This window comes from Corvus cornix, chromosome 3 (assembly GCF_000738735.6).
Source record: "Corvus cornix cornix isolate S_Up_H32 chromosome 3, ASM73873v5, whole genome shotgun sequence".
Classification (NCBI taxonomy): Eukaryota; Metazoa; Chordata; class Aves; order Passeriformes; family Corvidae; genus Corvus; species Corvus cornix.
Window position 1 is genome coordinate 73,981,196 of NC_047056.1, and position 70,655 is coordinate 74,051,850.

The window sequence follows — 70,655 nt, forward strand, 5'->3', positions numbered from 1 at the left end:
AACTGCCAAGGCCGCTCGCCTGAGCCTCAGTTCGGTGCCCCGGGCAGCAGTGCCTGCAAGGGAGCAGAGAAGGCAGCCTGCTCCTTCCTGGGCCACAGCCTGGACTTCATCTGCAGACCGTGCCACGGCAGCCTCTGAACGAGGCAGCAGCCCCAGCCAGCTCGGATGGTTCCCATGAGGAAGCGCTCGGGAGCCTGCCTCAGGCCCAGCCATATTGGAGCCCAGGGGTTCTGCTTCAGGCCGCAGCGGCGCAGTGCCGGCTGCTGGGATGGCTTCCCTCCTGAGGCTGCCCTGACTCGGGGACTCTTGTACTTTGTGCCGTGCCCTGCATGCCCGGTGTGTTTCTCGGTAATGAAACGGACTGAAAGCTGTGGGCTCGTCAATCTGTCATCTGAACGAGCCGCTGCTTGCGGATCTTTTCGTGTTCCAAGACACGGAAGGATCGGGAGTAAGCAGTAACATTCAAGCAGAGTTGCTCCAGCTGAAGCCCTGGCGACAAGTGCCACCGTAGGGGCTGACATTCGCACCAGCCTCAGCTCCGGGCGGAACCTTCCCGGCGCCCGCCCCGCGAGGGAGCCGGCGCTGCCAGCCGCGGACCGGGGCGGGGCGAGAGCGGCGCTGGCGGCGGCCGCGGCCATGGCCATGTGGGGCGGCGGCGCAGCCCGAGCCCTCACCCGCGCCCTGCGGCGCCGGCGGGCGGCGGCCGCGCTGCCGGGGGCTGCGGGCGGTGAGCGGGCGCTGGGCGGGCGCGGGAGGGCCCCGGCGCGGGCGGCGGCAGGGGCGGCGTAACGGGGCTTCGCAACGGGGCTTCGCTTCGCCGGCTCCCTCACAGCCGGGCCCGGTAAACCTCCCGCCGGCGGCGGCCCCGGGCAACCGTGTGTCTGGCAGCTCCTGGCCGCGTCCCACGGCAGCCCCGGCCTACTCAGCGCCAGCCCAGCGCCGGCCCGTTGGGAAGGTGGTGTTCCTCTGCCGCCTCCTTTGTAGTCCAGAGGTGTCTAGATAGCTCCATCGCTCACTGCGGCCTAAAGTCATCTTCAGGGAATGGTTTACTCTGAGTACAGTGAGGCATTGCTGGGATTTGGGGGCTGTTGGTAACCAGGCAGCAGCTGGATGTGAGCGAGTGTTCGCTGTGCTAGGGAGAGCCCTGCGTCGGCTAAGCAGGAGTGGAGAACAGTTGCAGGATAGTGTCCCTGCCCTGTCTGTGCACTGTCCGTGAGGGTTTTTTGCTTAGGTTTCCTTACCAGTTCGTACAATGCAAAATGAGTGTGCATGTGTGTATTTCTCATTACAGCACATAATAAACCCGGTGTTGCTACAGCTTACGGTCAGAGTAAACATTTTGGGGAAATTAACGGAAACAGTTGCATAAAAAGTTCCTTTCCGTTCAGTCAGTGAAAAATGGCATTGTACATAATTTGGGGAGTACAGGCGTGGTGAACTAGCACACATTTTTTATTTAATTCCCAACTCCCTAAGTACAATAGTGAGCAAATTTGCGAAGATTTGCATGGTTAGTGTTCTGCTGGAGAAGCACTCTTGCAACTATGTGGTTTGCCTCTGAGTTCTTGTAAAGCTGATGTTTTCCATTCGGTTGTCTTTTATTTATGCAGATGACCATGCTGATCTGTCTTTGCAGACAGGTCTGAGAGGTATCCTTCAGGATTACAACAGGAAAATACAACTGAAATCCAGTAGTACCTTGCCTGTCTCTCTGACTGGAATGAAAAGCAACATGTAAGTATTGTACCTAAAATAACCCTGCGTGATAAGGACTATCCTTTTCTGTAACAATTTTATTTTACTTCACAACAGTGTCACATGGAGCTGTTTTTATATCTCACGCGTTTGAATGTTTGATGTGGCCTATTCTCATTTTACTAATTACCAACTTAAAAATTACAGGCATGCAGCCATCTGTTTGGGAAGATACGTTACCCACCCAGTGTAGTATCTGTATGCTACTAAACAAGTGTAACTCCAGTCTCTAAAGAAACAAGAGTTTTGCCTTTTTGCATTTTCCAATGCAGTATTTGTTTTTCCCATATTTCAGCTGACATGAAATATTAGTATTGGTTTAATGACATTCAGCTTTCATTATTTAGGCTCATTGTGAAGAGACCTTTCAGCACTTCACACTCATCAGTGGATTCAAAGGAAATGAAAAAATTCCAGCTCCTTGCGCATAAGTGGTGGGATGAAGAAGGAGAATATGCAGCCCTTCATTCTATGAATGATATTAGAGTGCCATTTATTAGGTATAGTTTTGAAGACATACTTTTTTTTATATGTACTATTTCTGCATAACCTCAGAAAATATTGTAAAAGAAAACCAATTACCATTACTTAAGATAACTACATATTGCATCTACTAAAGCACCTTGTGGGTTTGACCTTAATCACATCCCTTTTCTTTCAGAGATACTCTGTTGAGCATGAGTAGTAATTATCATCCGGGAAATCCACTTTCTGGAATCAAGATTCTTGATGTGGGCTGTGGTGGAGGACTGCTGAGTGAGGTAAGAAACAATGTGCTCTGCATTTTCTTGTTAAAAAGCATGCAAGGTATTTGAATTGTTGTACTAATGACACTGCTTAATTTCTAATCCTCCAAGGAGGACCTTTTCTCTTCTATAATATATTAGTTACTGAGTAGAGTGCAGTGCACTCTTACAAAGCCCACAGAGTATTTGGTTAGCATAGTGGTGGTGGTTTACAGAGAATGAGGGAATTGGTAATGAGAAATTCTAAAATTCTGAGGTTCATCAGGAAAATAAGATTTCAAGCACTGTAAAGAAAAGGAGAGGGGAAGAATGATGAAAAAGTCCTTGAGTTTTCCTTTTTTATTTTTCTTTTTTTACTTTATGAGTCTGGGCAAGAATACTTGGAATCGTGACGTCCTCATTACCAAAGAAGTAATTTCTGTTATAAACTTGTTCTTACACATTCATTTCTCTGAATTGCTTATCTTCAGTTTTTTATATGGGGGTGGGGATTTTCACCTTTGATTTGATCTCATGGGAAATGCATGGAATAACGTCAAGAAGCACCCAAGACATACATCTTCTGTAGAAATCCCTGTGCTACAAGTCAGTAGAAATCCCTGTCAATAGAAATCCCTGTGCTACAAGGGCTTCCAGAGAAGTCTGCACAAACTTGGGATTGAGAAGTTACTGTTCATGGTGGAACACTGTGCACACAGGCCCTGAACAGTGCTGTGTCCCATCAATAGACTAGGGATGGTTTGTGAATTTAGGGTTACAGATCTGGCTGACTTAATCTGGGAACTTCATCAGCATCGGAAGTGAGGTGTTACAAAGGGACCTGCATCTCTCCCACGTTTTCTTTCTTTTTTTTTTTCCTCTCTTTTGAGCAAAATCTTGTAGTCTTGTGAGAGGGGTCTCTCCAACAATGCTGGCAAAACTGGTGTGCTGCATCACCTTCCCAGGCTGAACAACCGGTGAATTTCAAGTTGGAATATCATACATGTGGTCATGTTCTGCAGCCTGTTTCAGTTTCAAAAGAGGTGATGACTAAGGTGTTAACCTTGGAGTAAGAAGACACTGGAGAAACTTGAGTGACAGCCAAGGCTGATGCTATCCTAGTAAACATCAGTGTTTAGTTCTCAGCAGTGAGAAAGTCCCAGAGATAATCATATATTGAATTACCATTAAAAAGACATGAGGATTTACCATTACAGGTGGATGTCGAAGAAAGTAATGACAGTAATTAAATACGGCATTGTTTTCCCCCCCTTTAATTACTGTGTTGATTTTCCCCCTTTGTTTTTCCTCTATCAGAGAGTAGTAGTGGAAGAAATCTTTATTTGGTGTAAGAAAATGGATTCAGAACAAATTATTCTAAAAGACAATTTAGATGTGCGTATAGTCCAGTATATAATTTTCTAAGAAAATTAACACCACCTCTCCAAATCTAAGGCTGTTTTTGCTTTAATAAACATTTAACATAAAACTGCTGGATCACTTCTCATCATTTACTGTTGTTTGTCATATTCTCTGATGGATGCTCTCTTCATCTTGTATGTACATTGCAGTTTCAGAAACCTTTAAGTAAATTGTTTTCATGCAGAGAATAAATTACACTCCTTTTTATTAGCCTTTAGGTAGACTGGGAGCTTCAGTTACTGGAATTGATCCTGTGGAGGACAACATTAGCACAGCAGATCGGCACAAGTCATTTGATCCGGTCCTGGCCAAGAGAATACAGTACAAGTCCAGTTCACTGGAGGAGATTGTGGAAGAGTCTATGGAAACCTTTGATGTAATTGTAGCTTCTGAAGTAGTGGAGCATGTGGCTGACCTTGAAATGTTTATCAAGTGTTGCTCTCAGGTGTTAAAGGTAAGAGAGTTTTTGCTTTCATTATTGGGAATATTTATTCTCTTTTATTATTGTGGCTTTTTAAAAGGAGTGTGAAAACACATTTGCACACATTTCTCCACTAAGTCAGAAGCACGTTCTAGAAGTGCCTTCCATTCTTCCCCATGATGCAAATACATCTTCCCAACATCATTAACTAAAGTTACAGGAAATTTATTTCCCCAACTCAGCCTCAGAAAAGTGTTAGGGCATTGCCTAGCATTGCAGGGTTGCATTGCATCAGGACCTTAAGAAATCTGGTTGCATCTGGTTTCACTCAGGTGAGAGAAAATGTGGTAGTACTGCTGTTGATGGACAGCTGTGGCTCAGACTCCATGGGAACTCTGTAATGATGTTTCTGACACAAGATTTTATTCCAGTGCTAGCATCACATCAGATAAGGTCCTGGCTTGCTTTTGTCTAGTTAGGCTTTGGAAATAATCAGCTGGTTATTCATCTTGATATTAGTTCATTTGCAAAGAAGGATGGTAGGCTCAGCACACAAGTGGTAGCTTTTCTTTAATCTCTTTATCTTTCTGGTCATCAGAAGAAATATAAATTATTTCAATGGAATGCACTACTAATTTTTAGCCTGCTGGGGACAAAAAAATTATCCCTTATTTCTAACGAACAGTCCTTTACGGACTAATTAGAATTTGTTTCTGGCTTTATTTCTTTGCCCATGTAATTATTAAAACAAGCATGGCATGGCATTCAGCAGTCTCAAAAATTAAGGAAGCATTTCACATTTTACTTTGGTTTCAATTAAAAAAGCGGTTTGTGGTTTTGTTTTGATTTTTTGCTTCATTGGGTTTTTGTTGTTTTTGTATTTTTTTTTTTTCAATGGATTTGAATATGCTTTAATACCTTTTATTTTTCCATTTCCTGGGCAGGAAATATCATAAGTGACTTTTCTAGGTGTTCTTTGGGCTAGGGAATAGTTTTTAGGCCACCCAAGACTTGATTGTGTTGATTCTTTGAAGATTCCTGAGTCATACTGTTAGAACATTATATTCTTTCTTGTATTAAAATGTTAGACACATAAATATCTATCCTGGGATGAAGTGACTTCTTACTCTTGCATTGTGTAGACATTGATGTAGACAAATTATCTGTCTCAATGTGATTAAATTTACAAATTTTAAAAAATACTAAAAATACTATTCTAATTGAACATTTTAATCTTTTAATTAGCCAGAAGGTTCTTTATTCATTACGACAATCAATAAAACACAATTGTCCTACGTCCTGGGAATTGTGGTTGCAGAAAAAATAATGGGGATTGTACCAGAAGGAACACATGAGTGGGAGAAGTTTGTTTCCCCTGAAGAGCTGGAGCGCCTCCTGGAATCAAGTAAGTTTCAGGCCAGATGGTGGGAATGCAGAGATATCCTGTGCAAAGGGCAAAGGGTTAAGTTAGGTGAGGTGAGTGCTAGCAACAATACACAGCTTTTCCTGCTTGAGTTAACAGTCGTATACTAAGAGTATCATTCCTGGTTTAAAGACACTGCTGCTTACTGGAATTTGCACAAAATAAATTAAGTGGAATCCTAAGAATGCAGTGATTACTTGAACAAAATCACTGTTGCAGCTGCCCTCTGTTTAATAGCCTAAATTAAAAGTTCCAACATTTTCCATTGTGTTCTGGTGGCAGAATGTATGCTCTGAAGTGGTTCATATGCTCTAGGTCAGGTTTGAGGAAATAACTGTGTTGGCACTCTGGGGCTGCACTGCTGCCACTGCATTGTTTGTCGCCTTTCCTTTGGGAGGAGGCGTTTTTATTTTTGGTTTGCTGCTCCATGTTCTCTATTCATGTTATGTTACTAAAAGATTTCTTTCAAAATGTGAAGATGAAACCTACCACAAATTCATTAGTCACTTCTTGAGAAACTCTGTGATACTGATTTTAATTATTTCTAATTAAGTTACCCTCATCTGATTGCTTTTAAAATAGACAAGGCACTGAGCTGGGAAGACTTCTGCCCATTGCCCTGCTTTGCTGCAGATGTTCTAAAACCCTCTCACCAAATATTTCACTTTGCTCTAGTTCACTGCAAAGAAGCTGAAGTATGAGTGGAGCTATTCTCTTGGCAAGGTCTTTTCCTGGCATTTTACGGTGATGCCATAAGGAATATGACTAATACTGGTGGTTCTTTCAGTTCTTCCTTTGAAAGGAGAAGCAGGTGCAGTGGAGTGATTTGTTTTGATAGGGTGTTTGTTTTCTGCCTTCCATCCTGTATCCTGCTGGGACACAGGAGATCCATGCAGTGAACTGAGTGCTGCTCAGCCAGGAGTGATAAATAACTATTTGCACTGAGTCCTTGATGGCATTCATGTGCCTTTTTCTTACATTTTTCCATTCCTAAAGGGAATCTGCAGAATCCTTGAAAAGATGTGCTCAGATTTTGATTTTGGAGTGTGTGATGTCAATCTGAAGCATGTCTCCACCTACAGAAAATGTTACCAGTCACCCAGATGAGGAGGTGTGAGGCTGGGGTTTCCAATACAGCCCTGTAGCTGCTGGTGGTGCCTAGCCTGGCACAGAGCTGTTGCAGCCACTGCCAGGAGCAGGACCTGCTGTCACCAGCGATGCCAGTGTCACTGCATGTGGGGGTGTCTGACAAAGGCCAGCTTCCTCCCCAGCCTGGAGGAAGAAGTGTGTTTCAGACTTGCTGTTCTAAAGAGCTTCATGTTGCAGTGACTTACAATATTTAAGAACATCTGTTGGTTTATATGACTTCTTTCTTTCCTAGATGGCTTTTCAGTCAGGACCGTGAATGGGATGTTGTATAATCCGCTCTCGGGCTCCTGGGGCTGGATGGAGAGCACGAGCCTGAACTATGCACTGCACGCAGTGAAGTCTGGGGCTCGGGCACGGTCACACGCGACAGACGCCCCGCCAGAGACAGACATTCAACAGTGCTCAGCCACAGCTGGCACAGCTGGCACTGTCCCAGATGGCACTGTCTGACATGTGTGGTGATGGACTGTCACTAGAACAGAAAATGAGCTTTTACTCAGATGGACACAATAAAACCTTCACTCACAACAAGCTTCCTGTTTGCATCAATAATACCTGCACTATTTTTGGCCAAATATCTAGGGCAGTCGCAAAGAAAACAAGTGCCTACTATCTCAGGAGTATGTTAAGATTGAAATGAGCAAAGCTTTTAAAGAATAAGTATTTTAATGAGAAAGTAGTTTCAAATTGTTGGAAAGGGAAATGCAGATTATTCTGTTGGTAGCTTGGAGGAAGCTCTATTATGCGGTGCCATTTTCAGTCCTGCTGGGACTCAGATCTCCATTGAATAATGGCGTAGAATGAGTTAAAAACCACAGTGCTGTACGATAAATAAAATGCCTTAAGTATTCCAGATACTCAAGTCTGTTAAGATATATGAAACACTTAAGAGCTACGAGCACTTATTTCTGTAATACACCTTTCTCCCTGAGGAGGGGCAACAAAATAGCAAACCTTTACTGTTGAGTCCTGCTGTTTCTGCAGTTGACATGAGGTAATTGTGCAGTGGAGGAAGAGTCTCTTGAGACCAGAGTGCCTCAGCTGTCAAAGCCCCTTCACCCTAAAGATACGTGTATCTGTGCCTATTATTTTAACTTTCCTCCTCTGCCCAAATAGAGAGAAGCTGCAGGTAAAATTTTACTAAGCAACCAGACCTTTATGCTAGAAAAAGGACATATTAGCAGTCTGTCCTAGAACTGAAGTGCCATACCTATTTAGTTTTAATGCTCTAGAGCCTGGGTAAGGAAAAGTCATTTACAATGAAACAGAACTTTCTAAATAAAGTGTCGTTGGTGTGTCTATGACTGCATCTATTTCCATCTTTCTCCTTTTTCTTTCAGCTTGTATACAGCTGGAAAGGTGTCTTGTTTTTGGTTGCAGGGATGAAAATGAAACTTTTTTTTTCTTTTCTTCCCCCCCTTATTTTTCTCCCTGTTTAGGTTGCTCGTGCATTTCTCCTACTGTAGAGGTGTGGTGGGCTAAATTAGCTTTTTACACATTTGCATTCTGGTTTTACACATTTGCATGCTGTATCTGCATGTTGCCTTCAGATCCAAGTTTCATGATGGACCTGATGATGCCCAGAAGAATACAGCTGATTTATAATGGAAATAATAGTAATTCATAGCTGTTAAAGATCAAGAAGTAGTATCTGGTGTGATTGCTTCCATCACAATAAGCTCTGCTTCATAATATTTCTTTGGGCTATAGCTTGGATTCAAGAAGAAGACTCATCATCGTGTTAGGAGTTCAGTGATGGAGAAGCCACTATACCAGTACGTAAATTGTTCTGAAGGTTCATCAGTTGAAGTGGTTTAACCTTGGAACCTCACCAGTGATGTCTTAACATACTCATTTTTATGCTTAAGTACCTCTGTCAGCTGCAGTTTTGAGTTGTCACCCCTTAATTTTCTCTTAGAATGGTGGTCTGAGATTATCTCTACAGGTATTACCACTACATGTGAGTTTCTGAGTTCACTGAAGTTGTGTGGTAAACACTGTTTCTGGAGCACGACAGTGGAAATGGCTGCAACATATCACTAATGCATTAGGAGACATTCCCTGTCTGCCTGACTTTGTTCTGCAAGGGAATCTCTTCTCCATTGGTCATGCATACCATGCATGTGTGGTGCACAGTGTTTAGGAGAGGAGTGACGCTGGCAGAAAAAGTGGAGTCAAAGGAGCTAACCTTTGCTAAGCTGGTTGGTAGCTAGGTGGTCTTTGCTCCTAACAGTGTGTTCAGGCATGTTAAACCATATGGCTCCAGTGAGTTCCCCTAACCAAATTACCAATGTCAATCAAAGTTACTACAACTGTATGACTCGTTTCAAATTTTGCCAGCAGCTCTGAAAAGCACTGAGACCTGGACAGATTCCTCAGGTAGCCCACTAGAAACATCCCCCAAGAGGTGGTCTCCCCTCCACTGATTAGTTTTGAGTCTTGTCAAGTGAAATAAAAATAATGTTATAAAACTGGAATAGAAAGAGTTGATTTTTGTTTTCTTTAAGAGCCCTTAGTCCAGCTGTTTATGCAACTGACTAGCTGTTATCCTGGCTTTCTCATCCTTTACATTTTTCCTCATTTACTTCATAGAATCACAGAATATTCTGAGCTGAAAGGGACACACAAGGATCTAATCCAATTCTTAAGTCAATTACTTGTTACTTCCTTGTAGTTTTTCATTAAACTGTGAACCACCTAGGGAAGGGGTGTTTTGTTTTGGGGTTTTTTTCACTGTTATTTCTATTGCACATAGCACAAAAAGCCTTTGATGCTGCCTGGGTTCTCTGTCCAGGCTCACAAGAGGGGTTCTGTACCTAATGAACAATGGCTGGCATTTAAATGACAAGCACGTGGACCTGGTTAACCAGAAAAAACCCAAAAAACCAAAACCTCTGGTTTTGACAAAAACCTTACCACAAGCACCTACTCTTCTGCTCCTACATGTGTATTGGAGCCCTGTCAATCCAGGAGAGTTTTGTGAGCAGTGTGGACAAAGGAGTGGGGACTGCTTGAACAGGTCCTTGTACCTATAGTATATTGGCAGATGTTCTGATATGCTCCATCCCCAGTCCTTACCCCTCAGTTTTCTTCTCCTGCCTAGTATCCTAACTGTTCTGGCTATATTTTACCCCTCAGCTTAAAACAACCTTGTCTTAAGCTAGAAATGCTAGAAAGGGTAGAAAGAATTTTAGTGAGATAACAAACAGTACAAAAATATCCTACACCTTGTGAACTGGTTTTATTTTTTCATATCCCTACCTTTTTCATACACGTGCAACTGGCACAGTGTAATCAAATTCAGTACTATGCAGTGAATATGTACTATGCACTTGTGCTCCAGAAACTTATCTTAAAATCTGTACATAGAAAATCAATGAAGTTTTCACACTTTGCTTAGCCCAGCTGCTGCAGAAATTTCATAGATGCTATTGAAATGGAAAGAATTTAAATCAAATAAATTCGCACATCTTTTGTCTTTCATTTTGCAACTTGTTCATGTTTATGGAGCCATAGCTTCAATACTTACAGGCACAGTGGTGGTAGGAGGTGAAAAAAAGCAATGTTATAGCAGCAGCCATGCTCCCAGGACTAGGAGTGAGACAGGAGGTGATTCTTGCCTTGAGATAGGGAAAAAACTGTATTTGGGGTCTTTTTCAGCCTCTGTGTTTTCTTTTAGTTGCATACCCTTGACTCTCCTGTTACCAGCCATTTATTTCTGCAAAAAACCAAATCAGAGTAAGGAGCTGATCCTGCAAAAAAAAAAAAAAAAAAAAATCCAGCAGAGAAAACAATGGTGTTCTGGGTGGTCTCAGCTACTCAGCTGTGGTTTGGCTTGTTGTGTTGTTTCATCTCTCCCACATTGCTCCACATGGTCCCAGTTCCAGCTCTTTGCTGAGATTGATTCTTGTCCGAGGCGTAAATATGTTTTTTGCTTTCTTTCCTTTCCTTATAATGTTTCCATGGGATGCTGCTGGTGGTTGCGCTGTTCAGGGAGCTGAATTTTCCCACTGTGGAGGACTAGTGCCATTTGGGAGGTGAGCACTGGGAGTAAATGGACAGGGAGAAGGTGGGACACAACAGCTCCTTGAGGGGCAGTAAGCTTTTAGGTTGGCTCAGCCTGTCTTGTAGAACAGCACATTCAGATAATAATTGAAACATTTATTGTGCTCAATCCCAACTGGAGTAGTATGAGAGCCTCAGAGGAGATCTGCATTTAATCTCCTTTTAAAATAACAATACAACTTGAAGTTTCCATGGCTCCCATTATGCTATCTTATTGCCCATTTTTCCTTTGTGGTCCAGTGACATTTTATAGCCATTTTTGCAGGACTTGACAGTTTCTTTCATTACATTTCCACTAAAACCCTGTGTCAGGTTCCTCAGGAATGGAAAAAAAGAGAAAGGAGTGGGAAAGGAAATGTGCAGTGGCTGTGAGTTAAGAATAATGAATATCTTCTTGGAAGTTTTTCTGAAAAGGGCTTCTGAAGTTTTTCACTGTGTTGAAATCTCAGCTTTAATTTAAAAAAAAGCAACAAACAAACTTATTTTTCATGCACTTTTAATAAAGGCTTGAAAGGAATAATCCCATGCAGTCTAGAAGTTCAGAAGTCAGAAGACTCAGTGTCTGTAATGAGCCAGCCTGATGAAGCAGACTGGAGGAGAAAAAGTGAGACAGAACATGAATTATTATGTGAGTGCTGATACTGTATTTGCAGGGGTTTGAGAGGTGCCCAGGAGTACCTGGAATGGGGGAGAGGATTGAACAGCCAGAAATAGGAGTATGAGTGATGCCTGGAAGATAAGTATGATTCTGATGGAGAGAAGAAATGTGAAGGAGAGGTATAGAGGGCAGTCTGGTTCTAGTGTGCCTTTGAAGAGGAACTACTGATGGTTGGGAGAGTGGCTCTGTGTCAGACCGAAGCATAACAGTTCAGGTGTTCACAGTCTCCCACTTGCTTTTGCACATTAACCTCCAATGCCTCATTCCAAATGCCTACACCCTTGCTGAGGTCTGTGACTTACTAATCATGAGCTGCGGACAGATCTCTCATTCATGGTGTTCTCCAGGTTACAGGACAAAATTCTAATCACTTAAAGTTTGTGCTGACAGTAACCTTATTTTTAAGGTTCCACTGAAGCAATATAAAATGTCATGTTATAATCTAGCTAGAATGGCTGGGATTTCACTTAGACTGTAAAATCACCTGACCTGTCTTGACTTACACAAGCATTAATTGCACAGCCACCTCTCAGTGCATTAGGAATTCAGGATATATAATTTGATCTCCATTTTATTGTGCTTGTATTCCCCCATGGAGTCACTCCAGCAGTATGATCAATATTCACTTGTTCTAAAAAGACATAATACTTTTTTCTTCTTAAAAGGATTGTGAAAATCATTAGTGTTCCATTAATAAATCTGAAACTCTCATGAGGTATGTTAAAGAAACCCTAAACAAACAAAACCAAAAAACAATCCCAAAATAATTCAGAGATTGAATTGCTAACATTGCCTTGTATGGTAGTTGTATTATAAAACTTTACAATAGTAGAACATAGAGAAAATGATAGGGTGTTTATTTTCCTGAGTTAGAATATGCACATACAATCTGCAGACATATAAAACAAAACGTACAATAAAGGATGCCTCAGAAGGATGTATCCAACTCAAATGCAAATTAGTAGATTTACCTTGAATGCCCTCTGATGAAGCATAGCCCCAGGACTGAAACATGGGGTTTAATTTCCAGCTTTGCCTTTCAGCTGTTGCAGAAGTGTCAGCTCAGTGCCTAGCCTCCCATGATCCACCCTAAGTTATGCTTTACAAAACTGAGAGGAACTGGCTACCCCTGGGGGAATCCCTTCGGGGTGCTCCCTGCCTTTGTCCCCAGCTGTAACTGAGGAGGTCCTGACCTGGATGAGCACGTCCACAGCCACCGAGTGCCTGCCACTGCTGCAGGAACACTGAGCATTGAGTCTCTCCCACACTCGGGGATGTTAAAAACCAGTAAAGCCCTATGTTGTTCTTTCTAAACAAAGCACTACTGGCTTTCCTTTCAATGTCAAAGAGAGGTACGTGTTCATTACCATCCTCCTCAGCTCTCCCAGTCCTAACAACGAGACCATCTAACTTCTCAAAAGCACAAAGCTTTGGAATACTGAGGTGGTTCTCTGATCATGGACTTGTCCAGAGGCCTCTGTTCTGCAGCCAGGAAAAATGACCCCTTGAATTTAGAATCACCAGAACAGCATTTCTCAGTACACCATAGTAAGAAAAGTCCTGCCAAAGCTGCCAACAAAAGGTGTTCACTAAGAAGAAATGTGTGTGTGTAGGATGGGATTTGGTTCACACTGCTATGGCTGAAGACAAAGTACTCTGGAGAAACCTTGGTTTTGCCTTCTCCAGAGGAAGCGTGAGGCCCCAGATGAAGACACCAAAGTTTCTGAAGGTGTTGTCAGATGAGATGATGTCCCTTGAAAGGATAACAAAGGGAGGAAGCTACACAGGCTGAAAAACTTCATGGCAGGCAATGAAAGAAACTTTACCTGGCCTGTCTAGGTAGGACAGCATTCCTGTGTGGGTTGTGCAGCATCTCTCCCTTATTGAATCTTACCTGTGGATAAGAAAAAAACTTCTGTCTACAGGATTACTTAACAAGCATTTTTTTCCAGAACCAAATTAATAATGAACCAAAATCCTATCTTCTACAGTGCTCAACAGTTCACCTTCTTGGAGGATGCAGATTGCAGGCCATTGGCTCTGTCGCTGTCTCTCCCATCCATCTTTATTTCCAGAGCTCTTGGGAGATGAAAACACAGCCTTGGCCTCAGGAGTATGGCCTCTGGAAGAGTCTCTCCTCCTCTCTGATCCTGTCCCTTCTCATTCCCCTCCCACTGCCTTCAGCTGAGAGTTTATTTGCAGACAAATGTGTCATGCTGGAATGATCTCCTCTTCCCATTTTGTGGCCCTATTGCTCTGGGTTGGCAGAGTTTGTTTTCCCTAATGTACTTTGTTCTGTTTTGCAGTGTCTGCAGCAGCCAGTGCTTTTACCTCTATTACCACCTTAGGCTAGTTGCAAGCAAATCTAAGGCAGATGCATTAAAACAACTCATTTTCCCACAAAAAACCAACACTTCTTACTTAGCAGGGTAAAACCTGAAGACCATACAGATCTCTTGAAAAGAGTAAATATGGTAAGGAAAGGAAATCTGTGTAAGGAAATCTGCAAAAACTTCATACATCTCTATTATTAGTTAAATACGAACTGAGATTCCAACCAGGTCACAGCAGTATGTACTGCAAATCTTACTTCTTCTGAAGATGCTGTAAATCAGAGAGCACTTATAAATGGGCAAAGACTGGGAACTACTGCACCAGGCTATGGCAAGCAATCTGTAGCAGGTTCCCACCACTATTCTGCTATTGAGAAAGTTTTATACGAGAGATCTGACTATAAATCATGTAACTGCCCCCATGACATTGTGAGGGTTGTCAGTTGTCCAAAAAGCTTGTAAAATAGAGTAGTAAAATTAAAAACAACTAAAGAATTGTGAGACTGTAGGTCTGTAGCTGTCAGCTATACTCAGCTACCAGCCTGAGTACTTCCACCTGCAGAAAGCAGGAGGTTTCATGTAAAGCCTTGGGGTTTTTTTCCCATGAAAGCGAGGAACTTGAGTTACATCATTCAGAGCAGTCTCAGGGTATGTGTTGCCTTAGAAAGTGGCTTTGTTTACTAGCAAGTGCAAAGCAAACTCTGGAGAACTGCTGGAATTGCACTTAATGTATACTTACATACACACACTTCCATATAGCACAGAAGTAGTTTAGATTCTGGATGTTCTGCATTTGTACCTTTGTGGGTCATTAACTAAGTAAGTTATCATTAGCTCCTTTTCTAAATCCAAACTGAATTACTGTTTTGCATCTATACCGTGGCTATTTTTATCTGAATAATTAAAAAGATGTGTTTATGAAACTCAAACTGCCCTGAGAGATCATTAATATTACAACAAAACCGATCCTGGCAGCAGTCAGCAATTGTTGCAGAAGGATCCTGGAAGCTTGCTGGTGATGAAAAAGCCTTTTTTCACCCTCTCATAAACTGAGCCCTCACCACAAAATCCATTAAATTATGTCATCTGCAGCGAAGGGCTCAGTAAGTTTGGGTACTTCAAAGAGAAGGAAAGCATTTCCATACCACTGGATGAACCCCGGCAATACAAAAGTCAGAGCCCTGCCTGGGCTGGGGACAGCCAGTCCCTGTTCAAGGGCACAGCAAGGTGCTTTCGCCTCAGGCAGAACAACCTGTAAAACCAACCTATACTGATTCATGGAGCTGTTCAAAGCTCCATGCTGCACAACCTTGGAGCACTTGGAAGAGAGAGAGGCAGCGAGTAGGAGCCACGGATGATACCAGTGCGGGAAGCGAGTGGAAAATGGGTGGCCCTGTTTCTTGAAGCCCCAGCGGAGATCTGGCAAGTGAATCTGCTGTTCAAACCCAGCTGGCAGCAGCACATGAAAGTTAAACCTGTGGTAAGCATGAGCTCAGAGCATGAGCTCTGATTTTTAAAAAGCTTACGTAGTTGTTGGCTAAAACACAGATGGGACAGCTTGTGCACTGGCACTCTGTAGAGTCCCATCACAACCACTGGGTTCAGACTGTGGTTTCCACACCTGATGCCACCTCTGTGGGCAGCCTGCCATGGTAACCTCAGGCTTTTTTAAAGATGTGCAACGAACTCAAGGACATTACAGGAAAAAAAAAAAGTAATGAAGATCAAGAGTCTTTATGCCAATGTACAGAATCTAGCAACTTTGTAAGTGCCTTCCTGCCCCCAAATCAAACTGCAGACTTCGGAAGAAAAATCTGACTTGCTATATAACAAATTAAGCTTAGATTTATGCTAACTAGAAAAATCTACTTATTCTGTTACTCTGTCTTCCTTTAGACAGCTGCACTAGAACAGACTACAAATAGAAGTGTACTTCCATGTATTAGATCTTGTTTTGCTCTGTGTGATGTATCTGAGGGATGACTGTTCCAGTCTGTGCTGCACTCGGTGTGTGTTCGCAGCCAGACAGGCTGTGAGTGTATCACCCTTAGCTCTCATTTTCCCCACTCAAAAAAGTGAATGGTGGTAATTTAGCAAACATGCAGAGATGGATTCCCACCCTCCCTGAGCAAGACAGCTGCCAGTGCAGTGGGCATCACTTGTGAGTCTCTTTGAGGAAAATTTGGGAATATCAGACCTTATCTCAGGAACCACCCAGACTGTGGCACCTGCAAAGCACAGGAGCAGAAAGTAATACTTGGGTTCCTGGGCACTGCTACCAGCTAATAATCCTGTCTAATACAAGTCATTGGCCACAGGCAGCAGTGCCTGAAGGAATGGACACTGCTTTCTTCCACAACCAGGGAAAAGGCAGGCTAAGGACATACTTTTTGCTGTCTTGCCTGCTGATAAACTTGACTACCAGGCTGCCAGGCCAAATGGATTCAATACCTGCTGGCAGAAAACTTTGAAACCTGAAGGAAGAGAAGCTGTCAGAGCACCACTAGCAAGACAACCTAGTGTGGGACAGGTATGAGGGTACTTGTGTTTTAGCCATGTTCTTTATTTGCTGTTAAACTCTGGCAAACGAGGTGTGACATTGGGACCTGCAATGGTCAATTTTAAATGGCCAGATCTGGTCAGCACCATGCAGGTCACAACCAACCTCCAAAAATCCCGTTTATAAGCAGGACAGCAAAGCTGCTGGGGTATCTATGCAGATCTGTATCTGAAATACCATGAGGCACATGTGCTCTGTTGCTGAGGCTTCCCACACAGTTTTAGGAGGCATCACTGTGTTTTGGACCCTCACAGCTTCTGGGCAACACCATATTCAGAACAGGATTAACACAGCATAAAGTCCTTTGCCAAAAGTAGGGTAGAAGTACCCTTACTGAGTAAATGTTAAATGCCTGACTGAAGTCCTGCTCTAACAATCCTGGGGCAACCAGGTACAAGCTAGACTACCAAAACACAGCATTGATTTTCAGAGCATCCTGTTTTACTTAACTTTTCTGGGTCTGCACTGGGAGGTGAAAGATTTACTCCGGTCTTCCCTCTCTCCTCTCCCCCACAGGTCTTCCCCACTTGTGCTGGCCATTGATTAAAACACAGATTTTAGGATAGCTCATTTGTCTCTGAAAGTCAAGCAGTGCCAGCAGCTGGGATGTGGATGCCCAGGACCTCTCCCTGCCCTCACAGAAACTTAGATCCCATCTGTAACTGGATCCCTCTTATCAGTAACACAGCAAGCAATTCCCATGCAGGAACAAAAGCTGAGGCCAGCTACCAGGCTGTGACAGTCCAGATTTATTAGGCCATCTGCCACTTGAAACAAATCTTCAGCCTGAGATTTCAGGTGCTGTAACAGAGAAAAAGCACTTTCCTTCTTTGTCTCTTCATTGCCCGGTTTTAAGAATTTAACAAAACTGTATGCTGCAAATGATCAGCTGTGGCATGAAAAGGCTGCTGCTTTCACTTTCCACTCTTCTTTCATTACCTGTGCATCACCTGTCATGTGGGATGGCTCAAAAGCTATGCAGAAGCTGTTCAGCCAGCACCTTGCTAAGGATGAGTGCAAAGAAGTGCAGCATGTTTTGGAGGGTACAAGATGTATTTGGAATGAGATTTACTGGGACCTCTCTGATCCCATTGACTCCTGAGAGCAGAATGTCAGCACAGTATCAAACATACTTGCATGGCAGCCTGTGGCTACTGAATATGTGTGAACAACAAGTTAAAAGTGAGCAATAAAACAAAATGCTGCAAGGAGCTACTGCAGGAAAGTGTCAGAGCACAATCAGCCTTCCCTGGTGAGGGCAGGCAGGAGGCAGTTCACAGAATCACAGAATCATAGAATGTCCTGAGTTGGAAGGAACCACAAGGGTCACAGAAGTCCAACTCCCAGCCCTGCACAGGACAATGTCAAGAATCACACCTGAGAACACAGACTCTGCAAGGCTTGGTGCTGTGACCACTTCCCTGGGGAGCCTGTTCCAGTGCTCAAACACCCTCTGGGTGGAGAACCTTTTTCTAATATCCAACCTAAACATCTCCTGACACAACTTCATATTGCTCTCACTGATGTTGCAAAGCAAAATTAAACACAAAACTGGCCACAATTGGCACTTGGAGAAGTCACTATATGGATCTGAACTTCATGAGTTTGCTCAGGGACTTCCTTTTCCTCATTCGCCTCCTTTGTCCCACATCCCGAGGTAAAGCATCTAGCCACAGACTCTATCCATCCCTCCTGGACACTGAAAGTTGATCCATTTGTATTAATGATAAGGTCACTTCTCTTGCACCTGATGGCATAATAAAATATCCAACTTGTGGGAGCATTTTGGAGCAGCTATGTACACACCACAGCATTTGACAAAGGACTGTTTAGGTAGTGATATTACTCAAAAAACAAAGGACACTCTTTTGGGTTTGGTGTGATATGCAGAGCCGAGGATATTTGGCAGAACATAGGGGAAGTCCTGCTCATGCCATCACGGCGTACGCAAAGATCCTACTGCAGCAGGGAGCCCGGAGGCAAGGGAATGCCGGGACCCCCAGTGCCAATAAAATCTCATGACCTTGTGGGCCAAGGGGTTTGCTTTGAAGCCATTTTGCTTCCATTTCTGCTCACAGAAGTGTTTTTCTCAGTCACCTCATCGAGCACCAGAATAATAAAAAGAAAATTGCCGCGGTGTTGACAGACACAGTGTGACAATGCTCAGCTGCGGCCAGGCACGGGGAGGGCGTTTTTTTTGTCCCAAATACAGGGTGAATCCGAGGCTTCTGTTCCTCCAGGAGCAGCGCGGCGATGCTCGGACCTGAGGCATTTTCACAGGGCCGGCTCACAGGCAACCCCCCGAGCGTGGCACAGCGGCTCCTCGACCTCAATTTTGGACAGCGACTGCCAGGCCCGGGGTACTCCGCAAGGGCAGGGCAGGACACACCCGGCCCGGTCCACCCCATCCCCTCCTTCTCCTCCCCATCCCCTCCCTTCCCAGCCCGGCCGCGCAGCCGCGCAGCGCCGGCCGAGGGAGCCGCCGGAGCCGCCCAGCGCGGCGCGGCCCTTCCCCGCCGCGGGGCCGGGCTGGGTCCGGCAGGACCGGGCAGGGCAGGACAGCGGGGCTCGGCGGCTCCGCGGCGGGGGATGCGGGTGCCGGGCGCAGGATGCTGTGGGGGGTGGGCCTGGCGGCGCCGCGCTCCTGCGTGGCGGACCTGAGCCGCAACCGCAGCCTGTCGCTGGGCTGGTGCGCGGGGCCCGAGGAGCCGCCGCCCGCCTTCTATGGGGGCGAGATCATCGCCTTCCCGCTGTCGGGCGGCGGCGGCACCATGGCGGCGCTGGGCTCCGACTCCTGGTGGAAGAAGACGCTGTACCTGACGGGCGGAGCCCTGCTGGCCGCCGCCGCGTACCTGCTCCACGAGCTGCTGGCCATCCGGTGAGGCTGCGGGGCTGCCGGGCGGGAGCGGCGCGGGGGCTGCGGCGCTGCGAGCCAAGGGTGCTCCCCGCCGGGCCGAGCCGGCGCTCGGAGCCGCTTTCACCTGCGGGGTCAGGCTGGCGAGGTCCGGCGGGTTGGGTTCTCTCCTTCACCGTGTTTTTGCCATTTACCTATTTCTTTTTTCCCGTTCCTCCCCGTTTTCCCCCATTCGCCCTTTGCAGCAGCGCAGGAGGCGGCTCCGCGGCGAGCCCTGCGCTCGCCCCCACAGGTGGCCCAGGCTGGGCCCTCTCGCTGCTTGCGGACCTTGGCAACCAAAGCCTGCAGCAATCCCCTTAAAGGCTGACGAGTGTGTTGCCAGGGCGAGGGTTTCTCCTTTGTCTGTTTAATGTACTGGTGTAACACGCACCTGTCCGTTTGTTTGTTTTCTTTTTTGTTGTTTGTTTTTTTTTTTTTTTTAATTCTGGGGGTTTTTTTGACAGGAAAGAGGAAGAGCTTGATTCGAAAGATGCTATCATACTGCATCAGTTTTCAAGGCCTAGGAATGGCGTTCCGAGTTTATCCCCGTTCTGCCTGAAAATGGAAACGTACTTGAGGATGGCTGATTTACCCTACCAGGTACATTGTGCAGTTTGCCTTTGCATTGCAGCTCTCTGTAATTGCATGAAATGGCACATAGGCATCCTGCTTCTCCTCCCCCCAGTCTGTCTCACCCAGGGAGATGTAAACATACACCTACAGCTGGATGGGTATGCCAACACTTTCATGTCTCCAATTAAATTTGGTGTATAACCTTCAAAGATACGACTTGAATAAGATTAGTCTGGAACAGCTGTAGATTAAACTGGCAAAGCTGAGTGAATGTTAAGAAGTTAACTTGGCTGGAAATGCTGAAGTGGGCGAATAGTCTGGAGTTCATGTCACGCTAAATAACACCCCAAAACTAGCAGAACACTATTTGATCTTTGAATTTCACCACGCTAAAGACATCAAGATTAGACAGCTGCAGGTTCTTGTTTTTCTGGAGGCCTTATCTCTGAAGCTTTCCTGGGAAGAAGCACTTACCTTCTGCTTCACCTCCCATGGCTAGTGCTTCCTCCCCAGTGAAGTGAGACAGGATTGCTTTTAGAGGTCATGAATACTGCTCCTTAATTGTGGTTGGGTGTATCCCGTGCTGTCTTCCTGCAGGGAGTGAAGCCTGAGCTACTCCAGCGAATGAAAGCTGTGGGAGCAGAAACTTGAATCTCGTGGTCTTGCCCGTTAGCATCGGGGTCGAGTTGGGATGCTGCCAGTGTGGCACACACCTTGTTGTGGTGTTGGCAGGCTACACAGCACACAGGCTCTTTGAGACATGGGATAGTTTTCTTTTTTTGTGTGTGTTAAGCACTGAATGCCTTTAAGTTGATAAAATAGTGGTGAAATATATAACTTAAGATCTTAGGTAGAAGAAATGTCTGGGGTTTCTTTCCTTTTTTCTTCTCCCTCTGTTTTTTCCTAAGTTATATAAATTTTCCTTTATCTCAAAGAGATTGAGCTGTGGGTAAGTTCCACACTCAGCCCCCAATTGGTTGAAATCACTTCTTACTGCTCCATACCAAGGTATTAGGAAGAGTGTTTTGCCTAAGTCCAATGTTGTACAGAGGAAAACCAACCCTATTACAACTTCTTTTTAACACATTCTCCATTGATGTTTAGCTTCATGTGTGGCTAAACTCCGTTACATTGGAAGAGAAAAGAAGTCTAATTTGTACATTTTGCTTAATTCTTTAAAAGCCTGAGTTTAATGTTTTCTTACAATTCAGTGGTACTCGAATCAGATGCTTGGGAGTACTAAAGAGGAGGACTTCCATCCTATGGGATGTATTTTCCTCATTTAGGTTTACAGAACTTGTGAGATTCTGAAGCTTGAACATGTCCTTGGAGCAGGAGGACTTCGTGCACATTGCTTTTCTCAAAGTAATTTTGGTAGACATTGCACGTTTGAGGGGATGACTCTCTTGGTGGGATGTGTTTTCTTTCTAATGGCAGCTGATGCAGTTCAAAGGTTTGTGATGGTCAAGTTTGCTCTGGTGGAGAGTAGCTAAAGAAAGCTGCATTATAAAAGATGGTTGTGACAGGGCATGGTCTCTTCTAAAAGATAACACAGCATTTATGTGACTCAGGATGGAGTCCTTTAGAGAGCTCATGCTGCTCAGAAGTCACACAGTTTTTCCGAGAGAGGAGTTTCCAGAGGGTTATCCTCCCCTCTTTATTTTCTGTACTGAAGGTCAGCATTGTTTTTTGGTGTTGTATCTCTCTCTATCCCTACTCACTAGCTGTGAGCACACTAAACTGACAAGACAATCGAAAGCAACAGTCCTCCCTTCAGCTGCTTCCTCTTGTCCCTTCCTGCACATGCTGTTCTGTGGCAGGTCAGGCTGATAAGAGCTGGCCTAGCTAGAGCCATGAAGTTATAGTTTATTTGGTTTTAACTCAGCTTGGTTCCCCACATGCTCTGTGTGCCGTTTTGCAGGAGCAGGAACGGATCCTGCAGGTGCTGGGAACACCAGGTTGCCGCTTTTAGCCATGCTGGCTTACATGGTCTTGAGGTGCTTGTGGGGTTCCTGACCCTCTGAAAGGTTTTAGAGATAAGTTTGGTGGAGCTATCTTATGAGCTGAGCACGAAGCTCCTTTTTTCTAGAAGTGGATTTTGTTTCTGTCCTTGTGTTAGGAGTATGGTGCTGCATTGGGCTCTGGCAGGTGGAGGAAAGTACGGATGCTGCTGTGGGATTGAGCGTGAGAGGAGCTGAAGGGGACACTGTTCTTGGCTGGAGTTTCTTATACTCTGCCTGTAGACTTTGATTTTGTTCCCTCATGACTGTGTTACCCTTAGGACGCTGTTGGTGACAGAGGCATCCTTTGGCTGCCTGGCAGGCGGCGGGGTGGGTGTGTAGGGGGATACAGCAGGATCCAGAAGGAAACACCTTGCTTCCCTGCACACTCTCAGGTGCCACGATGGAGAAGCGCTGCAGGTGGCAGCTGGTGCTCATCCCAGGAGACCTGCTGCAGTCATCGCCTTGCTGGGGAGGGGCTGCTTTGAAGGGGGGGGTTATGAAACGGAGTAAAGAGAAGACGGGAAGGTGCTCAGACAGCTTTTACTCTTTTGATTCCTTGTGTTTATTGTAGTGCATCAGACTGTCGAGTATTGTGCTGTGTGTTACACAACATGCTTTAATGGCACGTGAGGGTTGGAGTAGAGTGACATATTCCTACCTTACTCTCACCTGAATTTCTCCCAACACGTGTGCTCTTGTCACAGGTTTTCTTGAGTCTGCCTCTCTGTGTGAGAGTTTTCCATTAAAAATGATTTGGGCAGCCCCACCCCAGCTGGGCTGTCATAATCCCTAGCTGGGTTTTCAAAACATCGATGCTTTTCTTGGTAAAGCTTGCTTTGAAAGAGCCCCTTCTAAGTCGTCATCGAGATCTTTTGGGTATTCCTGGATTTCCTCAAGAACATGAAGAGCTGAGCCTTTATGTAATCTAATAAATAATTAGCACAGCAGGAATGTGCTGTTTTCATGCCAGGTCTGTGGAAGTGGTAGCATCCTTAGCAAAAGACATGAGTAAAAGTAAAATCATAAGTAGGAGTAATTGAAAATGTGAAATCTAATTTCTTCTGGATAGTACTGTAAAATTACCCCAGAAATACCTTGCGCCATTCTTTTTATAAATTCCTCTATAAATGAGGTTCTGTAGAGCTATTGTTATTGTTCCTTTGCAGGCACTTAATGTACCATGAGGTGTGAGGGGATATTCTTTGGTTTGCTTTTGGTTTTTACTAATACCATAGCTTTTCCCTGCTTAGCAGCTGGAACAATTTTTAAGTGGAAGATCGATAAATATTTGATAGCAATTAGCATCAGTGATAAGGATACAGAGGTTTCAAGCCTAAAAATGCCTGTTTGAGAACAGCGAGTACGAGAACAGTATAACAGATTTCTCAAGAGACTAAGGTTTTCTCAGGTCACTGAAAGATATTTCCTATTTTGTTTGATCAACCTTATGTAATGAAACACGAAAATATTTTTAGGCAATGTATTTATATGTATTGGATATATGTGCTTGAAGAAATGTGCAGCTGAATAATAACAACTTGTTTTTTTCTGGGCTGCAAATGGTATGGACTGCAGTAATTGCAAGATGTAATAAACACATCTTTAAGTCCAGTAGCTTCTGCAAAACATCAGCATTTGTGCACAAGAAGGGAAATATCTTACTGGAAGGGCTTAATGAAGATTAAGCCAGGAATGCTCAGTGTCTTCTAAACGCTCTATGTAGTTCCAGGAAAACCTTGTGCTTCTGTAATAAAGTCACAATGAAAAATTGTGGAAATGTATCAGTCAATCTCAGTGCTTGAAAGACCATTTTTGATTCAGGAAAGATCTTGGAAGGTGGAAGGATGGGGCAGCGCTCTCCTTTCAGTTTCAGATGTTCAGTGGTTTTAGAGCTTGTGCCGTGGCATTGGCCCCTGTGTCACCCACACGTGCAGGTGGGAGGGATTCAGGTGCTTTATTCACCCACGCAGGGGTGCAGTGGATGAGCCATGATATAATCCAGTGTCCCCACTGTGCTGTTTGTTTGAGCACAAACCCTGGAAGAGGCTACAGCCAGAAGGCATTGTTTCCCAGAAGTGCTAGCCGTTTGTTTTCATCCGGGAGGGAAGAGCCTCTGGGAATGGCTGCGTGATGGCAGTGCAGTGCACATCTGCATTTGGAGTGGCAGCCAGGATTCTGGCCCTCTCAGACTGAGTGGGAGGTGTGCTCTGGTGTATGCTCCTTGCTTCCAGAGTGCCTTAATCCATCTTAAGTGGATTCAGGAAGGGTAGATACTTGAGACCCAAACAGATCAATCCAGAACTGCAAACCCTAAACCTCCAGCAATTAGGAGCTAAGTCCTGAAATGCTTAAGGTGACTGCCAGAGACTGAGTGCAGAGCCTTTATGGTGAGCCTTCACTGTTCAGCTTTCTGAGCTAGGAATTTTTATTCACTGAGTAACAGGATGAGAGGATGGGAATCACAAGAAAGGAAAAAAGTTGTGCCTTGTATCTGTGTCTTCAGGAGTCAGAGAATTGAAGACAAATGTCTGATCATGTTTTGGCAGCCAGCACTTCCTCTCATGCTTGTTTCTTGAGACGTAAATTCTCTAATCTCAGTGTTTCACCTTGTCATGGGAAAAACACGTTGCAGCTTCTGTGTGAGTGCTCTGCTGAGCAGGTATAGCAGTATTCAGCAGTGCAGTAGTGCTGTACTGTGCTGGGCTTGTTGTAACAAGTATGTGTATAAATGTCTGAGATTTCTAAGTTTTGAAGTTGCAGAAAACAGATTTCCCTTCTGCTCAGGAAGGGAATGATACGCCTTTCATATATGCTTGTGGATGTGTGTGTTTTGTCCTTGGAGGTAATGCAGCCATATGAGTTGGGTAGCGAATTAATTTTTTTTAGTGTAGTTTTAACATGAAAAGTGCAGATGTGTGCAGGAACCAAATTCAGTTGTGAGTCCTGTGAGTTAAAACTCCTTTAGAATACCGGGCCCAGTCTTCTGGGAGATCTGAGCATCTCCAGCCCTTAAATAATGCAGGTATTGAAATAATATTGTATCACATGGCATTCAACATAAAAGCATATAATACCTTGCAGGGCTTGGAAATAACTCCATCTGAATTATTGTGTAGGGTAAAGCTGCTGCTCTGGTTGAATAGCCACTGCTACTCTAGAGTATTAATTAAAGAAAAAGGTTTGTTGGATTTGTTGATTTGTTTCTTTAAAAACACAGAAAATTATTTAAAAATATTTATTCTCATTGAAACAGAACCTGAAGGGTGGTTTTTGTCTGTATATTTGTTTGTTTACTTGATTTTTTTTTTTCTTAGAACTATTTTGATGGAAAACTTTCCCCTCAAGGGAAAATGCCTTGGATTGAGTACAATCACAAGAAAGTGTCTGGCACCGAGTTCATTATTGACTTTTTGGAAGAGAAACTTGGAGTGAATTTAAATAAACACCTTGGTCCACATGAAAGAGCTGTTTCCAGAGCTGTGACCAAAATGGTGGAGGAGCACCTGTACTGGTAAGCTTGCATGGCAAAGCTGGCTGTGTTCTTGTGCTGTCAGATCTGCCCCTGAGCTTGGGCCTCGACATGAATGCTTATTTTTTCTCTTGCAGAAAGCCTGGGTACCCAATTATTAGCTTCACAACTCTTCATCCTAGGAAACTGCTGCTCCTTTCTGTGTATGAGGGGGTATGAGCCAGGGATAATTCCCTTGAAAAGTTGTGCTGTGTAAGCAAGGTAAAGTCAGGCCCTTTGGCTGCAGCTTTGTAGAAGGAAGCAGCAGTGGGATGCTCCTCTGTCCTGTTCAGTGTGACCTCTGTATAGGAGCAGCCTTGTTAATAAAGACCAAAAGATCAAGGTGGCTGAATACATTTGTGGTTTGGGGGGTGTAGAGGAATAAATCCAGCATTTGTGATGAATCCAGAATATTGTTTTCTTATTTTTACTGATTTTAATTATGTGTGAGTGATTACAGTACGGATCATTGCCTTTCCTGTGACACAGGATACTCTGATTGATATGTGTTGTTGACAATACTGCCAATCAGTAGTGTACAGTGTTAGTCACAGTATCCTGAGAAGCTGAAGTATGGATATGAATGGAAAATAGAGATATAACCTTTCTGGTACTTTATGCATTTTACTGACATCTTTGAAGATAGTACCTGTGATTTCCTCTGTGCTTTACATTTCAGTCCTTTTTAAGTGCTCTTTCCAGTTTGGGCCTAGAAGCATCAGGTGGACATGCATCTTGGATGCTGCATTTGCTGCCTTAGCAGGCCCAAGGCTTTCTCCCAATAGTTTAATTTCTAGTATGCATTTAAGTCCTTGCTACACTAAGTTTTGCATTTACGTTGCACCTTTTTTCTTCAAAACAATGTGTGATTTTTAAAATGAATGCATTTACCTGCTTTTTCTTTCACCTTTCGCAGCAACATGTGTACGTATAGTTCTTCAAATAATTTTTAGTGTCTCCTGAGAACAACTTTAGCATTCAGTAATTAGCAGATTGAAGTGATTTGGTTTGGAAATTAAATCTCTGCCTTCCAAGAAGTGTGGCCTTCCCTAATTATACTCATCTGCAGTGTCATAGCCTCCCAAACATGATACAAGCAGCCTGTAAATTAACTTTTCTATTGGTTCATTTTTCCACCCTCAGTTATTACAGCTGCCAAAGGGAGGAGGAAGCCTTTTAGTCCCCTAATGCTTCATCTCCTTGCCTTAGTGTCAGTAGTTTCGTGGTTCACAGATTTAGATTTAACTGCGTTAAATGTATCATTACTGATGGCAGGCTTATGCTGCTATTGTGTCTCAATTACAAAGTGCTTTCCTCTGTGAAGCTGTTGTCCGTCCATCCAGGCTCCCCTGGAGCTGGCTGGGCACTGCTGGACATGACAGAGGCAAGTGTGGAGGACAGGTGTTGCAAATTCAGGCACTGGCCCACAGAAGGGGCATGAAAACAGGTGGACAAAGTTACATCAAGAACAGAGATGTGCATGCCTGGATGTGTGTCCCTGTTCCTTTCCTGTGTAGTCACACAGCTGAGTTCCTCCAAGGCATGTATTTTTGCTGCAGTGCAGTAAGAAATCCAGCTTAAGTCTTACTGTATGTCCCTGTGGCTGTACCAGAGGGTCCATATGTTGGTGAGGTTACACCTTGCAGATTCCTTGTAGTAGGTGTTGCAGTTGTTCTTCCTGGAGAACCACTTTGACCATCCTGTAGTTACACCAAAATAAAATCAGGCTTTTGTTGTGTAGGACCATATTTCTCCTTGACAGCATTGCATCTGTGGTTGTGGGATCTGTCCCTGAACCTTCCCACTTCCCACCAGATGCTTAGGGTTTGTTCTTGATGTCCTCGTGTCCCATGGGGAGGAATTTGGAACAGTGATTGCCTTTCTGCAGAAGAAGGTATATAAAACCAAGCCTCCAAAGCAGTGATACATAATGTGGTTCCTACTGTTTCATTGCCAGCAGCATGCAGAATAGCTTCATCATAAATGAGTAATACTGTAGTACATTAATTGGACAAAGAAGAAAATTACATCCTGTGGTGTGCTGTCTCTGGGTGGAGCTAGTCGTGGTGGATGTTCAGCATTTCCTCCAGAAGTGTTTAGCTTTGCCAAGGCAGTTGCTTATCCTCAGCAGTTAGTGCCTCTTACAGGTGGAAGTGGCTGCTCTGGCTGGAGATGAGAGCAGTGCGGGGCTGCTGAGAACCTCAGCCTCTGGACACCCTCTCTCCACCCGGGCTGTGGCACCTGGCAGGGCTCAGGCAGAATGACAGCAAGTGAGCATGCCTATTTCTGTGCTGGGGTTAGACCATATCTCTGGGATGCACAAGACTGATTTGGAGCTGGTGCCGGAGCTCCAGTCCCTGGAGAGTGCAGTAAGCCATCAGGCTTTTGCTATGTTTAATTGGCAAAGGAAAAAAAGTCCTCTAAGCTGAATGGCTGTTGGGGTGAGCCAGTGAAGAGCTGGAAATGGAACAATTTTCTGGCTCTCACCCCAGGTCCTGGATCCAATGCAGACCTCTGTCATCTTCTGTTGGCTTGCTCTGGGTCACCTCCACTACCTGCAGTGACCCTTAGGCCCCCAGAAACCAGTGGGGTACCCACAGCCACCTTTGGGGAATGCGTTGGCTTTTTGCTGTAACTGCAGCACGTTTGTGGGATCAGACCTCTGGTTAAGAGAGGTGTGATTCTCACTTCCTGCTGGGCTCGACGACACTGCTGGGATTCAGGTCAGGCAGCCCCTGGTGCCTGAAGGGCTAGCAAGTGCTGCGAGATGCTTTCTGTCTCTTCGATCTCAGGAGACGGAGCGTAGGTCGGTGGCACTAATGTGCTTAGTGAGAACATAAAGCCTTGAATATTTGGCTTAAGCAGACTAACCCATTAGATTGGTTGAGCTGTATTGTCAAACACAACTGTGGTGATTTATAAATGTGTGTGTATGTGTGTGTATATATATATATACACACTTGCAAATACATTTGACTTATTTCTTGCTTTGTCTTTGAAGAAGCAAACATCATATGATGAATGCTTGAAGTACAGGAAGAACATGGTATGAGAATACAGATGAATCTCACTTTGGTCAGTATTCAGACTTGCCATGTGTTAAATGTAAAATATTTTTATAATGTAAATATGCTTAAATACATCAAGCCAATTTTAAGAGCAGTGTCTCTCCTACTGCTAACAGTGATGAGGCTTGAATGCCGCTGGAGGCTTAAATGCCAGTTGCCCTGAGAAATTGCACAGCAGGTTGGGTTTCTACAGCTGATTGTGGAATGAATTTGTTATAATACTTCTGTGTTTCAAGAAATTCTAGTCTGCACAGGTTCAGATATGAAAAATAACCCCCAGTTCACATCCTTGTGAATGCCTCCCCCTTGCCTTGAAGTTCAGACAGTTTTGGGATAATCAGGCAAGCTGCTGTTGATGAGTCACTTTCTTCATCTCCTCGCCTGATTTATGTATTGAGGCCAAAGCTGCTGTTACATTTAGACTTCGGATTTACCCCCACAGCATTCCTTTTTAATGCATCATTGTTTTATTTATACTCTAAGATTTGTACAGATGTGCTGGCACAAGTGCGAATGGTAGTGTTTCCCAAAATGCTTCGTTCAGGCCAATATTTAAAATAATTATGTCATCCCATAAATACCTACTCTAGTGTAAAATGTACAGTTATGCTGTACTGAAGTAGATTATGTAGACTACCCAATTTCTGGCATTTCCTAACCTTTTGTAATATTGATAATATTCCACTAATGTAATCTGAGCAGAGGAGTGATGGGTGGAATTAAATGCTGAGAAGCGTGTTTTGGTAGAAGACACAAATTAATGAACCCTTGAATAGAATTCTTTTAACAAAGTGCTTGTAAAGCCAGTTTTAAAAGTGTTTTTAACTCTCCCTGAATTGGAGCCTACTTTTTTCCTTGTTTTGTGTACTCAGAACCATAAAATTTTGGAAGTAAACTCTGTGATTGTCTATTTAGCTGCCTTAATTGCTCATGTAAATTTGAGATTTGGGACATGTAACAGTTCTGCTCATTCAAAGTGACAAGCAGATGTCTTAAGATTTGTGCTTGACAGTTTAGCCTAAGCAGGATTGCCTAAATCCTGTGCAGTTGTCTGTTGCTGTCCTGGTCATTAAACACCTGCTCTGATTTCTGCCCCTTCCAGACCCAAAGACCTCCTCTCCCAAGGCAAGCAAGTTCCCCTCTAGGGAACTGTATTTTTGCTTTAGAGTATGGGCTAGTTAGCTTTGTGGGAAACCTTGTTCATTCTGTTTTATGAAATTCAAACCATTTTGGACATGGTTGAGCACTCTTGGTGTGGTGCCAGCTCACTGGTGTGCTTGGAGTGAGCAATAATGATGGCAAGTCCATAGGGCCAGGTTTAATCTTGTACAACTGCGGTGACTTAAAAATTGCTGCAGTGGAATGTCCTGTGTTCTTTTTCTGTTTTGTTTTGGCTTCTTTTTCTTGTTGCCCTTCTCCAGGCCAGGCCTGTTGTCCTAAAGCAACTAAATTGTATTGCAGAGTTGCTACATGAGGCAGGTCAGGTCCATCCTGGGGAAGGAGGGTCTTTGCAGCAAGACACAGCAGTGCTTTCACAGAGCAAGTTTTTCTTGGCTTACTCAAGTAATAAATAATAACTTACAGATTGGGAGAGGAACTCATTGAGAGCAGCCCTATGGAGAAGGACTTGGGGGCTCTGGTGGATAAAAAAACTGGACATGAGCCAACAGTGTGAGATAGCATCCTGAGCTGTGTCTAGAGAAGTCAGGGGAGGTGATTCTCTCCTTCTACTCTGTTTTTGTGAGAGCCTACCAGCTCTGGGGTCCCCAGCATAAGAAAGATCTGGACTGGTTAGAGCAGGTCCAGAGGAAGCCACAAAGATGATCAGAGGACTGGAGCACCTCTCCTGCGAAGACAGGCCAAGAGAGCTGAGGTTGTTCAGCATCGAGAACAGAAGGCACCAGGGAGACCTCGTTGTGGCCTTCCAGCACTTAAATGGGGCTGATAAAAAAGAGGGAGAGTGACTTTTTACATGGGTGGATAATGATAGGACAAAGGAGAAGAGTTTTAAAATAAAAGAGGAGAGATGTAAATTAGGTGTTAGGAAGAAGTTCTTTACTCCAAGGTAGGTGAGGGATGGGTTGCCCAGAAAGGTTGTGGATGCCCTATCCCTGGAAATACTCAAGGCCAGGTTGAATGGGACCCTGAGCAACCTCATCTAGTGGGTATTATCCCTGCCCATGGAGTGGAAGTAGATGATTTTTGAGGTCCCTTCCAACCCATGTCATAGTATTGTAATTATTTCCTAGTGTTCTCATCAAGAGTTCTTCCTGTTCAGAGCTGTGCCTGCTGAAGGGACCTTGTCCTTTGCCAGGCCTGTGAAACATGACTACTGCAATGTTCTGCTCTAGAGAGTGCCCTTATGCCTTCAGCCCGGCCTTCTTTCCATCTGTCTTAAATCCTTAAAACCGTTGTTCCTGGAACAGGGCAATCTCACACCACGTCTTCCAGACAAAGTCAGTGCTTTACGAGTTTCAGTAGTTCTTTACTGCTGTGCTTGTTGGCTTCATATTCCTCTTGTGTTGCTGGTGCCTCTGCTAAATCTGGCTCTGATTCAAACTTTGCATTGCTGAAACCTGCTCAATGACTTGAGTTCATCCATCAAGTTTGAAAAACCAGGACTGTGCGTAACACCCCATTAGAAAAGTGATATTGAAGTGCGTGAAATGTCAGCAGGATGCTTTTGTTACAATTACACAGTGCAAGAGGTTGTGGAGAAACCTGTTGAGGGTAGAAGCCATCAGTAGCAGAGCAGGTGCATTTTTGTTTTTCCCTGTTTATACATTTGCAGCAAAACCTGTTCACACCTCACTGTTACTGACTACAGTGAAACCAGTTAGAGCCAAAGGCACTGAACTGCAGTGGGCAATGTGAGTTTGATAAAATGTACATTATGAAAAGAAGTCACAGGACTTCTCCAGGAGATACTGGGGGTTTTTTTTTGTTTTCCTTTCCTTTCTTGAATTAGGTGTACCATATCAGCACTAAGGGAATTATGTGGAGTTGGAAATATGTACGGTGATAAAACTGAAGTTATATTCCAAACTAAAACAGTGAAGCCTTGGAATGGCTTGGAATGGAATATGTGTATCAATTCCCAGTGTCTCAGACCCTGCAGGCTTCGTATGTTTATCTTGTCTACTTTGAGATGTCTTTAGCTGTTTTTCCAACATCCCTTGAACTTGGTGACAAGAGTTATATATGTGGTCTTTCTAGTTTATTTGTAATTTCTGAAGATGCTGGATATTAAAAAAGTTAATGTTTCTTAATTCATAAGTTTCTGGAGCAACAAATCAAGATATGTTTGCCTATAATATTAGTAAAGAACAAAAACACATGTAGGAAACAAAAATTTAAGCTGATGAGACAAAATTTTATGAAAAGACTTTTTAAAAGAATATTATTTGCCATTCAATAAAGCATGGAAGGCAACAGAGTCCTTTAGAAATGTCTCTCTCTTAAAATCAACATTTTGAAGAGAGGAAACTGTACAGGAGAAAACCGACCCAATAACCACTACCTCTAAATTTTTTATATTTTATTTTTAAGAGATCATGTTATTCTTCGTTTCTGAGCAGAAGAGAGCTCTTCTGAAAAATTACTGCTTCAGTATTTATGTTGGAGAAAAGTTACTGCTTTCCTAAGTGTCAGCAGTATAGAAAGGAGAAAGGTTGGTGGGAAAGATTTTATTTTTTTGGGGGCTGTTTTGTTGTTGTTTTGCCCAGGTCTGTGCAGTGAGTCGTCTTTAGCTAATAAATCCATTTGGCACTGCGTTATGTTACACGAGTTTAGCAGAATTCTGCAGCTTTTTCTTTATATTTCGGCGTGAATCTCTTTTTCTCCTGAAGTGAGTCATGATTTAATGAGAGAATAAGCACTGGGCAGTCTGCCTAAGTACTGCAAAGTAGATTTGCTCTGCTGGCACTCCGAGTTGCCTCTGAGTCTGCTGTTTGTGGAAGCTACTTCTCCATCAGGGCAGTGAGTGCTCGCCTGCCCGACCTCTGTGCGAGCCTCCACAGGGTGGTGTTGGGCTCTCTGGGAATCATGCTGCTGTAACTTATTTCTGCATCCTTCTAGGACTTTAGCTTATTGCCAGTGGGTGGAAAATCTTCATGAGACGCAAAAGATGGTTTCGCTTTTTGGTCCCTTCAGCGACTTGCTGAAGTGGATCTTTTGCCATCTGACCAAAGGAATCGTGAAGCGGGAAATGTACGGCCATGGCATTGGGCGCTTCTCGGAGGAGGAGATGTACACGCTGATGGAGAAGGACATGCGGACTCTGGCAGGCCTCCTGGGTAAGGTACAGTGAGTTGTGGTGCTCTGTTCACAGCCCCTCTCTCCACAGGGTGGAATTGACCTCCGGTGCTTCCTGACAGCTTGATCACACACAAATAATCTCATTTTGGCAGAAGCAAGAGGCTGTCATTCAGTGCCTTCCTTGCTCTGGCAGAGACACTGTTTCTTTTCCCGCTGTGTCTAGAGGCACTGAGCACTGAGTACGTGTATGTAGAGGAGCAAACCTGCTATTTTGGAAGAGCATTTGGCCGTATGAAATTAGGAAAATACAATGTTTAGTTCTGCAAATGAAACCTCTTATTAATACCTATTGTGGGGGGGTGGGGTGGAGTGTATGTGTCTCATTTTTTACTTCCTGGTTGTATTTCCTTTCCTGTTTTTTATTTGTGGCTGTTTGACAGATTGTTATGGGGTTGCCTTTTGAAAACCCTTTGCAGATGTTATTTTGATGAACTGCACTTTGTTGTGTGTGGTTAGTGTCAGCAGCTTTATTCAAAGCTCCTAGTAGGGGATGGTTCTGTGTTGTCAAAATAGGTGGGTTTAAACCTCTTGGTTGTCTTGGGTGAATCCCATACAGTTAGTCTTAAGGTTGACTTCACTTACCTAGAATTACATGAGCCTCATCTCTGTTGCTTGGCTCAGGCTGAAATCTACACTGGAGCTGTTTTGCACTGGGCTTCTTGCCTTCTGGTCCACTGAGAGCTAAGCATATTGTGCATCTGTGTAAAACTTGCATTTTGAGGAACTGATGTGGGGCAGATTGTCACTTCCCATGAGCTTATGTCTCCCTTGTGCAAGAAACCAAGAGAGATGGTACCTGTGTGGCTGCTTTGTTCCTGTAACAATTGCCTTAAAGAGGTGGCTGAGTGGAGGACAGGAAGATGCCTCCCTGCCCTGTGCTGCAGAGGGGGGACACACTGCACATGCTCTAAAGAGACAAGTGTGGAGTGCATCCAAATGGAACAAGCTGGGGAGACCCCAGAAGGAGGCAGAAGCTGAGTGCTTGCTGAGAAAGGGAAGGAAAAAACATGCTTCTGGACTTCAAAGCTGTTTTGGAAAGGAAGGTATTTGCAGTGGACCCAGATGGGGCTGTGTAGAGTTTTCTGTAATTTTGTTTTCTGAAACAAACCTGTTGAGTTTCTGGATTGGGAACAAGGTGGAAAAAAAGAGCTGAGGTGCATGGACACAATGGGCAAGGGGAAGATTTGTTGACAGCTCCTCTTTTGACAGCACTTTTTTCTGATAGATTTTGTTTGTTAACAGAAACAATTACCTATTCTAGTGCCTCTTCAGAGAATATCTGTTGTTTGAAGCTTAAAGAGGTCCCTTTTCTTTCAGAGGGAGGAAGGGAGGGAACAATTCATTTTAGAAGAGGAGGTCTGGTCGTACCTGCTGCAGAGCTGTGGCCAGCTCAAGGTACTCTCCTCTGTGGGACTACTGATGCTGTAGTGTTGAGACTGGCACTGCATGGCTCCATGCTCATCACAAGGAGGAGTGGGGTTGCGACAGGAGCTGGAGCAAGTTCAGTCTTGTGACTTAGTAGCTCAGCAAAGCCCCCTGTCTGTCAAGCTGAAAGGAGTGACAGTGGATATGTCTCTGCTAAAGTCATCCGTGTCTGCCAAGAGCAGACAGAACCTTCAAGAGAAACTAAAATGTGTGCCCGAATACCTGTAAAAGTCTCTAGATTTGCTTATTTCTGTGGAGTCTATACTGACACTCAGATTTGTAAAATTTCAAGTTCAAAGGGATCACATAATTATCTAGACAGATCTCTGTGGATTAGACTGCTTGACTGCTGTCTTGAGGCCTGTGCCTTTTCGCTGGCTTGAGAATGGCTTTCTAAAAGCAATCCAATTCTAATTATGAGATTTCAGCAGGTGGAGGTGCCACCACTTCTATTAGTAATTGCTGGCAGATGTTAGTCACTATCTAAATCTGTTCAAAATTGGGCTTGTTTCAAATGAGAATTTGTTCAATTCTAGCCTGCAGGCAGATGCTCTTCCTAGTTTTTTCTCCCTTCGTGGGTGGCTTGGGTCATCTCCCTGTGAAGGTAAATGCTACAATCAGCCTCTAGCTTTTGTGGGAAATGCACTGGAAATCCTCAAGCACTTCTTCACTATATCAAGTTTTTGATTGTATTGTACATATGTTACCTGCAGAGTTTTTCTTCTTACTTCCAGATTGTTGTTGAGAATGTGCTTGTGTACTTTAAAAGGCCTTGATGGGCATTTGCTGTATTCCTGTTACGTTATTACATTACCAGCTGTATATCGTACATTTTTTTTCATCTTCCTCTCTGAAATGGATGTCAGATTAGTCAGTGTGCAGTTACATGAATCATTATATTTTCCATTTTGATTATTGGTGAGTTTGTCTACTTTCCTGTAATTGCCTTGATTTTCATTAACATCAGTATGCTCATGTTTTCTCCAGCCATCTGTTTATGGTTGGGTCTACTCACCGTGGCCTCCAGGTAGTATCCTGGAATGGGGACAGGAGGTGGGATGAAGACTTCCTGCCTGACTAGAGGCTCCCCTGTTTCAAAGGGGGAAGGAGAAGGCAGTCAGTCAGCTTATTGCCTGCACAATCTTTGTGAGAGTCCCCTCCATATATATGTACCTAAGTGTTTTCCCAGAAGAGGACGTAGTTGGGATTTTGGCTGTTATCTTAAGAGCTTGAAAATGATGTCTATGGTGCAGAATAGCTGCACATACCAAACCGTAGCTGTCAGCCATTCAGGCATATCAGATTAATGCTCCCTTTTTTAACAGGGGCCATTCACATGGGAAACAAGAATAACTTTTAATTCTAAGAGCTGCTTCCAGAGAATGATAACGTTGCAGCTGCCAGTTCTTACGACATTCGTTTTGACTCTTCCAATCACATATTTGGTGCTTTTTTTTCTTTATTTTTATTTCTGAGAAAAATTTTTCTGTTTCCCTTATACCTATTTCCCTGACAGACTCCTCCAGATCTTATAAACATGGAAATTGGAGCTAATCCCACTGTGATGGATCAGCCTGTCCCACTGGTATCATCTTTCTCTCTGTCCTGCAGTCTTTAAACCACAAATGTAATTTCCTTGTATTGTAGCAGTTTTCTACTGCCTGGTAATAGTGTAAGAAAGTCTGGGGAATGAGCATAAGAATTAGCAATATATAAAAATATACATTTTGGTAATTGTTTAGAAGAGGCAAGTGAGTGAGCATAAATCTGTTCGTGCCCTCTCAGCTGTCTGCCTCTCAGACTATTTTGGTAGATGGGAACTTTGAGCAGGGAGTTGCAGGCCAGCACCTTCCTGAAGTGGATTTTGAAAAGCATTTGATGCTTTGTGAAGGGCAGGGGTGCTCAGAGCTGAAAATTTAGAGGTTGGACTAACGTGAATGTGAGCCTCTGAAGTGAGTTAAGTGCCCTGTAGCAGCCTGCGAGTGCTGTACATGCCTCCGTGGAAGGGTGCAGGTCTTCTGCTTGTGTCCCACAGACCTGTTTCTTGCCGGGGTTTCTTGACCCAGTATCGAAGTAGCTGCTTTTAAATCCTCTGGTGCATGCATTTGTAAACAGTGGTGCTGTGTACTCTCAAATTCCTGGGCAGTGCAAAGTTGATCCAAGTCCAGTGTGACCAGGTGATTTCATTTCTGTTGGATTATCCAGGAGATGCAGAGAGGTGTTTGAGATGACCAGTGCTATGGCAGCCTGGATATGACAGACACTGTGTAATCTTGCCTAAAAACAGACACAGATATACCTGATCTCTCAGGAAGTCTTCTGGACTAAAGTTGCACTGGAAGTTTTGAGAACAGGTTGGAAATGGTGGGCGAAAATGTGCACAGATGCCATATTTTGTGGTGCAGCGTGCCTTAAAACCAGATTTGGAGTTTTATGATCCCACAGGTTTGTTTTCTCCTCTTGCCCCTTGTTTCCATGCACCTGAAGGTGTGGGGTGTTTTGCCTGGGGAATCGGAGGGTGGGATGGTTTAGCCCTCACTCAGTGCCTACTTTAGTTGTAGGAAGATGAAAATTGCAGTATTTCTTCCCAGCACGACATCATTATGGATTGAATCTCAAGACCCAGTTGTATGGTGCTAAATTCCTGGTGCTGGCATATAACTGTGGTTTAGGGACCAATTTTTGAGCTATGTTTGAGACTGATGAGTGCTTAGGTGTCAGATAAATACTGAAAAGACACAACATTTACCCTGTACAGAGTTTTCAAACAATAGATTGATGGAACTGTGAAAGAGCTGGGGAGAGTTAACTCCATGTTCAAATGACATCTGACAGGCCAGAGAAGGTTATTGTTACTGGCTGTTCCTGAGCACTGTTTTGCTGCGCTCTTGTGCAGGGGGGTGGCAGCATTCCTTGTACTGTACATTGGAATTTGTTGCATTTTACACTGGACAGTTCCTCTGGACTTGCTCAATAAACCTAACACTGAATAACCTGCTGAATTACAGGCAGCTTGGAAGAATGTCACGGGGAGATGAGATAACGGGATTTTTGGAATTCAATTAGGTACCACATTTCACAGAGTTTATAGCGCTTTGGGCTGAAGCAGGAGCAGTGCAACCAGCTAACTTGACCTCTGCAATACTGCCTGTTTCACTGTGTGCTCTGTGCGTGGTCTTTGCTCCAGGTCTCCTGCCTGTGAGGGGAAAACAAGTCTACAGTGCATGTTTTGTTGCAGACAATGGCTTTGAAACATGTATTTTCTTCCCTGTCTTAGTTAATTATCCATCCATTTGTGCTGTGGTGGCCATTTAGGACCACCATGACACTGGGGTGCCCAGAGAGGTAAACAGAATTTCTGTGTGGAGCAGACATATCCTTCCACTGTGCCAGGCCAGTCCCAAAGGGCTGCTGTTTCACTTACTGCCTGCATGCCTGACACGCCTCAATTTGATTTCTACCTGTCAGGAGTCAGTGGGGATGAGGGCACCGCAGTGGTGGTGTGTGAGAGGACCTGTTCACTCCTGCCTGCGGCTTTGCCCTCTTCCTGGAGATGCAGGTCATTTCTGAGCAGGTCTGACTGGTGCATCCATTTCATCCTGAGCAAACAGGGAGAGAGGAAAGCTTTGGGTGTGACTTTTCTTTTTCCAGCTGATTGGATGAGTAAATTGAACCTGGATCTGCATGGATGAGAGGTAAAGGGTGACCAGCTTCTTTCAGCAAGTTCATGATTTTGAATAGTGGTTGAGCGGTTTTGGGTTTGCACCAAGGCGAAAATGGTGCTTTCAGGCATCTTGTAGCTGCAGATCAGATTTTAAATGCAGCTGAATGAGTACAGTGTGTGAGTGCTGCCAACTGTGAGGAGCAGAGGAGGTTCCTTGGCCAGTGGTGGCTCTGTAATTGGCCTGGTTATAGAAGTCATGAGCACAGGGGAAGCTGCAATAATGGATTTCACTTGCTGAACCCTAGAAGTGGCTTTGGTACCATACTCAGTCTTGAATCCCTGTCTTTGAACAAGTGAACCTTTTAATTTAAATAATTTCACTGAAACAAATATGCTAAAGGTGGGACTGTGATTTTTTTTTTTTTTTTTTTTTTTTTAATTTGGGGAAAAGTGACATCCAGTCAAGAAATATTTGCTGTTGTATTTACAGGTGACAAAAAGTACATTATGGGATCAACTGTTTCCACTGTTGATGCCACTGTCTTTGGACATCTGGCACAGGCAATGTGGACATTACCAGGGACTCGACCAGAGAGACTAATCAAAGGTAAGAAAGCTCTCTGATTAAAAGCTCTTGGTGGCATTTTCCATGTTTAAACTCGGAGTACCTTGGAACGACATTTTGAAGACTGCCAGTACTTCAGCAGATTGTTCTTGCCTTTCATGTAGCATTTGTATCCTTTAATGTTGTTTTCTCTTTAATGTTCTACACAGTAATTGTTTTTATTTCTGCACTTGATCTTTTCCCTGTCTAACGTGGCAAAGCCTTAAAGCCTCTAAGGAGTGAATGCTGGGTAGAGTATGAGAAAACAGAAGAGTAGCCATTAGCCAAATTCTGCTGAACTGAGTACTTTCCTTGATAGTAGAACTGCCAGTGCTGTTGTCCCACTGAAATTACAGCCTTTGCTGTTCTTGAAGATGCCGGACAAGGAAGAAATCCAGCTTGGCTTTGGAGTCGCTTTGCTTTTGCATGAGTTGGAAACCAACATACCCCTCCTCTCCACAGAGGGTTGTTTTTTTGTTTGATTTTTTTTGGTGGGGCGATATAGATGTTAAAGTACATCTTGCATCCCTTTTCATAGTAAAAGATAGCATGAAAAATGGGGAGAGCTAAGGAGGAAAAGGATGTAAAATAGTGTAAAAGGAATGAATCTGACCTGTAAACCTACTCTGTGCAAGAGAGCTCTGCTAAACCTGCGGTTAGGAGGCACAGACTTTGTCTTTTCCTCAGATAATGAGCACTTGAGAGGAGGATATAAATATTGGCTATGCAGTTCTTCCCTTTGATGTCTGGGGCATCATGGGTAAAATTCTGAAGGGCTCATTGCTTTCTGGAAGGATTACTATGCTTGTTGAATTAGTTCGTCTCTAATGAAAATAAATAGAAGATAATAGATTGAAATACCCAAGCAGTGTGGTTGATTCTCTGTACCCATCCACCTACTCATGCTGTTATGAGTACAGGTTTTACATGCACTTCCCCTTTAATACACTGTTATTTCTTTCTTATTTGAGTTCTTTTATGCTTTATTTTGTAAGCATACATGTATTTATAAACATGAGGCATAAGATACTATGGCTGGGAGCAGTAGGAGTGAGCCTGTGGCCATATTAAATGTGAATTTATGCTGCAGCCAACGCTGCCATCTGGTGGTGGACCCCCCCAAATTCACTGTATTTAATAAGCGTACTATGCCATCTCTAAGATCAAATTCTGTCTTTAGGAACCAGGTGTCTGCAATTAAGAAAAAAGTTCTACTTCAAAACCCATACAATATTAGTGTCTTGTCTTGATTTCTTTTTGTAGAGGTTGAATTTGGGATACTTACTTTGCTATTTGTATGAACATGCATTTGCAATTATTCCTGTGTAACCCTTCTTGTTCTGTGTAATACATGTTTTAAGTTACATTAAAGTTAAAAACAGAGCTTCTGAGAGGATTGATGGCATCTTGGAATTTTGAAGCTTCTTTGGGAAGACCCCGTACAGTTTGTTTCCAAACACAGATACTGTGTTTTTGCATCATCAGGTGAGTTAGAGCATTATTGGCTGGATATATTTACTGAAGTCTGTTGTGTTGTGTTGCAGGTGAACTAATTAACCTTGCTATGTATTGTGAAAGAATAAGGAGGAAATTTTGGCCAGAATGGCACCATGATGATGACAACACTCTGTATGAATCTGAGGAAAGCAGCGAAGCAAGCAAGACTTACTCCCCTTTGCAGGACTTCAGTTTTTATTCAAGGACAGAAACATTTGATGAGGAAGGGAACAGTATTTCCCAAACCCCTGACACAGATTACACTGGACACTCCCTCTTTGATTCAGATGTGGACATGGATGAGTACAGAGATCAAGAACAATGCAAGTGATATGTACAAGTGTCTCCCATTGTGCAGATAAGCTGTTTCTTGGGATCAGTCTGATTTGTTTTCTTCTTCAGGTCAGGGAGAGGTTTATACCACTTTGGAAGAGACCATTGTGCTTGATTCAGCTGTCACATACTGCTTGGACTATTTCAGCCGTATTTCATTTTGTGTAATTGTTCAGGTGGATCAAGGTAAACACATTTAAAACACACATGGGCAAACTGGAGGTCTAGAGGGTAGCAGGACCTTTTAATCTGTTTTTGTTGATGTTCAAAACCAGATCCCCCATTCAAGTGGGACGGACTTCTGGGAAGTGGAAAATTTGTCACAACTGGTTTGTGTTGATATCTTTACAGCAGCGGGTTGAGGACAAAAATGGAAGAGGTATGACTGGCACAGCTTTCTTCCATGGAAGAGAGTGATTGATGCTGTAATGAAAAGGCCCTGGTGGTGTTGGTTGACTGCCATTTCAATATAAGCCAGTGGTGTGCCGGGGTGCATCAGATTCACGCAGCACCCTGGCCTGTATCAGCAATAGTGTGACCAGCAGGACCAGGACAGTGACTGTCCCCCTGTCTCAGCACTGGTGAGGCTGCACCCCCAATCCTGTGTTCTGTTCTGGGCCCTTCACTACAAGAAAGTCATTGAGGTGCTGGAGCATGTCCAGAGGACAGTGAAGCTGGTGAAAGGAACTGGAACACAAGTCATGTGAGAAACAGCTGAGGGAGCTAGGGGTGTTTAGCCTGGAGAAAAGAAGTCTCAGGGAAGACCTTGTTGCTCTCTACAACTGCCTGAGAGGAGGTCGTAGGGAGGTGGGGGTTGGTCTCTTCTCCCAAGTAACAAGCTCTAGGATAAGAGAAATGGCCTCAAGGTGTACCAGGGGAGGTTTGGATTGGATATTGAGAAAAACTTCACTGAAAGGGTTATCAAGCATTGGAACAGGCTGCCCAGTCACCATCCCTGGAGGTATTTAAAAGCCACGTAGATGTGGCACTTCGGGGACATTGTTTGGTGGTGGACTTGGTAGTGCTGGGTTAACACTTGGACTTGATGATCTCAAAGGTCTTTTCCAACCTGGAAGATTCTGTAATTTGGCAAAGTTTCAGGGGAATTTTGTTTGATAGCTACCGGTACTTTGGGTGCATATATTACAGCGTCTGCAGGAAAGAACTGCTCCCAGTTCTTTTGGAGACGGTCAGGGAAGGATGGAGGAAAATATATTCCTGCAGAAAGGAGCTGGCTAGTGTTTCTTATTCTTTGCAGAAGGTTGAAATCACCACTCTAGAATATTTTTATTTAGGAGGGAGATGTCAGTGTTAACTCCTCTGGAATGTGTGTTGGTCAAATTTCTTCCATGTTTTTGAATTACTATTATGTTTCTACTCCCTGCCCATGACTACTGTCTGCTATTTCTAGGCAAGGCCAAAGAGCTGGGATTTGTTGCTAAAAGCCTGGTGTGTCTCAGCAGTGGGTGCTTTGTGCTCTTCACCAACAGACATAGCACACTCATGAAGTTTGCAAAGCAGTTTGAGGTATTAGTAGGCATGGGATGCTGTGTAATTGCAAGATGTTGGCCCAGATAATGGAATGCTTTATAGCTGCCTGGGAAGGTGCTTCAGTGGGTGCTGGGCACTGTGCTAGCTTACAGTGCACAGTCCCTTAAGCCAGTGCAGGGAAGGTGAGATGGTACAGTTCCTTCAGCACCGCCATGTGTGCGGGGAATTCAGATACTGAAAGCGTGACCAGAACTGGATCTAAGTTGCCTTTGCTAGCACCTCTGTGGATCTGGATCTCAAAACAATTGCAACATGCTTCATGTTCTTGTCTCCCTAAATGCAGATGAGAATAAATCCATTGGATTTACTCACAGCTCCAAAGTTGAGCATGTACTTCAGTGTTGCTTGGCCATGATTAGTTGATTTTAGTAGAAAGAAGAGAGCATATCAAACGTACTGAGCTGTTGTGTTTTTAAATATGCATATAAAATTGGGTATTCGACTGCAGACTTTGTTGGTGGCCTATTTTGATTATGACTTTCTCAGTGATTTACAGTTAGAGGAATCAGGATCCCTCAGCAAAATTTTTATAATGTGCTGGTTTGCCAAATGTTCTAGGAGTGGACAGGGCAGACAACTGCTTTAGGATGATAATTGTTGGTAGTTGTAGTGAGTCTGGAGCTTGAAATAACTCCAGCATTCAAAGAATAGCTTGCTCCCTTGGGTTCTGGAGTGCTTCCTCTGGGGAAACATGGAGTTAACCGTGGCTTTGAAGGCAGGGACATCTTTGTATGCAGTGAGGCCCCAGTTCTGTTCATGCATGGGAGCCACTGCAGTGAGAGCTGACAAGTTTGTTGTGAATTTACCCCTGTTTCCAGAATCCCTAGGCATGTCCTTGGAGCCATGTTCCGGTCAATGTTGTGGGCAAGTATCATTTGCAAAGTGAACCAAAACTGAGAAGGAGGAAGATATCCAGTTACTTGAGACCCTTCTCAGGAAACTTAGCACAAGGGTAGGGCACCTACCTAAGAAGATAAGTCTTGGGCTTGAAATTGCAGAGGTGATGGCCTGAAATGCCTGTGTAACTCCATGGCCAAGTCAGGAGAGATTTTATCTGCAAAAATGTAGGTATTGATATTCTGAATGAAAGGATAAAAAGCTCCTATTCAAAAGCATTAGCGTGTTGGAAATTCTGATGGAGGTGTTCTCACTCATTTACTGATGCATGTTTGAAGGGTGTGCATTCTCCATTCGTTCCGCATTGCGAAGTGTGCTTGCAGCAGATGAGTCCTAGTCATTAAAAGCCCAGCCTGAGTTCAGCAGACTGTATCACCTTTGTAGCTGGGGTGGGCTGACAGATTTGTCCACGGCAGTGGCCCTTGAAGCACGGGTTAAGCAGAAGTCAGCGATATCGCTGTGCCCTGCCATGTGTGTGGCCGATCAGGATTTTGTGTGGCTGCAGGCAGTGGTGGGTGCAGAGCCAGGTGACACCAGCGCGGTGCACAGCCGGTGCCACCATGGCATCGCTGTCTGCCAGCGCTTGGAGCTGCTGCCGTGGCAGGTAGAGCTGATGCCAAGGCACAGGGACCTGTGCCAAGGATGGAGGTGTTTTGCAGGGCTGTGATTATGTTCTTTGCTTTTGTGTCAAATAACTGGTGTGTCTCAGCAGACGCTGAACCTCATCCTGACCAGCCAGGTGATGGACATGCCTTTGGAGGAGGTGAAGAAGGGAGAATCAGGAGGGTTGCAGAAGGGGAAGCATCTTTTTGCTGTCAGCTGAGTTTTTCAGGGTTCATCGCTGAGGTGAATGTATTTTGCAGCTTATCACGTGCCCTTCCCTTTCTGAGGGGCTACTCAGCTTACTTCAGAGGAGAGGTTAGTTGGGAGAAGTTAGCCAGCTTTGTCCTCATGACAGCTACTCTCAGTAAAGTTTGCAGTTTTGATTTTGGCCGTGTTTCAAATTAGAGGTGAAATTAGGAAATGGCATCTCTAAGAATTTATAGGTGTAGTATTTTGTCCAGGCAGGGTAGGAAACCCTTGGGTTTATTTGTCCCTTCCAGAAAGAAATACTGACTGTTAGACCTCTTTAAAAGGATTTAATCCATGCATTTTCTTCTGAAAGCTGTCTTGGTAAATGGTTGTGGGGAAACAAAAAAAAGTTTAAAAAAATAAATGAAAAAGTGTTCATTCATTTTTATTTGCATGGGAAAAAAAAAAAGATGTGTTTTCTTAAAAAGGGAACAATTGTTTCTGACTTTCCAAAATTTTGCTAAAAGAGCAATGTTTTCTTAGTCCTGCAGTGTCTTTTTTTTCCCCCATTCCGTCTTATCTATTTTTAATGTTAGTGCTGAGGGGCTGTACAGAACTAAAAATAGTCGGAGAGCATCTTTATTTCCTTTTGGCTTTTTTCCCTTTTTTTTTCTCCCTCACGGATCAAAATTGCAGGCGAGTCCATTGTAGGGGTGCTGGAGGTCCAGACTGTACTGCTGGCGGGGTTGAGGGTCAGCAGGTGTCTCTGCAGCCATGAAACCTGGGACAGCTGTGAGTTGCCAGCTGCATGGCAGGTGAGCTGGGATAGCGACTTCTGTCTGGAGCTGGAGGCTGATGGATGCCACGATGTCGTGTCTGAGGTGACACAGACCACATAAGGTTTTTCCCTGGCTGGGGGTCCCTCTGCCACAGCCAGAAACTCACTGTGGAGTTAGGAAGGGTTCAGGGGCCCTTGACAAGAGTCAGATGTCAGTGAGGTGTCTGAGACCATCACAGGTACCAGCACCAAACCTGGTTCCAGCCACAGCCCCAGCCTGGTTTGGGGTAGATGGTGGTGCAAGGTACTGGCAGGAGGGAAGCTGTCTTGGGGCTCCTCTGCACTGTCCAGCCCCTCTCAAAATAGGGCAGGGGAGCCCTTGGATGGTCATTGGAGGAGGCAGTGGAGAAGGGAGTTACCAAGTGGTGGGTCTCTGCAGGAGACTCAGGCTGCACCTGTGGCCTGGCTCATGCCACAGTTCCAGTGGATGGGTGGGACCCCTGCTCTGCTTATGAGGTGGAGCATGAGCCCATATCCTGGTTAGGAGACAGTGCTGTTCCTCCTGGTTACTTTACCCTTAATACTGCCAAAGGCTGAGTACTGCCTTTGTGATCCCATAGTGCTGCTTTAAAGATTGAGTAATTGGCTTGCCCCTCATTTGGCGCATGGAAGTTTAAAGCAAGCCCTGCATTTCCAGTGGAGTTAGATTTGAAGCAGTCTGTTGGGGTTTTTTTCATGTGAATTGCAGTGTTTGACTGTGTGACACACTGTCATGTCAGAAGGGATTTGTTTACCCCTGTTGGTCTCATTGGCTCTGTCAGCAGGGCTCACTTTTACCGAGTGGGGGAAACAGGCGCTGGGATGTATAGGTCCTACAGAAATCCTGCAAATGTGGTGTTTGATTTAAAAACCAAACTGAACCTGATGTTTCAGATCTGGAGGACTGTTTCTATCCAATTATAGCACTGCAAGTAACACATTTTGATCTTTAAAACCTTGGCAGTGTCCCTCCAGATCTATATTCTCTTTGAAAAAATACTGCCTGAAATATTTCTGCAGCAACAGTTCAGGCACAAATTTGCTTTTGTCAGTGATGTCTGCTCAAGTAATCATGACAGTTTCATACTGTTTTCCTTGAAAGGCCTGTATCTGTCAGATGCTAAGCCTTACAAAATATTGCCTGCTGGAAAAGCGTGTTATGTGCAGATTTATGCAGGGCAGCTCACCAAGTGAAATTTCTGTGGCAGGGGATGAATTCAAGTGGGTCTTGTCCTTAGATGTTTGAATAAGAATTTGAATCTGTTTTCTGACAAGTAGCTGTTTGGCCTAACCCTCCTTCTGTCCCCAGATACTGCAAAATTATGATTTAGGCATGTGATACTAATAAAGCAAATTATGCTCTCTAAATGCAGCATTAAGTTGGACGGTCCAGTATCTGGGACACAGGAATGGGTACCCATAGGTATGAGTCATGCCCGTACATCTCAGCAGCTGTGATCCAGAGGAGCACACAGGTCATACTGTTTAATCCCATGGGACCAGAGGTGACTCTGAATGACTGCAGTGGCTTTCAGCAGTTGATCAGAGCTATGGGGTATGCATGAATGCTGTGCCTTGGGTATTCCTTAGTGCTGGGTAGACTGTGCAGGGGCTCATTTCGGTAGCTGTGGCTCTGATGAGGTGTCGGCCTGCTGTCATCCCGTGCCCGTGCTCGTGCTGCAGAGACAAGGGTTTTTGGGAATGAGCATTGGCAGTGAGCACAGCTTTGAGCAGGTGAACATGGGCTGTCGTGTTGAGCTGGTGTCCTGTGGAGGGAAGGTGTTCCCTGCACCGTGTGTGTGGATTTAATTGTCGGGCCAGTGACCCCAGTCTTCACAGCTTTGCCTTGGTGGAGAGAAGGATTTGCAACATGAATCGGCTCTGCCTCAGTGATTTGGGGCAATCCTCTCTTTGATGGCCATTGGGGAGGGCTCCTTCTGCCTTCATTCCCTATGGAGGCACCCCAGTGTGAAATACTTCTCAGCAAAGGTTTCTGCAGCTCTCTGAGCAATTTGGAAAGTTAAATGGTATTAGTCTGTGTACAGCACAGGAATGCCAGTCACTGAAAACATTGTGTGTCACTACAGTGATAAACTCTTAGTACTGCATCCTGGTTGCACCACTCCCAGGTTTTTCAAGGCCAAAGAGATCATGATGGGCTTTTGGTCAGACATCAGCATAAAAAGGATTGTGGGATTTCGTGTAATGATTTACACATTCAGCTCAACAAGCTAAAGCTGAAACATATGCTTCCAAAAGGCATTCAACTTCTGCAAAATAAATAAAATCCTGCCCCACTTTGAAGTTGTTGACAAAAGTGCATTTACTTCAGTAGTGCCGGAGTTTCCAGCTGAGCTTCCAAGTGACCCCAAATTTACCACTTTTCTCATTTCTGTCTAATTATACTTAAGTAAAAATTCACTTTATTTGGGACAGTAAGGCAAACAAGATGTGACTGTTGTTCTTTTTTAAACTCCCTAAACAAAAAGTGCTTTTTTTTGGCTGCACTGGTCATGTTGCTATTTTCACTGGGCACTATGATTGTGTGTGTTCTTCCCTCACTTCTTGATTCATTCTTCTGACTTATCTTTCCTCAAATGTACAGGTCTTTATTTTTCAGGATACTTGAAGAATGCAAGTCCCAAAGACAGGGGTGTGCAATCCAGCAAGAATAAAGTATATGTAGATGTGTATGGACGAGGGATATACCCAGCTAGCTGCAGTGTGCAAGGTTTAACTAACAAAATGAAGCAACACATTTCTAAATGGGGACTCTGATGCTGTAGCTGCATTATCTTGTTTGCCTATGAACTACACAAGACATATGTTATTTTAGCACTGTTATTACTAGTTTATAAAGCCATATTTAAAATTGTACACTTAATTGTAACATAACTTTAAATTGTGCACTGTGTTGATCCATGTACATATATATGAAGATCTGTATATTTTGTCTTTATGCTGTATGTCATTGGTGTGTAAATTATAACTAATGGATCTAAAATACCTTTCTGGTTCATGTCCTTATTTCTGTAGAGCTGTGAACAGCTGAGAGTTTCTCTCTTGAGAGTGGGGATTGCATGAAACTTTAATGGCCAGTCAGTTAAGCCCTGATCTCCCCAGGCAAACACTTTAGCTGCCAGCATTGTTTGAATGGAGTCATTCTGTCACTGATCCCCTCTCCCCTTGACACTCAGGAAGGATTTCAGGGTGTAGCACAAGAGGAAGGACTGACATAAACTTGGGTGTGAGGAGGGGGGTTCGTGCTCTCCTCGCTCTGTTTCGTGGCTACTGCTACCAGTGCGAAAATAAGTAATCTTGAGAAGGCAACTTTGTCAGGAGTGCAGAAGCTTTAAGGTCTTTGCTCAGAGCACTGTGGTGGCTAGTTTCACTGTTCTTTTTCAAATTTTCAGCAAGCATAAGTCTTCAGCCAGGCTTAGCATGCTGCCTCAAATGGAGCAGAGGGGCTGTGTGACGGGAGACATGACCTGGCTGGAATAAATACTGGGCAACAGCAGGCAGATAATAAAAGTGCAAGACTATGCACAGGTGCTTTCAGACCTCACATAGGCCTGACATCAAGTCCAACTTCCTAAGTGATTGTGTCAGTGTTGCATTAAAAAACCAAAAATAAACCCAAAACCACCCAACCTACCAAAAACAACACAAACTGCCCCCCTTCCCCCAAAAAAACCAAAGACAAGTCAAGCCCAAGCCTGTAGAACCATTCTGAGCAGATTTTTAGCTCCTTTCACTGCCTTACAGTTTTATGGCTGGTGAGGTTGTTTATAGACTTTCTCTCTCCATGAAGGCTAGAAATTTCAGTCTGTTTAATAAACATGGAGGTCAGAAACTATGTGCCTATGTTTAAATACAGGACTTGAAAAATTAAGTATTGCAAACTTGGAAGAGCTGGCAGCCAAAGCAGAGAGCTCTGTCAAGGTCAGGTCTCTCTCTGTTCTAGTGAACTTGGTGAAATACTGACAAACTCTGTTTATCCCCTACTCCCAAAAACTTTGAATTGGAGCATGTGAGAAATATTCCGAATGCTACACAGTAGTTCTGGGCCATATGGGCACACACAGCTGCTTACTGTAGCTTTGCCAGTGGGAATTTGATCAATCATAGTAACTGGTGGTAAATCTGATCCTGACTCTATTAGAGAGTGCTGCCAAAAAGGTGAGGGTGCGTGCCTGTGTTTTCTGTGTGAGGAGATTGGAGGCAGCATATGGTCCAAGAGTGCCTCAGGACAGCACCCCTTGGAGAACTGCACAAATAAAGTTCCCTGAAAAGCCATTTATCTATTGGCCAGATCCTGCGTGGCTATGTCCCTGCTCATTGCAGTGGGATTGGACTAGGTGACCTGTAAAGGTCCATTCAAACCCCAAATTCTAATATTTCTCATTTTCCAGTTAAATTGTTCACAGCAGCTTTCTCCCATGCTGATGTTTGTTGTGAGATGGCCTCAAGGGTGCAAGGTGGGTGCCCAGTATGTCCTGGAAGACCTGAGGCATCTGTGTAGAGCTGGCTGGCAGGATCCAGGTGAGACCTGAGACCAGGAGCAGCAGCTGGAGGCCAGACAGGCTATCTATGGCACTGAAATGATGGCTAAACAGCTGCAAACAAATCCTACCTAAAGGGAACAACTAAAGGGAAAATGAAAGAAAGTGATGGTGTTGTTGCAACTAATATTATTCAATGTTTATTTTATGGTGGGGCCCAAATAATCTGGCCAGCATGAATCCTTGCATGCAATGTTCTTCAATGGCTCAGATTACCTACTGTGAAGTTTGCAGTCTGAGCGAAAAAGGTGCAGCAAGACAGAGAAGAGAAAGATAATGTCTTGTTTCAGTGTTGGCTGTGCAGTTAGCTGTGTACGTTAGATTTTATATTAAGACTTTTCTAGGCTTCTCTAGGTGCCTGTGCTCTTGTAATCCATGAAGATTTGCTCCAAATGCAACGTCTGGGCTCCTCAGCAGAGCAGAAGTCTTTGCTGTTGGGTGAGCTGAACTGCTCCCACTGCACTGACTGCATGTCCCAGATATCCATGGGGGACAGTGGAAGATGGACATGGTTCAGGAGTGTACCCTATGGTCAGACATCAAATAACACCTCATAATCCCAGGCTGAATCCCACCCAAAACCCGTCTTTACCTGAAAGCCCAGTTCCCACATCTACTTTGATACTTCTTCTGGGCCATGGTATACAATTTCAGACAGGGGAAGTTGTTCAAGGGAACTTCAGACTCTAACACTGAGCACTCCATGGTTAGGAAATACCAGAGTTCCATTGCACGTGTAGTTTTAATGCCACCTCTTTTTGTGTAAGTATGGAGTGCAGATTTCAGTTCCTTCTTTCTCTTACTAGTTTTTTTTCCTTAAGACCTCTGCCTCATCTGGTGCAGGGGGTAGAGACTGATGAATTAATGATGAGCTGGTGGGGATTTCTTTTGAAGTGTGAACCCCAAGCTTTAGTTACTGCACAGGATTCAAGTCCTACAGTGGAAGCAGAATGATTAATTTCCTCATGAGCTTCTCTGTGGCAGTCATTACCATAGTTTCTGGGTGCTTCAAAAAATACTAACAAGTTGATAAATGCAGTAATAGACTAGAAAGATAGAGTTGTCAAGAGCCTTAAAACTAAGTGCAAGAAATTGGAATTTGATATAGGAAGAGCTAGTGGGTGGACTCAAAGAAAGAAGGAAAGACATAAGTATTAGGCATCAAAGAGTTTCTTAGCAGATGCAGTTTATGTGGGTTAGAAGGTCTTAAAGAAGTGCTGATTAGGATGGAAATTGAGGGTCTAAAATAAAGCCCTGTTTATCAAAGCAGGGAGGAAATTAAAGGAGAAATGTGATACAGAAATGGTAACATTTGGAGAGAGGATGCATGGGGCTGTCACAAGGCAGAAGCAATTTTTCTGTCCTTCATAGTAGAATGTGCAGTGGCTGAGGGTGTGCTAACCTACGGACAGTAGTGAAAGGAGCTGAGTTTTCTCTGCCCAGGCATGAAGGCTTTGAGGTTAGGCCGTGCTTCACCATCGTTTTGAAGGCAGTGTTTCTTTGGGAGCCACCTGAAGCACAGTTATTATCTAGTAAGCAGCTTTGATTTATCAACTACATCTACGCAGAGGGAAATTGCCGTAATTTCACATGCAGTGATTCACTGTGACAAAGGAAACCATAATTACCCGGGGTGCAAACTTCACTGCATGCTAATGCGGCTCTTGTTGCCGCGGCTTCTCGGCACTGTGAGTGCAGCACTGCAGAAATAGCCCGTGGAGCAGGGAAAGGTGATTGCTCCCAGGAGCAACTGAAGTATTTGGAGGTAGAACAGCCCTCTCACTGTTGCTTGGGAGACCCAGGGCTGAACGTAGGAAAGGCTGCCCCTACCCCAGCCTTTCTCTGTGCCCAGCCCTATTTTTGGTCCCGGCGCTGAAGATCATCAGTGATTCACTGTCACACAATGATTCAGAAGGGGAAAATGCGAAGGTTTGCTGGTGAAGAAAGCATCACTGTGAAAGCAGGTGGCTCCCAAATGTGTGCATGTTTTGATAAAGCAGGGGGTGAAGTTTGTGCCTGCTCTCTCCTGAGTTGTTGAGCAAGTTGTGAACAGCCCATGCTTTTTACAGCTCCAGAGAATTTTCCTGTAATATTTCAACTGTAAAGTACTGTTACACATTTTAAAGGTGGGACTGTAGCTACTCTGCTTGTCCCACTTAGTGATATCTGAATAGTAAATATTCTCCCAGCTATTTTCTGAAAGCCAGTGCCGGCCCTGCTATTCCCATAAAATAATTCAAATATTACACTCGCTTTATTCTACATGTCTTAACAAACATGAGTTGGAATTTCATTGTAGCTCATAACCAGCTACCAAAATCCTGCAGAAGAACAAAGAATTGTAGAAGTGTGAGGATGATATGAAGGATTTCTAGCTGCTGTAACTATTGTTAGTTATTTGATTTCTGCTGAGGCCAAAAGAGGAGAACCGAAGAGGAGAAAAAAGCAACTCCATCTGATACACCGTTTATATAGCTATGGATATGTTTGGAACCCACTTGGAGCATCAGAGTGAATAGCAGCCTTTTTAAAGCCTGCTCACTGAAGTGGTTCACAAAATCAAATCCTTCAGAAAAGTTGTTAAAGAAGTCTTCATTTTTTAAATTGAAAGCCATGAAAATATTAGTACTTCTACAATAAGCCAAAAAAATATGACAAACAAGAACGAATGGTATGATTGTAAAACTAAACTCTCTGTGGTTTTGGAGCTGGCTAACAAGATGCATAAATATCAAGTGCTTCATAATGATTTGCCTTGCCTCTTATTATATGTATTTTTTAATATGTACATAGATTTTGGAGAGCTTTTGAAACAGGCATTGCCTGACTGTGGTAGCATCAGAAAAGACCATGTACTGTGATATACTCTGGCAAATAGCCACGACTGGTGAGGGAGAAAGAGCAAGCATTTAAACAAATGGGGTAAACCAGAAGCTTTGAATAGGAGGAGGATAATGGAAGACAGGCAATCATTTTGCACCTGCAAGCCTATGGTTATTATGTGAAACTTTAAAATTCTTCCTAGTATGATTGTAAAGCTTCATGGGGAAGAAAGGGGATGAGATCCACAGGAAGATGTCTCTCTCCATCTTATTTGATGCTGTGATACTTGACGGTAGAGATCAAGTGGTTGCAGCAGGCAAGTTCCTGTTCACAAAGTCTGTATGAAGCAGCCTGCTTTATTGCAATTATGGTTCAGGTCTTGAAGTAGCTGCTGCTGGCGAAGAGGCCGGGTAGATTTTGTGATAAAATTTTACCAGTCCAAAACCAGGCTCCGAAGCTTGGTGGCATCTTGAAAGTTTCAGAACAGCTTCTATCAGATTCCTTAAAACTGAGCACTTCCCATGCTAACAAGGTGAGAAACTTCTGGATTTGCTGCTGACGTTTGAGGTTTCCTTTCAGCATGGGAACTAGGCATTAGTAGATTCTGTGACATCTTTTACTTGCACAAATCTAAGTGCATACTTGTCTTATTGAATTGTAAGTCAGTAAGAGGTTCATTCATCATCTAAATTAAATGGTCTCTCAGCTCTACAGACAATCTTGTATTCTACTGGCTTTTGATGGCTGAGGAGATGGGAAGAGGGAAAAGAAACTGGGGTGAGGAAGGAAATGATAAATACAATACTTAATATTCAGGTAAACATTTATAAAATCATAACTCATACAGCCTTTATTACAAATATTGATGATTAAATTCCACAGATACCAAAACATGGCAGAAATGATTTGAAAGAGACACAAGTCATTTATTTTGGGGTGAATACTTCCCTGCAGCCTGGGGTGGTGCAGCCCCCTGGGGCGGCCTCTCCACACACTCTCTGCCACTCAATGAGGTAAAAAATGTTGAAGCAGAACGAGTCATCCTGCAGCAACTTCGACTTGCAAATCTTATGAAACTTTCCAGTTACCATTCAGATCCAAGACCAAATGATGCTTCAAACTAAAAAAAAATTTAGAGAAATGAGTTTGTGGCAGCCCTGGCCCAAACAGCAGCTCATACCCTGCCCCTTATCCGATTCCACACTGCTGGGAGGCACCAGGACCAGTTATTAATTGCACATCCCCAAACTTCTGTGCTGGGGTTAAAATGACAACTTAGGCGTCAATCACCCTGATTTTGATCTGGTCTAACAATGCCCCGAATAAGGAAAGGCCCAACAAAGTCCCTGTTTAGTTGGTTTTTCATTCTCGCTCTGTGTGTAATCTCTCTCAAACAGAAGTGCTGTTTTTAACTGTAATCTAAGCCTGTTTGCCCCTGTACCGGAGCTGAGGGTAGCTCATGTCATCAGACCACTGCTAACATAAGCACAAGAAGCTTTGTTAGGCAAGTAAATATTTTTTCTCTTTAACATGTGAATGAAACGAAATAGATATGAGTGATTGACTGGCACTGGAGATGTCAGACCCCTTGGATGCCCCCCCTTCTGGCTTAGTTCAGTCAGCATTTTGTTCCACATGTATTCAAAAATGTCATTAGTTTTTGTTTATCCAGAACTCTAAATGACTGAATGATGTTTGTAATTTAAAGTGCTGATCTTTCCCTCCTGTAACCTCCCCATCCTAAGCAGGGTATAGTCAGCCAGTTTAACGTTCAAGCCAAGTGAATCAGGCCACAAGCTTTCAGCAACAAAATTACATCATCTAATGCAGACATACCATGCTTCTGAAATGTGTTGTGCTCCTTTCTTGGTGCTTCATCTCTTAGCAGCCATACAAGAGGAAGCAGAAATAAATCATCTGCTTTGAATTCAGCAAAACATCATTGTGGATGACTGAAGTTGGGCTTCTACCTTATTTGCCTTCAGTTTGCTTGTGCTGTTCAGCCTCCTCCTGGTTGTTCTGACAAGTCTCCAGCAGAGCTGGCTGCTCCAGCACACGATGATGTGCATCCTCCTGTTCGAGCAGTCTGCCATCTCACTAGGAGAGGATCAAGTAGTGAAACTTTTGATCATAAATATTCCTATTTTCTTTCCTGGGGAAGATTTAAAGAGACTCTGAAGAGATCTGCTGGAAGAAGCTGCAAAAACAACCCTGTTATCTTTCTTCAAGGGGTTGCCCATGTGACACTGTTGTTGATTTTGGCTATGTGTTATTCCTAGAAGAGGGACATGAGACGTCCCATCTGATCTTGCCGCATTTATACATCAGGGAAGTGTACATAATTCTGTTGTCTGTGCCCCTTTCTTCTATTGCAGAATCCTTGTTGATGTTCAACTGCTGTCAGCTTCAGGGAAGTTCCCAGTTCTGTCCTGAATCATTCCTTTCCAAACACCTGTACTGTGCTTGCCTTGATGGATACACAGGTGGTGGTAGCACAGCATTGCCAGCATGCTTGGCTGACTCCCAGATCCCCCTGTGCTGACAAATCTGCCTCCTTACTTTTTCTTGTTTCAGTTCCTGACCACCTACTCTTCCTTTTGTGGTGTCTGGGCAGAGCTGTCCAAGTGTACTTACTCTCTGGATGTTAAGCTGAAACAAATGCCTCCAGGCTTTGCTGCATCTCACCAAGTCAGTCATCTCTTCTGTGTTTTTGTGGCAAGGAAACCAGGGCCCAACCTTCTCCCTCTACTTACTGTGGAGCTGTATTTAAATAGAAAGACTTCTGCATCCTTGAGAATTCCCTCTCCATCCCCTTGCTTAGGAGTTTCCTCACAACAGCTCACAGGGTGGCTGTAGTGGATTTGGGCCCCAAGGGATATCTCTCCACTGGATTCCCCTGCCACTGCATGGCATGGGGACATCCACAGAGAAGATGGTGGCCCTTAATTATCACCTCTGCAATGACACCTGTCCTTCAGCTTCTGCCTGTGTGGTGACAGCACATTTTCATAGAAATGTGACGCACCTGTGTGGTGTCAGCAGTGTGGCAGTAATTTAGCAATTTGTAGATTACTGATGGGTGAAAGTGAAGAACAGTTTAGGTGAACAGCAGAAACTCTGAAAAATATACTCAATTTTTTGCTTTAGGATTGCCAAACATCTCTTAAACCTCAGTTGTACATCCTTTGACAACAAATACGGCACACCCCAAAAATATGGCTGGATTAAAAGCTGCAAAATAATGATTCCGACACACTTGACAATCCCAATCCTTCCCCTTTGGCAACAGCACAGGAAAATTAGTAAGACTGTGTAATCCTACCTGCATCTGATCCAGGAATTTTTCAGGAACTCTTGTGTAGTATTAAGGAAAAATATGGAGTTAATTTCAGAGAATAATATTTTTATAGCAAGATTTTAAAAATCAATTTGTCACAGGAATGCACTATTATAATAATCTAAAATTTGTAGAGAACTATTAATATTAATAGATTGTACCTTCTCACAGTTTTTCAATTCAGTTGTACATGTAACATACCCTGTTATTTTTTAGTAATATTCTACCACCGTGTAAGTTATAAACTATTTTTCAGCCAACAGCCAAACATTAAGTGATGAGGAAAGACAAGATAAAGAAAATCTACTAATTTGGCAAATGTATTTGCATGGACTTGAAGATGAGGCCTTCCTTTGCTGCCAGGTGCTTTGGATGTGCTTTACACGCAGCCACGGGAGGGCAGTGAATGACTTGGATATGCAGCTTCTTTCTAGTTTTTATCTGTTTTTTAATCGTTTCGTTTCCCTTCCACCGAGCTCCTATCTTGTCAAGAAATAAAAATTTGACGCTGATGCGAGAAAGGGGATTTGATTTTCATTTCCCTCTGCGGGTTTGGCACATTTTCTTCATATTCTTGTTAGTTCAGCTTATCATCAGTGTGTAGAGAGCGTGTGATACCATCCCTGGTGCTGCAGGCAGGGCAAGAAGGGAGCGGGGGAAACGTGTTTGCACAACTCCCATGTTTGCACAACTTTCAAGGTCAGGACTTCCTTCCAAGAAAAAAAAATAACAGAGAGCCCACAAACAGTTTAATGGTTATCTGTGGTGCTCACAAGTTGTCCTAGATACACTCCGAATTATTCCTTCTTCGTTGAAAGAACTGACCCACATTCCACACAGGTTTCAGCCAACAAACAGATTAATAAAATCATAGCTCTAGACCATCCTGTGGGCTGCTAATAGGCTGGTGTCTCTTTTTGCCTTAGCTTTTAGCAAAGTTAGCAAAGGGTAAAAGTTGTAGTTATAATCAAGGTTAGAAATTTTTTGGTAAATCCAAAGAAAAACAAATGTCCTCATGATCAGTGTTAGTGACCAGAAGGTCTCTAACAACTAGAAATGTCAGGACAAGCTCTCTGGACTGACCCTATATGCCGATAAAGGTATAGAAATTGGCAAATAGTCAGGATCAGAGGAAGTGCAGCCTAGCAGCAAGCAGAAACAGCCACATATCAGCTGGACAAGTGCTCCATAAGAGACTGAGCACGAGTTTTACAGTTCACAGCAGAAGTGATGTTTGAAACATTTGGAAGCAAGTTAGGGAGAACAAAGGCTGTTTCTGTGGCACACGCAGTGAGGGGAGGAGAGGAGAGCATCCGCAGCCTGCCAAGACGGTATGAAATATATGCCTGTGTCTCAATATGCCAGAAGCTTCTGGGCTTTATTCCCAGAACTCCCACTGGCATGCATGACCTTGTGCTAGTCACCCACGCTTGCCATGCCTCAGTTTCCCTATTGCAAACTGGGGACAAGAGTACCTCTGAGCGTCTGTCGAGGAGCTGATTTTGTAACTTTGGGATTGTAGGGAGAGGGTATCTTTTGAACAGTATCAGCTCTCCAGCATTTTGGAGCTTTTTCACATCTACAGTAGAGTAGTCAGTCTTTGTGTTGAGGCATCGCAGAAAAAGAAGGTCACAGCAGAACCAAAACTCACATTTCCCCAGTACAATCTCCACCAGCTTCTGATGGAAGAACCACCCTTAGCAGCTGACAAGGTGGGAGCTCTGTGACTGGTGCCGAGATGGTTTTGACCCCATGTAGCAGACAGTGTACAGATATACTGGCCAGATGCATAACAGTAGGTTATTGACCCATCCTTTCAGCTGCCAGGTTGGCTGGCCACCAGTTCCCAGTGCAAGGTTCAGCACGCCCATGCTGACAGGAGGGGATGTTCAGATGGCACTGGGAAAGCAAAAGGAGCCTGACCCTTAACCGTGAAGGGCAGATGAGAAACCATGGGGTGACTGATGAAAATTATGATTTGGCCAGCCTGATGCTTGCTGGGTCAGACTCCACATGCCCACTGTGAATGGATTGGACTCGCTGTGTAGGTACATGTGTGATTTATGTCTCAGTGGTTTTACACAGATTTACAAATCTGGCTTATTTTGCACGGAATTATGGCCTCCCAGATCTGCCTTGGGTTGTAACATATTTCTTTCAAATTAAGGTTTGGATCCAAAATCCAATCCATTTGGATTTTACATCCAAAATTGAATGTAAACTCCAGGAAGGAGGATTCCTCTGTACTTACATTGCTTTCACAAATTCACCTATATCAAACTGAGCCTTCAGGCTCATACTCAACAGTGCTGCATGAGCACAAATCCCTACACAGCCCACCAGTAACTGATTTTTGGGGTGAAAGAGGGGGAGCATTTCTGCTGTTAGATCCTTGTTCCCTTTTCTAATTGGTTACCTCAATAGTCAGGGGAGTAAGTCTGTTGACAGAAACTTCCCCTAATAAAATAGATTGTAAAGGACTTTTGTAACAAAACAGGAAGTAATACAGAATCCATATCTGCAGAGACACTTGTGTTACCTCCTCTCAGCAGCAAATGCAACACCGGGGCTGTGACCACTTCAACTGTTTCAAATATTGACCATTGCATACTGTCAGCTGGTTCCTTATGGCCTCTCTACCGATAAAAAGTTCCCTTTTTTTTTTTTAAATATGACTTCTTTTTATACTTTTGATATCTGGAGCTTCTCCCAGCATCTCAACAACCAGTTCTAAAAACTCATCTCCTTTGAGGTCTTGGCAGCCCACTTGGCCTCCAGGTTCTCTATTTATAAAGTAGGAGCAATACTCTCTAATTTTTTCCTCTTCTGAAGAAAAATACATGGGAAACTGAGTTTCCCATTGTTGGAACCCTGGGTTCTGAGAATTTCAGCCTTTCAGTGCTGACAAGCAGTGATCCTCAGAAGCACACTGTATTTGACCCGAAACCTTGGGAAAAGCTTCCTAAATTGTGTGATAACATTGAGGTTGTTGCTGTGTAATTAAAACTTATATCACTGGGTGGAATATGTAGAGATGTAGAAAATTAGGTTTAGGGGATATAGATTGCAATATGGAGGAATTTGGGTGTGGATCTTCTCCTTCCTTTCTCCTTTCTCCTTCTTCTTCACAAATCTAGGGGTTATGCTATTGGGTTGAATGTCCCGCACTATGGGACATGAAAAGTTAGTAATTGGATTATAAATAAAAACATATTATTTGGTATTTCATAATTGGTTAATTTAGACCTTAAAAAGCGTTGGAAGTTAGAACTCGGGGCCGTTTTCCACCCTGTTAACTAAGAGGCACATCCCGTGCAGCTGTATTACTGATAAGATATAATAAACAACTAAGGCCAAAGATAATTCTTGGTCTCCTGCATTTTAATTCAAACTCTGAGTAGAGGAACTCAAGAAACAGAAGCAAAGAAGAAAAGAAACAGCAAAAAAGAGAAAATAAAAAACCAGGAAAATTAATATCCCATGTCCTAAGATAGAGACATATGAATACCAACAGTACCTATTTTTTACTTTTGTTTGTATTGAGTGTTGTTACCTTGGGAGCAATGTGTAAAGACATGGGCAAATGATGCTGTGTAGAAGGCTGGAAACCTGCCTTGGTGCCAGGTCCCACCTGGAACTTAAGTACAAAGTTCCCACTGAAGGAGTACTGATGTTTCTCCTGTAAGAAACATGTTTTTCTGTGTGGAAAGGGAATTATTGCCTATGACAGGTAGGCCTGTGTCAAGTGAAAGTGGAGGGAACCAAAGCCAACCCCACACCAATGCACCCCAACCTCCACCAGTGCCTTCAGCACCAGAGCACAAAGTCTTCCTCATCGTGACCTGCCGCTTCATGGGAGATATTTTTTGACAGTAACTTCACCCAAGCGATTTAGTCTTTACCAAAAATGAGTCCAAATGCAGTCTAAATTCACCGGAAATACTGAAAAAATGTTAATCTGAGTCAACCTGAAGGAAGATTTTGGTTCTGAGAGCTATTTCTGTTGCCTGTAGAGCTGAAAGCCAAATGCTTCTTTTCCCAGGCTATGTAGTGAAGTGGGTGGTGGAAGGGGAGAGAAGAACATCAGGTTACCAAGATCAGCTAGTCTTCACTAAGAGTTTTGAGACAAGTCTGGTTTTGTTGCTGTTGTTATTTTTGAGGCACCAAATAAACAAGAAATGTTAATGACATCAGTAATCCCTCATGGACATATGCCTGGTCATTAACTTCTCTTATTTTCCTAAGAAAAGGCAACAGCATTACATTGTGTTGATGCTTTTTCAAGAAAATATCACTGGCAAATAATCCTCTTAAGGAAGTGCAAGTGGCTGGAGGCAATGCTTGGGGCTGAAAAACACGAAGTGGGCTCAAAACAAAACAACTGCTACCCTCCATGCTGCTCTGCTGCCGGGCCACCCTCAGAATACTAATACAAAGAGGTCTGGTTAGCCAGGCACCGGCTCACAAGACGAAAGGGTTTGACCACCTTTTCCAATTGAAGAAAGCTATGTTTGATCAGTGATCACTGTCATATCTTATAAAGGGTAGAAGATAAATCAGCTAGCAGATAATTATAGTGTCAGAACAGTAGATCAAGTCCATCTCTGCTGCATGCCAGTGGAATTCTGATACATTTGACCAAATTTATTCAGTATTTTTACCTGCTACATCAGTCCCAGTTCAACGTTGAATGAAGGTGGTCATAGCTGTTTTCCAGTGGGCCTTCAAAAGATTTTCGGAGGTGTTCTCAAACTCATTGCCTGTTTTTCCCTCACCTTCATAGCATTCCCTTTAATTCTAAATAGAAAAACATCCTCATCCTCTAGGTCTGATCCTGCTCTTTCAGTTTCATCTCTTACTGTGTGGTCAGTCCTGGGCCTTCTTCATCACACCTCTTAGTTTTGATTCAAAAGAACCAATCTGTGGTGAGACCCATGCTTGTACTGCTCAGCCTGAAATGTTGCCTCACATATATTTTTTTTCTTTGCTTATTGTGGTGGGTTGGCTCTGGCTGGACACCAGATGCCCACAAAAGCTGCTCTTCTCCTCAGCTGGACAGGGGAAGGAAAAGAGAACAAAAGTGTTGTGGGATGAGGTACGGACACACATAGATCACTGAGAACTTAACATCACGGGCAAAACAGACTTGACTTTAGGAAATTAATTTAATCTATTGCCCATAAAATCAGATTGATTTGAGACAATGGGAAACAACTTAAACAAATCTTTTTTTGTTTGGGAAACAAATCTTAAAAAATGGGAAACAAATCTTAAAAACAAGTCCCCACCCCTCCATTCTCCCTGGGCTCAACTTTATTCCTGAATTCTCTACCTCCTCCCATGCAAGCAGCATAGAGGGGTGGAGAGTTGGGGCTGTGGTCAGTTCATCACACGATGTCCCTGCTGCTCCCTCCTCCTCATGGGGGAGGGCTCCTCATACTCTTCCCCTGCTCCAATGTGGAGTCCCTCCCACAGTCTGCAGTTCTTCATGAACTGCTCCAGTGTGGGTCCCCTCCACAGAGTGCAGCCCTCCAGGAACAAGGCTGCTCCAGTGGGTCCCCCCACAGGGCTGCAAGTGCTGCCAGCAAACCTGCTCCAGTGTGGGCTCCTCTCTCCACGGGTCCACAGGTCCTGCCAGGAGCCTGCTCCAGCACAGGCTTCCCACAGGGTCACAGTCTCCTTTGGGCATCCACCTGTTCTGGCATGGGGGGTCCTCCATGGGCTGCAGGTGGAACTCTGCCCCCCCGAACCTCCATGAGCTGCAGAGACACAGCTGCCTCGCTGTGGTCTGCACCAGGGGCTGCAGGGGAATCTCTGCTTCAACACCTGGAGCACCTCCTCCCCCTCCTTCTTCACTTACCTTGGTGTCTGCAGAGCTGTTTCTCTCACATGTTCTTGCTCCTCTTCTCCAGCTGCAGTTGCTGTTGCACTGTGTTCCCTCCTCCTGCCCACCCTGGCTTAAATCTGTCATCCCAGAGGTTCCATCACCATTGCTGATGGGCTGGGCTGTGGCCAGCAGAGTCTGTGTTGGAGCTGACTGTCACTGGCTCCAGGGGACACAGGGGAAGCTTCTGGTAGCTTTTCACAGAAGGCCCTCCTGTAGCAAAACCAATACATTTACCAAACTACACCCTTCTCCACTCCCCAGGAAGATGGGCATATGATTCATGCAAATTCTAGGAAAGTCTGTGACAAAGACTTAGACTTTAGTAAGTGTAGTTTAAAAGCACTTTACATTTTTGTGATCTTTATGAGCCTGTTTGCCTTAATTTTTGCTCTAATGGAACTCAGTGAAACATTTTTTTTAATTTTTTTCTTGTTCAGGGGAACTAAATTCTCTAGGAAGTCTGCATATTTATATGTTCAATTAGCTTTTCCTTAAACCATGGGATTATCAGGGCTGAGTCAACTTCTGGGAGGCCAGAGCAGAGCCAGGAGGGTGTGTAGGAGATGCTCCAGTACTGGCTGGTGGAATAGACTATTGCCTAGACTATGTTGTGTGGGAAGGCAGCTGCTGGAGCACAACCTTGGTCTCTCTGATGAGGTCCGATGGCAAGAGAAGTTCAGCGGCAACAACTGATGGATTTTTGTTGTTGTATCTTTAGGGTAGGAATCTATTTCTTTATCTTGTTTTCTGCTTTTTATTGTCCCCTGTCATTATCTCTAAAGTTCATATTGCACTCAGCTGTTTTGCCTTTGCTTGGTCTATAAAGAGTTTCCACCAGAGCAGAATTTGAACTGGACGCTTGGCCTGTGCATGGCCAATAATAAAGCTGGTCACACGGGCAATGAGAATTATGATCTTATTTCCCTGGTCTGATCACAGAGGGATAAACCAGTCCTTATATATTATGAGGCAATTATATGAGCTAATGATCGAGTTTTCCTACTCAAATTTTAATAGCCATGCTTTTTAATTCCAGCAAGAACAAATCTGACACAGACTCTGGCCAGGCCAATAATGATTGCCAGTTCCCGTTACACCTTTTAAAGCTGAATAATATATGTAGCACTTGCAGTGTTTTAGAGGCACTTAACATTGCCAAAGAGCTGAACAAGCAATATTGCATTTCACACTCATTTCTGTCAGGCAGGTGTTCACAGCTACCAAACCCACGAGCCTTCCTGCAATGAAACTCAGGTCTGAAGAGAGATGAGGGTGAGTTTTTAGCTCAGGCACATCCTTGCAGTAATGCAGCTCTCTGTTTTCCACACTGGAGTGAGATTACATCCGTCTGCACCTAGTCATGTAAGTGTTCCTCTCATGGCTGCTCATGTTTCCCTTTCTTCTCTTCATTGTGGGTTTAATGGGGTATTGGGGAAAGTTGTGCAGTTCTGTGGTTTGTTTCCTTCAGGTGTCTGCAAGCAATTTTGATTCTTTGCAGTGGATGCAGGTACATGAGGTGTTAGGCTGAGTCTTCCTGTGCTTTGCAGCAGAAAACAGAACTATATCCTGGAGTCTTCCTAGATAAAAAGGCAGGTGGCCAAGCTCATTTCTGGAGAAGCTGCTGCAATGTCAGCTGCTGCAGGCTGCTGCTGTGCTCAGCATCTCCTTGGGTCCATTGCAAAGTGAACACCTGGGGTCACTGTACACTGGAGTCACAATCTTTCCCTTCTCTCTCTTCTGGAAAGGAAGATGGAATTAAACAAAAGGAAGACTGAGTAAAATACATCCAAACTGAATCAGCTGTCTTCAAGTTAGATGTTTAAATTGAATCAAGTTCCCTTGCTGCTCTTGGATGTCTACAGTGGAATGATATCATGGAGGCACCCTTCAATGTCCAATGTATAGAACGGGTATCTCAAGAGAGCATTTTGTAACATTCTCAGACAGACATCTACAACAGATGGCAATGCATCACCTCTGCAGGCTTCTTTTTCTTCCTGTTCATAATTAAAACCCCTCAAATCAACAAGGTCAGGCTTTGCCATCTTTTCAGCCCTGAAAATTTGGTCAGATGGCTCCTTTTGTCATGTAATAGGTTTCCATGTTTCATTCCCTCTTTCGAAATCTTGGTCTTTCCTCGTTACATAATTGTTTAGTGTCTTCTGACACTGTCCAGGCAGCAGGTTTTCTGTCATAGAAGTGGGTCAGTGATACTATTTTATTGTTAAGAACTTTGGGGCTAGGCAGAATTGCACATTTTTCTCTTGTTTGTCTGTATTTCTAATCAGTTTACACTCTGAAAGAGCCAGGCCGAAGACATGCCATTATGGATAACTTAATGCATTGACTGTGGTGTCTATGGTTATATAACTTGGAAGAAAAATTCTTCTACCTACTGCAGGGGATTTGGCATATTCAGTCCTACTTATAACAGCAGGCCATGCTTCTCTTTCTCTCTCTCCCCCTTTCTCCTTTGGTGGGAATGTTAGAATTTGTTAGAATTTGTTTTGTATAACTTTACTTTAGCCTTTACAAAGCAAAAGTAACCAGACTTAAAACGTATTTTTGGACCCTGTGTTTATCGAACTACTAGCTCAAGGCCCAAGTACCAGGAATTATCAGCATAATCACAGGTTACTGACCAAGGTGTAAAATTTTCCTTGTTTGGATGTAAACTTTCATGATACATAGGGAGAGAAATTGATTCCTCTGTTTTATGTGAAGAAATAATGAAGGAGGATGGAAATGTCAAGTCAGACCTAGAACAGAACTCAGGTAGGAAGTACTGGGGTGAAAACTAAGACCAGTAGGAAAAAGTTCAATGACCTGAGAGATTATGCCAAAAACTGGTGTTGACTACCAGGTTTTGAAAAGAGGATTAATAAAAGAAAAGAAATTACTTAATAGATTGTGATGTAGAAAGTGCTGATTTCTCTTCATAGTGAATACAAGGGATCTCAGTTAAGCATAAATGAGAAAAGAACTGGGATAGCCAGTGGAAGCAGCTGATCAATACACAGCTGTAGGTGAAAGGATGGAAAGGTGGGCTGGGCATGGAATGCAGCTGAATATGAAACACATTCCAGTCATACCTGACAGGTCATGAAGACACAAATCATAAAATATGAGAAGATGAACATCATAGAATATGACATCACCCAGAATTCTGGTCTAAGTCCTGCTTTCTTTGTCTCAAAAAAGCATGAAGCAGAAGCTGCTGTCTCAGTAGCAGAGGTGGTTGTTAAAATAGAAGGTGCTTCCATCTGAATTATGGTTGAAATGACTAAGACTGCTTAGCTTGGAAAGAAGATAAGGAAGTGGGAACATATTGGCAGAATATATAACACTGAAAATGAAAGAAGTAAATAGATTGCATATTCTTTCTGGTAATGCCAGTTGAAATGAATATCTAAACTAGAAGGCACTACTCCTATTTTAAAAACAACAAAAAAGTTTTTTTAACATGATACAAAATAAACATGTGAAGCTCATGGTGGCTAGATATGATAGAGCTCCAAGTGGTTAGCAGGATTAAAAGCAGATTAGACATTTACTATTAGGGCAATTGTAGATAACAAAGAAGTCTACAGCTATATTAGATGCAACAAAAACATGCAAAAGGGACATAAACCTTTTTACCTCAACGAATACAGAAACCAGCCAAGAGACCGGGTTTAAGCAGAGACTTCCACCATGTAGAGTCCCACATTCCAAGAGCAGGTTTCTCCTTAATTATCTGTATGAAGACTTCTTGCATCTTTCTTCAAGCCATCTGTCACTGGACACTATCAAACTTTGGTTATTTGACTATTCCCTTTTTATAGTGGAGATTAGGGAAAACCTGATCAAAACTTTTGAATGTGGCAATTGTACTGCATTCAGGACCAAAATAGATACAACAGTTGCAGAAAATGTAGATTTCTTGTAAACTTGGTTGGAAACAAACTTATTTAGGGGAGGGAGAGGAAGAGTTTGACGGACTATATAGCCAAGAAAATCTAAGAGATTAGAAAAAAAAGGAAAGAAGGCATGATGCTGAAAAAAGAAAAGGGAAGAGAACTCATTTTTTGGGCACAGTGCGGGCTGGAAGAGGTGTAGAACTGGGACAGTGGAAAAAGGGCTTTGTACACATGCCTGTAAATAAAAACAACTCAAAGAGATAGCAGATTGTATCATCAACTTTAACTACTTCTAATTGTAGAATATAGGCTAATTTATATGCACAAAGAAGCAACTTCTGTTCTGCTGTATTCTATTCTCTCTATTCTATCACAATAACAGTAACTTTGTCATGTCTATACTAAGCTCCTCCTAACTAACATTGAATAGTATTTGTTTAATTTTTTGTTTTTAAATTTTGTATTTTTTCCATGGCAAAGATCTGTGGAGGCATTTCTTGTAGGGTCTTTCAGATTTTTAAAAGGTACCTTGCTGATAGCGTTAAAGATGACAAGGATGGTGAAACGTGTTCTGCATACGGATCAGGCCGAATTAGCAATGGTTCACCACTCCTGTGAGAGTTCATTTGGCTGCCACAGACTGGCCCATGAGAATATTTCTGGAGAGATGAACTTTATCTAATAATAAAAAGTCCACTGACCTGCTCTCATGTCACAATTCCTATAGCATGAATAATTGCACCCTCTTGTATAATTGGCAACATTAAGAATGCTAAGTGAAATAATTAGGAAAGACTCGGATTTCACGAGCACGCCACGCTCTTACTTTGAGGATTTCATTTGTACCTCTTCCCCCCTACTGGATAGTCACTGCTGGGAAGTGCTTCTGCTGGGCGACATGGGCAAGCATCTGCCTCGGCAGCTCCTGCCAGCCTGACTCTGGCAGGGTGTCAGCAGGGCCCCAGGATAGTGCATGGCATCTTCAGCGTATCTGCCCTTCGGCGTTCCAGCAAATGTGTGGTGAGATGCGAGTCCATGGCACAGAGTTTTACACCAGGTGCCTCTGGTGCCTGGAACTGGGGTTTTCTGGGGCTGGAGGTAGCAGTGTGCTCCCAGGCACCACGGAACAAATCATTCAGTAACAGCAAGGTCCCTGTTTCACAAATTAATGAAGATTGATCCTTCCCTCACAGATCTCTTAAAAAAAGTGGCAGTATCACATTTATGGGAGAGCAGCCATTCAAAGCTGACTGAGCGTAAGGACACAGCTCTGCAGTGGATCACGTAGAGTTGATGGGAGAGTGCCATCTTTGCTGGGTCAGTCTGAAACCAAAGGAGAAAAATCCCTAACCATCTGGCAGGATGCAGCTGGCATCTGGGGTTAAAGATATTTTTGCTGGTTACAGGGCAAGGCAGAGCTTGCCACAGAGCACTGCATGAAGTTCCCAGACAACTCCAGGGAAAAGCTTCAGCGATGTGTTCCAGCTTTGACTGGGACTGATCTGTGCAGAAAACGTGTTTGACAACAATCCACTGCCTTCAAAAAAAAAAAAAAACAACAAACCAGAGGACAAGGAAATCCACATAAAGACAGGAAACATGAACTGCTGAGATTTAACTTGGAATTAGGTGAGTGTGAAATGTACTATGACAATTCTTAAGTCACATGTTGGGATGGAAATCTGGCATACTGAGTCATATGATGGATGCAGTCATGTGCACTGATCACAAAAGAGCTGTGTCCCAAAATATGCCAGATCACAGACTGGGGGAGCAGGAGACTGTAGGAGATGCACTCCTGGTGCCCTGCACTGGTGCCACACCTCCCCAGCACCCATGTGTGACTGGGAGTGAGGGGCATCCCGCAGACTGGGGACTGGGAGAGGTGGTGGTCCAGCCTCTGTACCTTGTGGCAAAGAGGGAGTAAGGGGACACCAGCTGAATGGGTCTTGTGGGAAACACCTGACACTTCCTCCACCACGAAAAATCATGTGAGAAAATCTTGAAATCAGTACAATCAAAGTTTAATCTAAGAAGACAAATGGGGGGCAAAAGGAAGAGCTGGGTTATTTCTGGAGAACCAGTAGTCAAACCAACCTCTTGTGAACACAGAAGAATCGGTAAGGCTTCTGAATAACAGATGGTCTTCTCAATATGCTGGTTTGCTGCAGGTTTGTGATCTTTGCTGTTTGACAGCTGACCTCTGATTATCTGACACTATTTGGGAGAGGCTAGGGGAATAAGTGACAGCAGAGAGTTGTCCTCAGGTCCAGTTCTGGTGTATCTTTTCTATCATATTGTCCCTCTGACTTACCTTCTTTGTGGGTCTCCAGAACACATGCACAGTTCACATGTAGTATCCATTTCTCATACACACCCTTCCCAGATTCACCCAATGACCCCCACAGCCCTAGTTCTCAGCACAGCCCCCATGTAATACCGGAGTTTTCACCCCCAGCTCATTCAACCTTAAATGCTGATGTGCACCACTGGTTCTGCTAGTGCCTCACCCTGTGCCAGCATTGGCCCTGGATTTGCTTTCACAGGCTTTGGGAGAGGTGTGAGGACAAGATGGACAGTGAAAGCAGACAAACAAATGTGTCAGAACAGGTCTGAAACAGGGACTAAGATCGTGGTTTTGTGCAGACTGCTAAGCTCTTCAGAGCATCTACTGGGAAAATGCTGAAAACCAGGTCCCAGCCACTCTCTGTTATGTCAACTATTCCTGCAAGCCAGTCTAAATACAGATGTCTTTTTCCCTTATGTTCATTAGTTTCCATACATCAACATAAACAATAATAAAGATTAAGGGGGAAATTTTTTTCTAGTCAGATAAAATATAAGGGGAAGGGAAATTAATATAAAGAGGGGTTCCAAGGCATGAAGCAACAGGCTGCCTGCTGGGAGTGGAGGAAAAAAGCACCACTACAGATGAAGATTTATAGGGATATTACTAAATGTGCTCAGCTGAAGCTGTTTCAGAAAGAGGATGGATCCACTCTCTTAAGCTAGGTTTTAAACTGGATTTTGCCTGTCTTAACACTCTTTTATTTTGGCAATTATAACATTTGTGTTTATCCGCACTTCTCAAACTCCATGTAATCTGAAGAGTAGTATCACGTAGTATGGCTGACTCAGACACTAGGAACAGTTTATGTAGTGAGATTATGTAGAGAGATATTTAACATTTTTGTCACATTCTTTCCAAAATGTCATATGAACAAATAATTTCTGCAGTATTGTTTCTACCAGTAGTAGTTAAGGCAGAGTCATTGTATGCTACATCTTTTTTAATTTTGCCATTTTTACATGGAATAGAGACCAGAATGGTGGGAATCACGTAATACTAAATGATGACTTAGCACATGTCTAGACCAGTTGTTTGCTTTTCACACAGCAGTAATATAGACTAATTGCCATTTCCAGCAGTAGCAGACAATTCTGATTAATACACAGTGAGCTCATAATCAATTAATTTTGATTATGCTTTACTAATGATGAACTAATGTGCAACTCGTCAATAAAAATTAAAGGTGTGCTGGACATTCAAAACATCATAAATTTGCAAATATTTGGAGCGTATGGCTGGGGCTACCTTGCCTTACGATCTAATGGAAATGCATAGCATTTCTGCATAGACTGTTCTGGCTCTACAGAGAAAATCACTGTTTCACTGTGCCTGGGGCTGTCAGGTAGGCTGGAAGAGTGGAGATCGATGGTGCACAAAGGACTCATAAAGAAGGATTGCGGAATGAAGAAACTGGTGCTTGGTGGCTGGGACTGGCTGACAACTTTCCTTCCAGTCTGTTTTCTTCAAATGGCAAATTGGTAATTTGATAGAAGAAAAGTAATATTCCTTGAAACTGTTGCCTTGCAAAACAAAAACTATAAAGTGCCGCTCTTTGGCAGGCAATTGAAGAAAAAAGGGTTTCTAGACTCTCAGCAAAATTTCAAACTTCTGGAACAAAGGCTCCCACTGTCTAGTCAGCTCCCCATGGGCCTGTCCCTCCTGCCTCCTGAAATAGCTCCACAGTAGGTCAAGCAGGACACTTTAGGAAAGGTCATGTTTTGCAGATGCCCTCTTTCATCTAGATGTAAGATGCAAAGCTTGACAAGTTGTGCTTCCATATCACTTTTTTTGCCATGTCACACTTATGCCTGGGTCAAATGCTGCCTGCTTAAGTTATTAGCATTGTAAACTCTTATTATGTTCAGCATGCACTTCATATGTCATTGGCCTCCAGCTGTTGGTGCTAGCGTAGGAGAAGATGACTTGACCCTAGGTGGAGAGGAGGGGCATTCCGGGAGACCCTTGGAGTGAGGCAGCCTGGGAAGCTGTCCAAGGGCATGCATGTGTAAAGAGCAGCTGTGAAAGGTAGGAGTTGCACAGAGAGCCATGCCCTATCACTCAGATTAGCAATTTCCTTATCGTTTCACACTTTTCTATGATATCAACTGAGCCCACAGCTGACGTGGTAGTGTAAGCGAGCCATTAATGCATTAGCTGCTGTGTGACACTGGCACTTCCGAGCCATACCTGACAGCGTGGTGCGTGAAGAGCTAACAGCCAGCCCAACCAGGGCGCCTCATGATCAGAACTCAGGGGAGAGACACATTTCACTTCTGGAAAACTAGTACTGAGGGCAGGCCATTGCTCTAAAGGGAAAGGAGTTTGGCCGCCTCAGTGGTTGCAGAATCGCCAAGACTTTAATGTGGAAGAGATGTTCCTTTCACTCAGCTGGAAATCACTACAGAGTATGGAAGAGGAAATTTTGAAGGATGGAAGCTACATGGAAAGACTAGAAAAATGGAGTTCCAACAGGTACCTTAACAAACAGAATACAAATGCATCCCAGAAGGCAGGAGGAAAGGAGAGAGGGAATGGGCGAGCTGCAGAAGAGAGATGTTAAATGGCTTTGGTCAAGGCAGGGTGACAAACTGGTTTGTAAGAGAGGAGAAAAGGGGCAGGGGAGGGAAAGCAGGTAGGACAATAGTAAGGCAATACAAGGCTCTTTCATGCCAAGTTCCCCCTGAACTGAGGGAAGAAGTTGTTCTTTTCTGTTGTCAGTAGCACTGTTGCAGTTTTCAGGAGCAAAAAGACTGCTGGAGCTCTTGCCAGCATGGGCCTCTTTGCAGCAGGAGATGGCCCTCTGTGTGGAGTTCAGATGGGTGGTGAGGTACTTCAAGGGATTTTCAGCAGCACAGCCCAGAGCCCATAGGAAATAGAAGAGGGAAGCATTTCTGCCACTAGTAAGACACTGTGATTTTACAGCTATGGGATCTGTGGCAGTCAGGAAAAAAGACATGTCTTGTGTTCTTCCTAATGCTACATCAGGCCCACAGGTGACATGCTAGGCAAGCTTTAGCACTAGTTTCTTCTCTGTCTCTTTCAGTTTGGCAGACTGTACATTTCAGAGTATTTTTATAGCTTTGGTAATAGCAGCATAGCCATGATATAGTAACCAGGGGGCAGAAAGTGACTCTTATGGGGAAACTTTCAGATCATTCCTTTCCAAAGTGGGAGCACAGGAAGTCAGTGAATGCATGCTGTGTGTCCCACATATTTGGACACAAGGCTTGCACCTGAAAGACTCAACAGCACTTCTTACACATATATATGTATATATGTATGTATTTATGACTCACACATGGGTGCACATGCAATTTCTTGTTAGGATTATTTTTTCCAGTGAA

General features: G+C 43.7%; 2 protein-coding genes and 1 long non-coding RNA gene across 7 annotated transcripts; 2 read left to right on the plus strand and 1 right to left on the minus strand.

Moving 5' to 3' along the window:
- The first annotated feature begins 626 nt into the window (after window positions 1-626).
- Window positions 627-9,372, plus strand: COQ3 (coenzyme Q3, methyltransferase). Of its 5 annotated transcripts, none has more exons than XM_039569583.1 (7): window positions 627-727; window positions 1,611-1,734; window positions 2,103-2,255; window positions 2,417-2,516; window positions 4,114-4,356; window positions 5,569-5,728; window positions 7,128-9,372. In XM_039569583.1, the coding sequence occupies exons 1-7, from the start codon at window positions 637-639 to the stop codon at window positions 7,343-7,345; spliced, it is 1,089 nt and encodes a 362-aa protein (XP_039425517.1). In that variant the 5' UTR covers window positions 627-636; the 3' UTR covers window positions 7,346-9,372. The 5 variants fall into 5 exon arrangements, with proteins under 5 accessions (XP_039425517.1, XP_039425520.1, XP_039425518.1 ...); XM_039569586.1 differs by having other exon boundaries at window positions 645-727; window positions 1,637-1,734; XM_039569584.1 differs by lacking the exon at window positions 627-727 and adding an exon at window positions 766-955 and having other exon boundaries at window positions 1,637-1,734.
- Window positions 5,682-14,020, minus strand: LOC104691944. The gene is made up of 3 exons (XR_752289.4): window positions 13,445-14,020; window positions 10,425-10,613; window positions 5,682-5,766 (listed from the first exon to the last, which is right to left on the minus strand). It is a non-coding gene; the product is annotated as an uncharacterized LOC104691944 (long non-coding RNA).
- A 5,019-nt stretch (window positions 14,021-19,039) lies between these two features.
- On the plus strand, window positions 19,040-47,460 carry FAXC (failed axon connections homolog, metaxin like GST domain containing). The gene is made up of 6 exons (XM_039568764.1): window positions 19,040-19,389; window positions 19,869-20,004; window positions 25,295-25,491; window positions 32,634-32,851; window positions 38,453-38,569; window positions 40,111-47,460. Exons 1-6 carry the CDS (start codon window positions 19,121-19,123, stop codon window positions 40,392-40,394), a joined length of 1,221 nt encoding a protein of 406 aa, XP_039424698.1. The 5' UTR covers window positions 19,040-19,120; the 3' UTR covers window positions 40,395-47,460.
- Window positions 47,461-70,655: the final 23,195 nt, after the last annotated feature.

What these genes read in the sequence shown, in the direction of transcription:
- COQ3 (XM_039569583.1), top strand. Translation starts at nt 637, where the DNA reads ATGGCCATGTGGGGCGGCGGCGCAGCCCGAGCCCTCACCCGCGCCCTG. An exon ending in GCTGCCGGGGGCTGCGGGCG is followed by an intron (nt 728 to 1,610) that starts GTGAGCGGGCGC and finishes TTATTTATGCAG; the next exon opens with ATGACCATGCTGATCTGTCT. An exon ending in GTGGAGGACTGCTGAGTGAG is followed by an intron (nt 2,517 to 4,113) that starts GTAAGAAACAAT and finishes CCTTTTTATTAG; the next exon opens with CCTTTAGGTAGACTGGGAGC.
- FAXC (XM_039568764.1), top strand. Translation starts at nt 19,121, where the DNA reads ATGCTGTGGGGGGTGGGCCTGGCGGCGCCGCGCTCCTGCGTGGCGGAC. An exon ending in GACTCTGGCAGGCCTCCTGG is followed by an intron (nt 32,852 to 38,452) that starts GTAAGGTACAGT and finishes TTGTATTTACAG; the next exon opens with GTGACAAAAAGTACATTATG. An exon ending in ACCAGAGAGACTAATCAAAG is followed by an intron (nt 38,570 to 40,110) that starts GTAAGAAAGCTC and finishes GTTGTGTTGCAG; the next exon opens with GTGAACTAATTAACCTTGCT.